Raw genomic sequence first — 71,477 nt, forward strand, 5'->3', positions numbered from 1 at the left:
CCAGGAAGGGGCGCAATCCAGCAGTTACTGGAGAGAGTAGCGCTGGCCCCAACACGCTTGTGATCAACCCACAGAAGCTGCTACCCTTGTTCGATGAGAGGCGAGACGATTTGCACGCCTATCTTCAAAGGTTGAAGCCCGTAGCCACGGTTCAGGGTGGGCCCGAAGACAAATGGGCTGTTGCCATTAGTATGTGCTTGTCATGGGAGGTACTTTCAGTTATCGGAAGGATGACTGCAACAGAATCGTTAGGCTATGCGAAAGTCAAGAACACTCTGCTGCAACGGTTTAGGTTAACTGCCCAAGGATATCCGGGTAAGTTTCCCAAAGTACGAGCTCAGGATGGTGAAAAGGGAGGCAGCTCGCAGCTAAGATGTCCGGTTATTTTGACCATCGGATTGAAATGACAGGGATACCGAAAGCATTTGAGCGTCTCCGCGATCACGTAATTGCGGAGCAGTTTTTCCGCTGTTGCCACCCGAAGCTTGTAGTCTTTCTAAAAGAGCGACAGTGCAAAACTCTGGATAACTTTGCAGATGATACCGACGGGTTTCTGGGGGCGCAAAATCTCTCAAATCTCGGGAAAGACCCAGATGACGGGGAGAAAACGCCCAAGAATGCGCAAGACGCGCAGAAGAAGCAACCTCCCAAATGCTTCTTGTGCAACCGGCCGGGCCACCGCGCTTCGAACTGCTGCAGCACGGCAAGGTAACCGCCGAAATGCAGCGCCTGTGTACTTGTTGGACAGAAAACAGAGGACTGCCAACCAGGGTCAGACGGTGAAGAGCAGTTTGCTGCTTGTGCACTGACCATGGCCTCTCCAAATTGTCCGGGGTGCAGCCAGCAGACTTTTCCCGGAGGAAATCCGTATCATTCCGTCCACGACCGCGGTCAAGTCGCTGGAAAGGACGGGTTTTACGTGAACGGCATGCCTATCGTGGAATGCCGAGTTCAAGGGAAGCCTGCTACGGTCCTTCGGATTACTGGACGAAATACCGCCATCGTTCGGCCTGATTTGGTTGAAGACGGTTGCTTAACCGGAAGAACAACCCGTGTATCGCTTATAGACGGCTCCATGAAGCAATTAGCCTAGGCGAGGATCCATGTCGACACTCCGTACTTCGTGGGTGAAATCACCGTATCCTGTATGGAGCGGCCGATGTACGATCTTGTGCTCGGAAACCTTCCAGGTGTCAGAGCGGTGGGCAACCCGGATCCTCATTGAAAAACTCCAGAAGGGCGTTCACCCAGTTTAGTGAAGGATATCACCAAAGAGCTTGGCTTTCCGAGCAAGAATGTTTTGGTGTCGGCCGTCGCACAGGCGACCCTATTAAACATCAAGCACTGGAGAGCGCCTGCGGTTCCGACCACCGACACTGAAAGGGGAAAGCTCGCCCAAGAGCAGCAAAGCGGTCCTTCGCTACGAAGCTGTTTCTGCAAGATTGGGAAAACATTCTCCTCAGGGAAAGGCCATAGCTACCGTTTTTGCAGAACCAGCGACGTCCTGTATCGTCACTTCCACCTTTCAACTGGCAGAAGAGTCCGACAGATCATCGTGCCTAACTCAAAAAGAGAACCAATCCTTCGATTTGCACACGAAGGCTTTGGTGCAAGTTATCGGAGCATGCGAAAAACGGCCTACCGAATCTTAGACACGTTTTACTGGCCTGGTCTGCGCGGAGACGTCAAACGCTTCCTCATATCGTGCGACTGCTGCCGCAGAACATATACGCACAGGGTTGCGATACCACCACGACATACTGCTGAGATTCAAACATCTCGTCGCGTTGCAGTGTGCAAGAACAAAGAGTGCGACATTCTGAAAAAGGTGTTTAATCTCTAGGCCATGGAATGAGTGGCTCGAGAGGACCTCGTCGATTGACCTTAGAGAAGATCGTGGAATATGAGAGACCTGTAACCAAGAAGGGCCTGCACTACTTTCTTAACTTGACTGGGTGCTACGGGAAGTTCATTCCGAACTATGCTGCCATCGCCAGACCTTTAACTGCCTTGATGGAAACAACAAAGAGAAAGAGTGTTTCTCGGAGTGCAATTCAGGAGGCCGCGTTCCTCACCCTGAAGCAAAAGCTCTCCCAACACCTGACAGGACTAAACGATTTGTCTGGACCGGGAACCGACGCATCGGACATCAACCCTGGTGCCTCTCGTGTAGGCCAGAGGAGCGACAATCCTTCGCAACCTGCCTCCCAGACTCTTACCCAAACAAACGAGCGGGAATCACCTGCTTTGACAATACCTACAATCGTCTAAGCATGTCCACAGGTTTGCACTGTAGCTTGCCATTGTACGGAAATATTTTGCGCGGAGCTTAGCTTTGCAAGAATATTCCTTCTCTGTCGATTATATCAAAGGCAGTGAAAATGTAGGAGCTGATTACTTGAGTCGAATCTGACTAATTACTTTTGACCTGCCTTAGCGACATACGTGTTTGCTTCAACCCAATTTCTTCGTGGGGTCTGTGCGTGGTTTTGACTGTGTGTGGGTACGTGTAGGACTTTTTGGGCTCTTTTTTTGGACTGTAGAATAGTTGTTCGCCTAACCACTTACTTAAGCGGAGGTAATGGGACGGAACATACCCGGGAAGGGGAATGACGCCACATTCGACGCCAAAAAGCTCCCAAGACCAAGCGGTTGCGGCTGAGAGGTAGACGAAGAGGAGGTGTGAACGAGGCACGGGCAGAGAGCGAGCGAGACCGAGCCAGGAGACAAGGCGGATCGAACGGGGCACGGCACTGTGAGAACCCGCGTAAAACGTCCGGTCTACGTGCCACAGCGACGCAAGGCAGTCGCCAGTCTCCGCCACGGTTCCGGGCGTCGCCGCCAAGGCCCGGGGCATCGTCGCCAGCACGGACTACCATCTACCAGGCTCCGGCGTGCCGAACGGCGTGTGATCGGGCGCGAGGGAGGATCAAGCCCTTCAACTGACCCGGCTGAGATTCTTTCCGGTGTCGCAACCTCTGGAGTCAACCCCTGACGACGCAAGCACCGCTATGAGGGCAACGTCGGCACCCGCGTCCTCATACGACCGACCGTGAGCGCGTTCGGTTCTCGGGACATTTACACGGGGACGGTCGCGGACGTTGTAGAATTGTGGGCAGTGGAGCGGGCCACTTGGGAGTTTCTCTTCGGCTGAATTTTTCGTATAGCGTTTCGCGTGTAACCTTTCGTCGTTGATTCAAACCTCTGTCCTGTGACGTCTGTAAACACAATGTCTTCTCCTCGTTCGCACCAAGAGCATTCCCTTTCTGTCGCGAGATCCGGCACATTGTTTACAATATTCATGCGAAATCGCGTTTTCGCATAATTTAAAACAATACCTCACATTTAGGAAGATTTTTATGAAAGCCAGATTTCCCCTTAGTAGTACCATTGAAATTACAACCCAAGGAGCACCGCGTTTCCTGCCCTGTAGTCTTCAACGAGGATAAAATCCTAGAACAATAAAGGCAGATGGTCTCCGCACAAGAAGGTGCTCAGTTGCAAGGAAAACTCGTGCTGAAAAATTTAAGTGGCCCAACCAAAGTTCTGAAGAAGACTAGAAGAAAAAACTTACTTTGGCTTGGTCTTGGTAAACTTGCAGGTCAAGTCTCTGTTCGGTGTATTGAGATTCTGCCGTATAAAGAAAGAGTAGGTACAACGCAAAAACAAGAGGTTCCGGCATGGCTCCCACAGAAAAGTGTTGCGATATTTTTTGCTAAATCTGGCAAATGCGGAATTGTCGCAGGGTAGTTGCTCAATAAATTTAGGTTGTATAGCCAGACATCTCCCTCTTAAATGCCAGTGAGGATTCGGTAAAAAAAAAGAATCAACGGCTTTCACCATCTGCAGTTTTCCGACTGAAACATAGTGAACACTTTTGCACTCTTTATTTGTAGAAAACTCAGGTACAAGATAGCAAGCGCTATACTGCAAGCTCTATACTGTCAGTCAAAGGCAATTCAACGTGTCGCCAAATGGAATTCTGGCCGGGGTCATTACAATCGTTACCTTTTTTTACTTTCATTTAATCTTCTGTTTTACCTGGGTTTTTCACTGCCTGAAAGAGCTTTCTTTCTGGTACGAAAGGTTAATGTGTCCAAAAGCAAAAAGTTTCAAATGCTTTCCGGCGCACCTGGACCACAACTGACGTCGAAAGATGATAACGCTTCCACACCACCTGTGATGTACATATCAGTAGACGTACGAAAAAGTTTGTCATTTAATCCGCATAAAGACGTATATATTTTTGCGGTGTGCCTGGCAGCGGCGGGGTTTGATTCGGGTAATAAGAGATGGTCCCTCACAAGAAGAAATTACGTCACCTGCCAGAAACGTGTTGAGCGGACCTGCCTTTCCTGGGGCTGAAACTTCTCCATTGCTCATCACCATCAAAATCAGCAGCAGCAAAAGCACCAGCACCAACACCACCAGAAGCAGCAGCCTACTTAGGTCCACTGCAGGACAAATGCCTTTCGCGCTCACCTCCACTGGCCCCTGTCCTGCGCAGCCAGAGTCCATTTCTCGCCTCCGACATTTCTTATTTTGTCCCTCCGCCTAGACGATAGTCTTCCCTTTCTTCTGGGCCTGTGTCTCAGTAGCCACTCTGTTATCCTTGGAGTCAGGCAAAAGTCAATTTTTTTTTTCTGAATTTGAACAACGATATCTCCCACTCAAGTTTGTTCGCTGTATTTCTCGATTTCTGTTCCTCGATTTCTGTCTCTTAGCGTTACACATATCATCCTTTGTTCCATAGATCGTTGAGCCAATCTGATTGTTCTTTCAAGTTGTTTCGTAAGGCGCCAAATATCCGCTCGATACGTCACGCGCACGTACGATTGTATACTATTTTTTCAGTGACACAGGCCCCTTACCTTTCATTATTTGTGAGTGCTTGCCCAGCACACCCAGCCGTATACTTATCCTGCGCCAAATGTCTTTCTCGTGGGATTGCTAGAGTCGCTAAGCAAATTATCTTTGCAAGTGCTCCAGGATACGCTGCTATGCTGAAAATAAAACTAAGATTAAGTTGTATGTTTCTTCACTTTCCTGGCGAAATTAGTACCTTTATTTGTGTGCTATCAATGCCGGTACACGAAAAGAGGAGTGAAGATTGTGTGAAAGCACATCACAACGTTTACTTTGTTTACCTAAAGTGTCGCAGTTCTTAGAAGCGGCTAAAGAATACTACCAACCTGTATGCCACGACCAGCTCTGGCATGTTCATAAAGTGTTCGTTATCCCCGCGAGCCGTTCCCCTAGTATTTGCAAAACGTTGAATAACTTCTCCCAGCAAACGCATTCTCTATAAACTTAAGCGGCGCATGTACTTCTTTAACACTCCAAACACACCACTCCCAAAGGGCATAAAACAGGATAACTTATACGAAGTCCCCATTCTGTAAGGCTGCCCTGCTTTTATGTGTCGAGAAACCTAAATTTACATATTTAGGGGCATTGTGAAATTGGTAAATGCCATGTAGGATTCTCCGTAAATATAATTTCGAGAATACATACTGAAGGCCAGTTTCGTTCACCATAGTTTGCGCCTGGTCCAGCTTGAGGACAAACTCAAAAGGCCATAGAATCAGAATAAGTAAAGATGTTGAATGCCAAAGATATCTTTATTCTCGTGGTATTGTACTAAAGTCAATCATAAGGTGTGGGGAGCGCACTCGCGCCCTGCCCCCTCTCCCACTTCGAGCGCACACCGGCGGCTATGGCCAAGCTGGCTGACGCGGCCGGCACGGGGGCAACCTTCGCGCAGCAATGCGCTGCCGCTGTACATTGCCAACCACCCCGGTAACAACCCGTTTCGGGTCTCGGTTCCCGTTTCCTCCGCGACGCCTCGGAGGGCGCGCTCGTAGCTCCGGGAGGAGGTTGGGGAAGAACCGGTCCTCGGCAAGAGCCGAGGTCGGAGGTTGCGAGCGAGGGCCTGCGCTCTTTCGACTCATCGACCTCTTGGGAGAAGGACCTCCCTGCCCCGACCTCGGAGACCACCCGCCCCCGCGACCTTCACTGGGTAAGCCAAACCCTTTGTCTTCCCTTGCGAGAACGCTGCAGTAGGACAGGACTATCCTCCCTGCTGTGGCTGCTGGTCTGTTTGCACGCGCAACGATATTAGCTATAATAAACCTGTTTATTGTTTGTTGCGAGTCCGTGGTGTCCTTTTTCGCCCGAACCCTGAGCCACGCGCGACTTTGCGCACGGCGGGTTGGGAGTCGCGTGAGAGCCGCCAAGTTATACGGCGGGACGATTGCGTAAACGCTAGCAGGTGAAGTTCGCTTCACAGGTTAGCCTTACGTAGGCGACCCCACAAAGGACAAAAGGACGTTAACAACGACGCCAAACTTCGGAACGCCCTAAAACAAACTCAAAAGGTAGCTGAGAAGAACACAAACGCATGGCATATTGTTTGTTGAGAACGCGGAAGAAAGATTCCGCTGCAAAGGCTAAGTTGAGTTATGAGAGGAGCATCCGTCAAAGATTTAATATTTCGGCCCGGGACCACAGTACAAATCGAAAATGAAGCTACAGCAGGATTTATCTTATTTCAGAATACTTTCCGCACGCCAGTAGCTGCGCCTCCTACGGAAATTGGGAAAAATGTGGTCAAGTTTAAGCAAGAATCATGCCGGAGAATACGTGGACAGCGGGAGAAGAATTTATTATTTATTTAGGGCAGAATAAGGTAATGTTGGCGTATTATTATCTGGAAGTAACGCGGTTTTAATATTGAAATCGACACGAAAAAATTGCAAAAATGAAGGGTGTACAAGACGTTTTAACAGACGTGAGTCGCCTTGCACTGAAAAATACTTGTAGCGAGGAGTTCAATTTACTGTAACCCCTCGTTATAATAGAACCGCTTTACTCGAAATATCGCGTTATTGGAAATTTCGTCTGGTCTCAACCCAAACTCATGCATTTTTGGCAGCATTACAGGAAGCACGCGTAGAGGTTTACCCGCTTAGAGGCGTCGCCGAGTGGTGGCGACCCAGTGGCGAGTCAGGCTGTCATTGGGGCGGGTCAACGCAAGCTGGTGTCTCCCCCGCGAGTTTCTCGAGCCACTCATGCTCGATTCGTGCTATCCGACTATAAACAGACGACGGAAGTTTGTGGTATGGTAATTTCATTTTGTTCCTAGACATTAGTCAATGGCGTGGACACGACGTTGGGTGAACAGGGACACTCGAACCATAGAAGTAACAGTGCCGTCAAGAACGCGGGGCCGAAAGACTCTTGTTTTGCAAGCTTCAGGGCTACACACATCGGAAAAAAATTTCCCAGTGACGCGAAGAATCGGCAAGTGCTTTTCCTAATTAACAATTGACCCAGCCACGAAAACATTGGCAACCTCAAGGAGCTCGCTTTACTGCAACCGATGGATCAGGGCATCATTGAAACCGCAAGGAAGCTGTACCGCAAGGCTCTTATGCAGCGAATGCGCACAGCCTATGACGCCAGTAAGAGGTACAACATTGATTTGCTCAGTGCGATCCATTTTCTCAACTTTTCATGGAAGGAACTCGCACCTAAGTGACCTTCAAAGGTCGCCAACTGCTTTGCGCACGCCGGCTTCTTCCGCACCGTTGTCAGCGACCCTGACGATGCCCAGCCTGACGATGACCGGACTGGCAGCAATCTACACGAGGCTTTTCATAAAATTGCTGGCCACGAGGTAAAAGATGACTTCGAGACGTTTGCGCTGGCGGACGCTGAAGCTCCCGTGGTCGCACCAGCGGTGCATGAGGAGATAATTTGCACTTGTTGGTGGCCCCGACGAGGACGAAGAGACACATCAAGTGGCAACTATGGTGCAGACGCGGGAGTTCCTACGCGTACTGTGAAATATAAAGTTGAGTGCATGGGCGGCGACCGCAGCCTCATGCAGTGCTTGGTCAAATCGGATGAGGGGTTGCTCGAGCCCGGCAAGAACATTAAACAGCCAAAACTCACCGCCATTTTTTCACCTGAACAAAAATTTTGCTTCACTAAACACATTGTGTTTTGGTCCCTTGGAGTTGTGACCCAATTACAGATCAACTTTTTAGTTGTTCTCGATTGGTCGCTTATATCGAAATATCGCTTCTAATGAAATTTTTCGCCGCCCCGTTGACTTCGTTATAAAGAGGGATTACTGTATTTTATTTGTGCCATTTTGTCTTTTTGGCTGATCCTAATCATGTCTTACAAAAGCCGGCACCGTAACCGTGTATGAGGAATGTGAACCCGATATAACATTGTTATTGGTTCCTGAAACGCACCCTCATAACTCTTATGTGTCTTAGTTTCCCATCCTTCCATTTTCAACCTCTGCCGACGAAGGACGCTCCTGCGTGACCATAACGAAAAATAAAAAGGGATGACAAAAATAAGGAGGGATGTGATTTCACAATACAGTACAATCTCGATAAACAGAAATCGCTAAAACGTACTTGCCGCTTACACGGAACAGTGTCCTCTAAGTTGGTTGGTTTTGTATTCAGATAACGCAATAAAACTCTCGGTAATGAAAACTAAACTTTCTGCGCCACCGTGCCAAGGGAACCAGAAATGGAACTTCTTGTGAAACACATTGGAATGAGAACCAGCTTTTTACGGTTCCAGCTGTTTCCTTTTTGTTTTTTTATTCCTCCACGGTTTTTAGCCTCGTTGGCCTCGTAAGCATTGTCTCGTTAATGGTCAGCCGTGTTAGCGCAACGAATGCAACATTGCAGTTCGTGTTTTAGTCGTTCGGTCTCGATTGAAGCCGCCGAGGTTACAGGACTCCGCTCCCGCCGCCTCGTTTGTGCCATTGTGGAACAATTCAGGCTTCATTACCGCGTTGCCGTGTTCTAAATTCGGTGGCTCGTAAGCAATCGCGAAGTTGAGGCCTCTAGCCTCCGTGAAGATGCAGTTGCAAGGACTCAAACAAAAATAATTGATGCAAAATGTAGCGCACAGCGACTCATTGTTGTCAAATCAACTTTGGGAATGGTGTGCCTAAACCTCATGCAGTTTTCTTGCTTTCTGATAAAACTATCAGTTACATTCACCTAATAGTGCTTAGAGTTCCATGAAATGGTATTAAGAGTGTCTACGCGCATAAATTTTCGCTTTCACACATTTATCTTAGCAAACGGAACTCCTGTTTCACGAAACTAATTTTTTCGGTCCCTTTCGTGGCGTTTATCAAAAGTCTACTGTATTTTGATTTGAGAAAAGCCTGTTTTTTGTTTATGTAAACATTTCTTGACACATTTGATATAGGTATAGATATATTACGCCATACTGTTCATATGATCAATAAGCAGATTATGACGGTGACTGATTTTAGGCCACTCTTCTGAAAAAGAACTGTCTTTGGGCAGAAAACCTTATTGATGTACCTAAATGACACGTGCTCTGTTCAATTTATCCTGCTGTGGGAGAGAACTTGCCCCAGGCGGTTACGTTGCATTTGATTTAACGGCGATATGCGCTTTACCAATGCATCTCATCGCAAGGCGACACGGCCCTCACTTTTCTGTCAGGAATTTTTTGCTCTCACCCACGAGCTACATCCTTCACAGCAAGAATCTGGTCAAATTTTACACAAAATTTAATTGAAGCCTCGTTGAGTTTTGACTAGTCCTTCCTACAATATTGAGGAAACGTAAGCTAGTTTCTATTAACCCAATAGACAACGCCGAGGTCATGGCATCTCCTCCTACACCTTATCGGAAGAAACACGGGCAAAGCATTCATCAGTTAATGTAGTATTTAAGCAGGAAAGCTAGAAAAGTTATTGGTCATAGCCGTGAAACATATTTTAGCAGCCCAGCTGTTTACGTCGACACAAATACGTCCGGCGTAGACAAAAAACCCCAAAGCCTAAAAAAGTATGGTTAGGGAGGTTTCGGAATCGTACCCGGGACCTTTGAGCCGTTAAACAAGCAACCTTCCTACTGGGCCACCCCAATGGGCGGAGGGGTACGGGTTAGCAGTGGTTGGAAAAATAACATGTGCAGCCAATCGAAAAGCAAAAAAGCGATTCTTATGCTCGGAATCAAATCTGGGTCTCTCGCGTTCTTAAACCCGCTTCTACCTATTGAGATATCATAGCATTCAGGGCGCACAGCATTTCCTTTGGGTTCGCAGCGCGGTCGTTGGCTTTGGACTTGGCGGCTGGTTCTAGCGCGGTCCACTCCAGTGTCAAGTGTCGATGCCGTTTATTGAGGATGCGAGTAAGAGTCCAGCCGCTGGCTGCGCCCAAAACATGGCGTCCGGATAAGCAGCCGCTCTCACGCCAGGGACGGGAGCGCGTGAACCCCTGGCTACATGAGCGCGTGAACGCCGATCCCAGCGCATAGCGGTATGTAGTACTCCTCCCCCTGCTATAGTTCGAGACTACAGATAATATAAAGCGCACATTCTGGAGAGTGCCATAACATTTTTTTTAGGGCTGTCGCACTGTCAGCACGTGTAGGTTGGAGACCGTATACTCTGTAACAGAAACAATAAAAGGCATTGATGAATAGCGCTGCCATGCCTCTACAACTGCACCGGATGCAGAGCCTGCAGGGATAAAATTACATCCGCTGGTACTGGCAGACCTGTTTGGTTCGCTTGACAGCAAGCGGAATGGATTTTCTCGTTTTATTTTTTTAGAATTGTTCAAGGGCAGGCGAGGAGTCGGTGGCTCTTGAAATGTACGAGGTGCTTCAAAAGTTGCCATTGTTTTAATGTTTTAGTTGGTAGATATGGAAGCACTATTGTAGGCGTTGCGTGAATGGACTTGTCCAACCGGTCAGTATGTTCACGAAGAAGCGGCCAGGATCCATGTGGTTCGAGACGCCCTAAAAAATGTTTTTTGCCTCGCCAGATTGGGCTGAGCAGTTCACAGAATTCCTAGTATGACCAGTCAAGAAGAACAGTGTCACACTGCTTTCAGAAGCAACGTTTCAAGAGGCAGCGTAATCCCGCAATTTAGTGCAATGAGGACTGGACACAACTACACGATAAATATTTTCTGCAGATGACTTAAGTCGTCTGAGTCTTTTCGCGTAGCCTTTCCGTAGTTTATCCAAGTAAAAAAAACTGAGCCTTCGGCTGAGATGCTTAGAAGGAGCCTACGAATAATGGACAGACGTTTGTAAAAGCAACCGGTAATTGCTGGCTTCCCCGCCATAAAAAAAGTTTGCCAGTCTAGGCACATTGCAGCTACGTTTCAGAACAAAAGTTCGAAACGGTAATGTGCCGGGTTCAAGTTTGAGACTCTCAGCTGCGTATCTTCGCGAGGCAATTTTTTTTATTTGCCTGTTGGTAGTTCTATATTTGATCAAACGCTTATTCCATATACTCTACCTGAATCGAATTTTGGCTTTTGTTGAGCGTCAATCCGCATACCTGTTAGCTGTTGCTAACTTTTATTACTTGACTAACCACTTTTAAATAATCCATGCTGGAAGAAGTTGTCTTTAGTGATGTTTACTTTTTTATGTTTTTCTATTTTTAACACAATTTGCATGCAGTATGATGCAGTTATTAAGCAAAATAATATACTGATGTCTTAGCCGCAGAGAAAACTTACTTTTCCAAGGAAGTAAGAATATTTCTGTTCCCGGTTTTTCTGCCGCTGTGTTTTTTAATTTCGTTGCTGACTACCACAGACATTTCTATTGGTGGTAAATTTTATAGTTTGCGCAACTGAACGTAAACATTGAAATGTTTGTATTCAGCAAACAAGGGACGCTTTCACAATTATTTGGCTAAGCGGCAGCCGAGGGAACTTTGAAGTCGGAACGAAATGGTATATTCAAAACATCTATTTTTTAACGTATATTCTATAGAAAAGAAGAAACAAAATAAAGAAAGTTACAGTTATTTTACATTTACTTATAAAAGTTCTAATTATCTGGAAAAGGCCACCTTGTTTGTAACAGTCGCCAACAATTTTAGGCTCACCAGGATAAGTTGCCATGTACCTGCACGCCACGACGACAAATAAATGTTAAAAACAGTTTTCGTATCCCTATAACCTATTGCCTCAAGATTTGACAAACTGGTGCCCCGTTCAACGCTGCAAGCTCAATCAAGGTAATTGTAAAGCGGTGGCTGTCTTGCTTCCCCTTTTTTAGTACATTAAAGGGACACTGAAGTGAATTTGTCAAGCTCCCGTTTTTGCTTGCACTGCGTAGACTGGCTCAAATTAGCACACTTTTCATCGTTTTTACGATTGACAAATCGGTAATTATTTTACAAAGCGCGAAAGAAGAAAAACTACCATGCGCGGTTTGCGGCGGCCGCACCAACTAAAGCTGTGACGTTAGGAGGAGCGGGCACCGTGATTGGACGATGCCCAAGGTGAGCAACCAAACAAGTTTCGGTTTCGGTTTCGGTTCTGTAAAAAACAACCGTTGGTGTTGTTGGATGGGCATTTTCAATAACTCAGTAATCATCGTACCGCGCTTCTGCCATGTTGTCAGCTGTAAAAATGCACAAAGAAAAGCCTCCTAGGACGGCTTGGAATCGTAGCATTCACTAGCCGAAACCTACGCAGTGCATGAACGCCCTCCGCGTACCCGCAGACGCCCAAATGTCATGCGCTTTTCCCCCATATTTGGAGCTTGCCTCCCTCATGCCCGTATCGTAAAAAGCGTGTTCGCACCAGGCCAAGGGTCTGTTCATTCTGGCCTGTGCCCACTGCCTGCAAGCAGTCGGTGCTTATGGCAACAGCACGCCAGCGAGAACTCGCTAGTGCGCCAGTGCCAGCCTGCGCGCGTTTTGTGAACTAGTTCGTGGAGCCATGAACGTTGTGGCCCAAAAAAAGGTGAACTCAATATAGAAAACATCGGCGGAAAACGAAAAAGTTAACTTACAGAAAAAAAAGCACCTACCCGCGGGGATTCGAACTCCTGACTTGCAAAATACTTGCGGCGGCATATCTAGCGCCCCAAACAACTCGGCCACGGAGCTGGCTCCGCGGGCTTTGGTAATATAGGGTATATATTGTACAACCAGTTTACACTTTTATTTAGTTTTGACATTTCAAGCAGCTTTAGGTGACTATTTGTTGTATTGCGCTCGTGCAGTAAGCGTCGCCCGAGTTTCCACAATAGCTCACGTCTAGCAATTGCATTTCGTAGACAGAAAAGCGTTCGCAGATGCGTAGTCGTGCTGCTGACCGCTGTGCTTGTTCGCCCAGCGCAAAAAAGTGCTTCCCGCACCCTAGTTTTACGCTGTACGGTAAAAATATCAGTTGATTTTATTTCCTTAGTACCTATATTGACTTCGCTGACTCTTCTCCCGCCTTCAAGAGGCCTTATATTTTCCTACTGGCGTACCAGTCAGCGAAGCGTCGCATGTGCGCTTGTGCAGCGCTTGTGTGAAGCGACCTTGACTTGGAGCTAGATACAGTGTACAAACTAACCAAGTAAAGAAAGGCAGATTCTACCATTCACAAACGTGTTCTGGCTTCGTTTCAACTGAGCGAACGAATTGCGATGACCCGTCGGCGGCCGGCGGACGAAACGCTGGGCCGACTGACTGTCTGAAGGCAGGGGAGCCGTGCAGTAGCGCAGCCAATTGCGAGCTCGGCTCCTCTCGACGTCACACGAAAACGCCGCAGAAAATGGGCGAGCGTAAAGAGAGGAGGACAGCATTTTCGAATTAATTTATCTACTAAATAAAATCGCGTAAACACCCCCAGGGTGGTCGAAACGTGGTCTGGGGACTCCGGACTACAATTTGCGCAAGTAATCCCGCAATGTTTACATATCACTTCAGTGTCCCTTTAAACCAAGCATACAGATGCACTACGAACCGAAAAGATTAATCTCCCTAAAATTGAAATTCACCTTTCGGTCAAACTTTCGCGTTGGTCTCAGTGCGATAACTTGAATTTACTTGTGTACTTGACTCGAGAAAGGGTCAAGGGCGTGTGTGATTCCGGGTTGACATATAATCCGGAAATGCGCAGTGTCATGTGTCAGGGCACCCCCTGGGAGGGAATCCATCAAAACCCCGTGAAAACGAAAAAAAATGAACAAAGAAACGGAATTTTGAACGGCGCATCAGGACCGAACTAATGGACGAACGCCGCGGTTAAACACCCATGCATCAAGGTCAAATATGGCAGCCCACTGGTCAGCCAATTAGCGAACACCGCGCAGGAGACAAGTGGCGTGATGAGCATATATGGACACGAAAAAGGCAAGGAGCCAATGAGAGTGTGTCGCGATAAAGCCAAAAGGGTTTAAAAGAGGGGCCCTCAAGTAGCAGGGGGAGGAAAGAAACCAGGAGGCGGAGGGAGCACGTGAGCTTCAAGGAACGAGCCAGGGGGACGCGGCCAGGCCATCGACTACGCCTACGAAGCCTGGGCTGGAGCGGGCCGACTTCTAATCGGCTGCGGTATCCCAGGCGCACCACGAACCTGCGTCTTCGGGGCCCCAGAGACGGTGGTCGTGCACCTGCGGCCAACCTCCACGCTCCGTCGACCTTCGCTTCGACGGCCCCGAAAGGCTACGTTCGTGCCGAGACGGGCGTGCTACCAGGACGTACCCACAGAGGAAATGCCAAGACGCGCGGAGCCCACGCCGTCTTAGGAACGACCGAGCGCATCGAACGCCGGCCCCGAAGCGAGACGAGGACGGCTACCACCGAGTCGCGGCCACGCAAACGGTGAAACACGTCAGCGCCGGCGACCGGGGTAGGCCAGTTCATTAGGGCCACATTCGTAGGACACAACTAGGGAATTCTGGTAGGAAAGACAATAACTAGGACTCGATGTAAGGAGTGTATATGAACTAATTGTGTAGAGCTTTATGCTAGATACTTGTGGGTTCTGCTTCGAATTGTATTTCGGGATCTCTAGTTTGAGGTTTGATGGTTATCGGGTATTTGTGATTGATTTATTAAGTGTTTGCTTTAGGGTTTTTCCAAGTGTGCATTAAAAGTATGTTTTGTTAAACACGTTAATGGCTTTCCTGCGTCCATCTTTCTGAGCTGGTGAAGACAACCTGAGCTGGTGAAGACAAGCTGAGGCCAAGTTTTTTTCCGTTACGTGTTTGAACACTCTCGAAATAAGACCTAAAGAGAGAAAGACAAAACTAAGTTCAGCATTGTGAAAGCTGAAGACGTGTGTATTAGCAAGGAAATATACGAAATAAAAACTAACGCACATTGACAAGAGTGGCTAACGTCAAGAAACGGCGCTCAGATAGGTAAAAAGAACACATGCGAAAGAAACACTTATTTTGAGAAAAAACGCCCATCAATAACTTGAGCTCTTAAATGAACTCTCATTCCTAAAAAGTACATCCATTGGATATGTTATATTTGGGGAAAGGACCGCAGGTAAAATCGAAAATTAAGTCGCCGTAGGGGTTTTCTTCTTTGAGCGCACTTTCCGCACGCCAGTAGCTACACCCAGCTCCTGAATTTCATGGAACAGTTAGAAACATGGAAGAGAAATATGGAAGAGAAGAACGGTACGGTAGCAAAAGAACTGGGGATTTAAATACAAGAAGAGGCAGACACTTTATGAGCAAGATTTTAACAAGTTGCGTTGTTTCAACAAAGGAGACTTCAACAAAGAAAAAATCCCTAAACACTGAATGCAGGTGAGCTTCGCTCAAGAAAGTCTTAAATTGAATTGAAAACGCCTTGTGTAAACATAAAACAGGCTAACCAAAGCTCTCAAGACGACAAGTAGTAAAACCTTACTTTGGCTTGGTCTTGGTAAGCTTGCAGGTCAAGCCTCTGTTCGGTGTATTGAGATTCTTCCGTATAAAGAAAGAGTGGGTACAACGCAAAATCTGGAGGTTGTGGCATCGCTCTAGTTGAAAAATGGTGAGGTATTTTTTGCTAAATCTTGCAACTGCGGAAAATATTGCAGGGTATTTGCTTAATAAATTTGAGCTGTATAGCCAGTCATCTTCCTCTTCAACGCCAGTGAAGAGCCAGTAATACAAGAATCAGAGGCTTTGAAGACCTGTTACTTTCTCACTAAAACATACATAATACTTTTTCACTCTTTATTGCTCTAAACTTTAAGTACAGGATAGCGAGCTCTATACTGCAAGCTCTGCAGTTTCATTCGAAGGCAACTAAACATGTCACTTAAATCGGATTTGGACGGGGTCATTAAAGTGCTACCTATTTTACTTTTATGTCCTCTTGTCTTTCCCCTGTGCCCTTTACTGCTTGAAACAAGTTGCATCCTTTTAGGTACGAAATGTTAATGTGTCCCCCCAAAAAAAGTTTCAAATTTTTTCCCGTGCACCTGGGCTGCAAATGACGTCAAAAAATGATAGCCCTTCTCTCCCGCCTGTGACGTACGCCTTCTCCCATTTTGTTCCCCGACGAGCTGTCATGTATGACCACTTTCCCTTCTCTCTCCTCAACCTCATACATATCCAATTTTTTTCTATTCGACCTCTGATGCACGGGAAGCTCGCTTTTCCCATATGACAAATTCCTGACCCCCCGACTTCGGGCAGGGCAATGTGCATTAGTAAGTGGTTTTACGGTCTTACCAGCCGTATTAGGGGATGATTCGGGTGGCAGAATGGTCAGAGATGAACCAATTAGGTGTGTATAAGTAGAGTAAAATATACAGATCTTCGTTTTTAGCAAGAATTGTACCGAAAAAAGAAACAGGCTATTGTATCTGATCTCTCCCCTTCCTGATCAATTGCACTTCGAATACGTGGCAGAGATAAGCAGGGTTTATTGTACAATAATGGTGTAATTTGTTCTAATGTAGACTTTCAAAAGTAAAAAAAAACACTTTTGGGCTCGAAGTAATCCATACGGTGCAAATAGAACCTATGCAGCTTAGGGGTTTGTAAATAAACGATCATTGAATAATAAATACTTAAGGCAGCATAGTGTGTTCCAGAACACTCAACGCGCCAAACCAATCTTTTTTTGTGGTTGCACCAAAAAGCAATCAGGTAAATTGCACAAACGTTTACGCGCTTTTATTTTACTTCAGAAAGCTTTCCATTGACCTCCAAGAACGGCAGCCATCAATCCCAAAACCTAGAATGTTCCCGTGGTGCACTGCTAGAATAAACTTCGACACATAGGCATCCCAAAGCTTGTAGTGTAACGGTTCGAAAAGAAAAAAAATGACTATTGCCGTCGGCGAGCACTGCAGTTGCCAACTTCAAGCGTAGCGTAGTGATTAAATACCCGCTTTTTATGCAGCAGGCTCAAAGTCTCATTAAAAAAGTTGCCTGTTTTACCACCGTTGTCCGTGCACTGACCGGACGACTTCCTGAAGTAGGCGTTCCAGAGGAGAGCATCGCCAAACAGGAAAACTACTAAACCTCGCACGGTTAAAATTCACCTAAATAAAACAAGGCATGATACAAATGTCCCCTGCAGTAGACTTGTTCTGCAAGGCACTCATTCGGCATACAAAAAGATATTTTAGTTTAATCCACCGAAAGGCAGCTATATTTTTAGTGGTGTGCCTGACAGCAAGAAGGTTTGCTTCGGAAATAAACCCTGACAAGGAGGAATGACATTTTTGCTAAAACCTTGATGAGCACACCTGCCTTTTGGAGGGCTGGAACTTCTCGATTATTGTTTATAATAATAATCATCATCATCGTCGTCGTCGTCGTGGTCGTCGTCGTAGTCGTCACCACCACTACCAGCAGCTGCAGCAGCAGCTCTGCTTTGGCCCACTGCAAAAAGACAGAAAACCTTTCCCACTGACCCGCACTCGCTCCGTCAGCTCGAGGCCATTTCTTGCCCCCTTACTTTCTTATTTCCTCCCTCTACCTAGTTATTGGTCTTTGCCTCCTTATAGACCCGTCTCTCCGTAGTCACTTTGTTATCCTTATGGTCCATCGGTTGTCGTTTCGTGTCATTACAACGTTAGCCCAAGTCCAATTCTTTTAGGGGCTGGGGCTGTTGGCGTCTCCTGTCGTCGTCGTTGTCGTAATAGTCGTTTCATGTAGTCGCGGTACTAAAACACCGTGGCACTTGTTTACGCTTCGTGGTAGAACGTAAAGCGTACTAAAAAACCGGGACACTCGTTTTCGCTCCGCGATAGAACGTAAAGCGTACTAAAAAACCGGGACACTCATTTACGCCTCGCGCTCCAGAGCTTCTAGCGTTAAATAGAGACTGCAGCAAAGCTGCATACCTCTATCCCAAATGGTTACATCTCCGTTGGTGAAAACGCCGAGGTGCCAACAATACACTTATACACTGCATGCCTCGCCCCTCCCCAGGTTTCGTGTTAAGGGAGAGGGCGGGGAATTGTTTTCCTAATTTAAACTGTGGTATCTTCCACTAGAGTTTTTTGCCTGATTAAAGAAGCTCGTTATCTGTCCCTGAGCCTTACACCTATCGCCTTTAGTTTTATGGCTCATTGAGCCGACCTAAGTATTCTTTCGAGTCCTTTAATAAGGCGCCAAGTTTCCGCTCCGTACGTCATCACCCGCAGGACGCACTGGTTCTACATTCTTTTTTACAGTGAAGGTAATTTTTTCTTTGTGTTGGAGTGCTTGCTGAGCGCGAAACAGTTCATGCCTATTCTGATCCGGATATCTTTCTCGCGGGATAGTGGTATTCGCAAAGATATCGGTGCACTCAGGGTGGCAAATATCAAAGCAAATGGTAATTGTGTTTATATTCTGCACAATTTGTCCTGCCACCAAGCTAGCCAACACATAGAATTGTTCATACCCCCCCCCCCCCTGGTGTTTCACTCATGTAAAACCTTGAGACGCAAACATTTTTCGTCATACCGGGAGAATCTCAACGTCACCGCAACGGTAATTTGTTGATTTCAACAGTTTATTTTCAGAACCGCAAAAACAGTAGAAACGGCTCTCAAGTTCTGCTGTGATAAAATACTTTTGTACATTTTTAAAGTTATCTCCTGATTGCAAACTGACGCATCTTTTTTTGCAATACAGACGCCTTCTAAAAGGGCTTTTCTTAGTAATTATTGACTGGCAATTTTCAGAATGCAATTTCCCAAATCACGCTGCTTATTTTTCAAAGCCAACAAGCCTTTCTGTGGTGCTCAATTTAGGATCGCCAGCAATTGCAACCGAACCACCAGAGGGCATACACTTAGCTACACCTAATAGCAAAAAAGACGCCGTGAAAATGTTTAATAAATCAGAGCAGCAGGGTTGTGTTATGATGGTCAATTAGGCAGGCTTGTCCACTCGTATGGAGCAACTCCCAGCGGAGACAGCGGAAAGTACAATGAACCTTTGTACAGGCCGTTCTTGCCCTGATAGCAAGTGATAATTTGGGCTGTGGAAACTCTGAAACGTAAACAAAAAAACTACTTGGTGAAAAGCACTGCTTGTACTTGAACAACTGGACTAGCTGCAGGATTAGAAAGCGAGAGCAATGCATTCTCCTGTGGCCGAGAAGGTTGCTGAAGAGTTTGATGCCCGCGCGAATGCCTTCTCTTCCTTATTTCCCCGGAAACTGAAGAGAGCAAAGGAGTCGACGACACTTTGAAAAGCATCAGTTGCTTTGTAATAAATTATTGTTGTAATGCTCTTTATTCCAGAAGGGAATGCAGTATTGTTGGGAATGCGTGAACGAACATTGGGAAGCGGTTTTGACGTTCAAAAACTAATTCTGAGAATCGGCTTCGTTGAACGTGCCAGAAAATTTTGTCTTCAGGTCAAACATTAGCAGTGGCTTAGCACGGCTATGCCAGGATGTACGTAGCGTGACGTCAGGTTCACCTGGCTAATCGTAGCTTCCCTGGTGTTCTAGGATTAGCTGATTATCATGCTTACTGCTGATAAAACGATTTACAATCTAATCCAATCCAATTTAATCCAATTCAATCCAATCTAATACATCCCATTCGCGGTGGCGGCGGCTATATTGTAGGCACTACATTATAGGCACTATAGCTCCGGCGCGCCAGCTGTCCGTGAGAAGTCACTGCTCTTCTCGCATGCGCCGCACGGCTCTTCAGGAGCCACGCGAAACTGCTCAACCTAGGACAGTGTTGCTCACGCTACAAAACGCTGTGCATCTAAAGAAGCTCCAGTAGGACCAGCCAAAAATATTTTCAGACAGGTAATCGCTGCGACATTTTTGAAGGGAGGATGATCCGAAACCAGTTTAACTTGTTCATGGAAATTACACTTATGTAAGCAATCACTCCTGAGAGGTGCAGGTCTCTAAGCTTTCCGGCCTAGCTCTTCTGTTAGTTACTTATGCGATCATCGAAGCAGCTGAAGGGTAAGTTGCTTGGCTGCAGTAAATCTCGACCGCTAAAAGAGCGCAAGCGTTACCGGCTATGGCAAGGTTCAATAAATAAAGTGGGTGCCGCCAAGGGAATTGTAGAATTGATCGTCAACTTCATGGCCACTAACCAAAAACCCCCGCCTGGAAAAATGACTGTGCGAGTAATGTGTTGCATGTGATTTGTTTGCTCGTACCATTTTCACTACTGCTACGAAGTTAGCGTATGGATGACTGTTTTCATGACAAACAGATCATGAACTGCTCGTGCCATGATTAGCATGCGTAGCAGCTTTAATATAAGGTATTTTTTGTGGGTGAAAAAAATCTTTCGGTGGTCCAACTGAGTTGAAGGAGTTCTCAAAAGGCAAGTTCTTACGAAGAAAACGGGGTTGAATTCCGCTTTCATGGCTTTCTAATGTAGTCGACATGTCTTGCTCTCATATATCTGCCTTCATTTCAGTAACCCTCTCATTTCTTGTTGCCACATTTTAAATCGTCTTCTCAGCCTTCTCCGCATAAATGCGTAAACTAGAAGAGTTCGAAAGAAGATTGTCGGCTTGGCAACACTGGTTTTACGTGGCAACATGACAGTAACAAAAGCCGCGAACGAACCCACAGAGAAAGCCCACCTCATTAGGTTCCGCCTGCTGGTACTTGTTTAATGCTGAGTACGGAAGATAGGGTTATAATGAAACCTGTCTTGCTCCGTTAAAATCTCTGGCACAAAATAAACAGTAACTACTCAACAGTGCAGGAATATAAGATATCTACAACCTTAAAGGCTGGAAAAGATATATCTCTGATATACTGGCTTGGTGCAAAGCGTGAAATTGTCATTTTTTTTCACACGCCAAATATATGAATCTCTTGCTGACCAGACTCATCTTACGGGAAAAATGGATGTTATAGCGCCCCTAAAATGTTCCGATGATATCAAATGGTGGTGAGTATACATAAAGCGGGCATAATTGCTAATCAAACATTTCACACAATGTTTTTATTTCGCAAACACAATTTTTATTTCGCACTTAAACTCTACTGAAAACACCTTACGAGTTGCCGAAATGTATGTTTTAAAAACAATTGCTAGAACACCAGCACAGACCCCTGAAGAAATCACTGGCAGGTGTCACGCTAGCAGTCAGAATTCCGCGCTGTTGTACAAAAATTCGATGGCTCTTAACCTTAGCATGTCTATGATACGTAGATATGCGGAAATCGCCATTCTTGAAGACACTTTATTACTGCGCAATGTCCAATTTTTTTAACGATCCTCAAAACAGCACTTTATGACCGCACCCTTATGCTGAACGTTTACATCTCGCCAAGAAAGACTCCCAAAATAGTAGCCCTTAGACGAGCTCCGCAAAAGCCAGTGCCAAGTAGCGACAATTACAAATGAAGTACTCCCATACGAAGTTCTTAAGATGACCAGTTGTAAAAGCTCACTCTGGCTTGGTCTTGGTAAGCTTGCAGGACTAGTGTAAAGAGATTCAGTCGCATAAACAAAGAGCCTCAAGACTGTAAAAACTAGAGGGTGTGTCGTTGCTCTCGCACAAGAACGTTGAGAAATTTTCCACTAAAACTAGCAACCACAGACAATACTGTACAATGCCTGCACAATGCTTTACAGCAGTTACAGCAGGCAGCTGCTTTTTGGGGCCTTCGAGCAATCGTAAAAAAAGAACGAAGTATTTCAGTCATTTCGAACTCCCTGAGCGAACGATAGTAACCAACAATGCACACTGTATTGCGCGCAATTTTCTATACACAGAAAGCAAGTGCAATACCGCTTTTCTGGTGGCGGCCGCTTTTCTGATGGGGGTGAAAAGCAAAAACGCCCGTGTGTACGAGATTTCGGCGCAGGTTAAAGATCGCCAGGTTGTTGAAATAATTCCTTAGCCCTCCACTACGACGCGCCTCATCGCCTGCGTTGCGTTGGCGCGTTCAACCCTACAATTATTCAATCAATAAATAAATCAATCAATCAATATTGCGAGCAATTTTGTAAGCACAGATAGCAAGTGCAATACCGATAATTCAGTCTAAGTTCATGAAACTAATATTTTTTCACGTTATTTTATCCTCACGTGGGTTTTCCGCGTGAAACCCACTCATTTCACTTTTAATAACCATTCGGTTCCCCTTTTGTCGCTATGAAAACTTCCATTCTTTCAGGTGCAAAAGCGCAACCATTCCGAAATTTCCGATTTTGTTATTGAAAACTGCCTTTCTTGTCTCGGTACACAAGCTTAACTTCACGTTTAAACGTGCCTTCAGAAATTTATAAATGACGATTGGTCTTCTAGAGAAGTATTAGGCCTGACAATGCACAACACAAAAAATCGTTTACGCCGTGCCGTGCTTCGAGAATAATTCCAAAGCCCATAGGACCATTACGAGTTCAGCACACATTAGGAGACGAAATAATCTTTATTTCCACGGTATTGTACGAAATCCAAGCATAACAACAGGAGAGCGTTGATGACGATAAAAGCCACTCGAAAAAACAGCACAGAAGAAACTAACAACTTAGGTGGGAAAAAACCGGTAACAAACAATTTATTCGCAGTAAACGACCTTAAGAAATTCTTCGGCAAAGCAGAATTTCAATTCTGAGAAGGACATCCATCAGAGATGTAATATTTCGGGCCAGGTCCGCAGTAAAAGTCAAAAATAAATTCGCAGCAGGGGTCTTCCTCATTCAGCACACTTTCTGCGCGCCAGTAGCTGCAGCCTGCTCCTGAAATTCCGAAAAATGTAGACAAGTTATTGGAAAAAATGCAGAATATATGCACTGTAGCCAGATTGAAAATTCGTTAGGCCAAGAAGCAGACTGTATATGCCGAATGCTATCAGATAGTATAGCTTTTATAATAATAAGATGGAGATTGTAGCTTGAAAAATGAAAAAAAGAACAATTGCTGCTAATAAACCAATTTGAACCGACGCGAGTCACGTGAGATTGGCACCTAATAAACGCGAAATTTTGAGGTCATTTACATTTTTGTGTTTCGCAGGTTTTTTTTTCGAGCTTTATTCGTGACTTCCGTATGCTCACTGGTTGGATCCTAGAATCAAAAATACGACCGGTAGTGATACTGCTACGTGTTCCCAAAAAAACCTACGGAAGCTTGCACTCATGCCCAAGACTTGAATCGCGAAGCTGTTCTACGGGAGAATTGATGGAGACAGGGCTAGTTTCAGTAGCACGCCCTGCCTTTCGGTTCGCGGCCTGTTCCGCGGTCAGGCGAACATTCCGCGGTCGGGCCATGCCGAGAACTGCGAAGACGTAGCACGCGATGTGTCTAGCCCGATGCATGCACACGACGATGTGAGCTCCTGCGCGAAGGACTCTCCTACAATACTTAGCGCATGCGCACACCCTTCACGAGTGTTGCGGCGGCCGCTATCACGTGTGTTTCCCTTGTAGAGCGGGTAATGCGACAGCTGCGCGAGGCCTACGCGATAACGTTCCTCGCGGGGACTTTTCAGTGCCCACGAACTTACGGCCAGTAACAACAGCTCCGCTGTTAATAACTTCAAATGCATGCGTTGCCCTACAATTGCAAAGACGGGTAGGATGGTGACAACTTCATTCATAAAAACAATGATCGTGGGCATTTTGACTATCTCATATATCGCTCTTTGGATTTTACTCACCATTGTCAATATAAGGATGTCGGTAGATATGGCAGCTTGAACACTCGCTATACAATAGCAGCAAATAGAAGCTTTCATTTGCTGAAACACAAGCACGAGAGTCACAACGGTGTCATATGCCTCCAAACCGCGCAGGGCACTTTGTTGAAAGCAGTTACTTTAAATGGTACTACGAAGGTGGCGATGATTTTTAACGAACGGACCTAAACCTGAGGAACGAGTGAATTGGGAAAGAATATATTTTAACGTAGCAACGGTATACACACGTGGAATCTTCGAGTATGCGAGAAATTGGTATGTATAGTTTAAAAAATGTACTTTAAACAATTTTTGCGCCAGGCCGACGACAAATGAATCGTTCAGTAGGCAGCATTTTATGCGGCTATGCCGCTAACATTAAGTAGCGCTGTCTGTGAAACTGTACATGTCAGCGCTTTGCCATCTCGGGGAATTGTCATCATCATCGCACACAAAGTTACCTCTGAAGAGTTAACATAACGGCATCTTGTGCGTCCGTTGCTTGCAACAGCTGGTTCTCACGACCTTCTTTGTGCACGAGACTTGCTTTAGGCCGTGCTGTAGGCCATGTGGAGTCTATTTGCAGACGTAGTCGGAAAATCAGTTTACTAGTGAGTGAAAATATTACATATTTGGCTAGTATTTTTAATATTTCATCAAAAAGAAGCCTATGATATTTTGAGAAAACTAAACTACTAGGAATCAGAAGCTATAAGGAAAGCTAACGCCGAACAATCGATTTGCATAATGCAATGTTCTGTCACATTTAGCCAAAAAAGGCACTACACTTACATCCAACTGGCGTTAAGTGAAGAAGGTTCTTAGCTGTAAATCCAGGTGTCGACTCAAGATGTAGCACGGCCTCCCTGAAATAAAAGATCTGGTTAGTTGTTTTGTTATTTATTACAATACATATACGTTTTTCCAGGAACTGTCAAAGTGCAACAAGACCTACTTTTTGACCACCAAACAACGCGAACATAAGAATTGAATTTTCATGGGTTGTCATACACCAACCAGTACAACCATTGACCGACATTTTGCTAGCGGAACAGCAGGCACTCGTTACCTATACTCATTTGTGCAAATATGACAAAGCTTTCACGAAGGCTTTCATAAAAACATGCACCCCTCCTTCTGACAGCGACTATAGGTGAACGCGAAGCTTCGTTATGACGGATTCTGTGGTTGTCTTCAGAGTTTGGACTGACTTTCGACCATGTATAGGGGAGCAATCGGATAATCGCCGGCTTCATAACTAGATATACACAGGTTTGATTCCGGCCCCTGAAGCGTTTTTTTTTTTCGTTCACTTCACGTACCATCATTCATCATCATCGTCAGAGAAATTTCGATTTCCTGCAGGGCGTTTCCGCCTTACAGGTGCCATCCATGAGAACACTGGCGCTTCGCTTTAAGAGTTCATGGGGCATGCCAAGAAAATCAGGGTGTGCATCACATTTGGAGCCCGATGACAACATACGATTTACACATGAGAAACAAGGCTGACTTTTCTCAGTGGGTAATTTACACAGATATATCACTCACCCTTTTTGGTTTGGCAAGTATGTAGATTGGCAGAGAGCTGTGAAGTTCTCGTAAGGGCCAATCTCTTCAAACGCCACGCATTTGGCTGTGCCGCCAAAATTTGGGTCGTACTCGAAGTTTCGGTACACATTGTACCATTTCTCCTGAAGTGGGAAACACTGCAAAAGTTGTGTGAGAGTTTGCAAAGAACAAAAGTTCTAAAGAATGTCTCAGCCGCTATTTTATAGGAATTAATGCGTACAGAGTCCAGCCTCTCGTCGCATACTTTCTTGAGGTGCCGTGAAAACAAAATAAAAATAGTTGGGTTTCATAAAAATCTACACCAACCTAATGCCTTCGAAGGCAATTTCAACGAAATGTTCAAGAAATTTTTTTTTCACAAAACAAATGAAAAAGTCACGACTCGAGAGCCACGATCTCACCCTCTGTTATGAAGTCCGAGGAATTTTCGTGGAATTGTAATGCCAATGGAACCAATATGAGTGCGGAATTGTAGTATTACCTCTAATTCTGTTTGAATAGACCACCTGATGCTATAGTGAAGCTGAAGTACTGATAAATATTTGATTATTAGCCTTTTGTATCACTGCCTGGAAAGAGTTGCGTAGTTAGCAGAGAGGTTCTTTTAAATTAAACTAAGCTTTATGTCGTGTTTATGGCTTCTCAATGTGGTTGCCCCGTCTACAGTATGTCTCTCTTGTTTTCAATTCAGCTCTTGTTTTTCGTTGTCAGAATATTTTCTAGATTTTTTAGGTTCTTCAAACTGAGTAAATCGCAATTAGAATTTTAACCTCGGAGCTGCTAAAGCTAGGGTTATCCGTCCGACCCACCAGAAAACCACGCGGAGCGATGACATAACCTTGCGTTGTCTAGCAACGCCTGGCGTAGATGTGCGTAGCTTCGCGCTCGCCTCACTAGCCTAGTAACGGCTCCGCCGAGCGTCAACGGCACCCGTCAAGCCGTGACGTCACTGCGCAACACATGGTATAACGGCTCCGTTGAAGTGGCGTAGTCCAGGCTTGCGCATGGGCACGCTGCATGTGAAGTGCAACAGCCGCGTCTCCGACGAAGGGAGAGGGGCCGCCAGGTTTGCTGTTTCTCCAGTCTTGCACTACTAGTGCAAGCTTCGCTATTTTTTTTGGCTTGCAAACACCACTTTTTTCTAGCAGAGTCATCACCGTGGAAGCCATAGCGCTAACGTAGGCTTGCTTTCTTGGAAAGCCAATTAGAAAGCCAGCGGCACAACAAATAACGAAGCCTAAGAATTATGATAGGAGCTAAAGTTTCAGAATAGGTTCGATTAGTGCCGCATGGGGTAAATAAAGTGGTCCGCGCTAACGTAGCCTTGCTTTCTTGGCAAAGCCAATTGGGAAGCCTGTGGCCCTACAACGAAGCCTAAGCATAATGATAGCAGCTAAAGTTTCAGTGTAGGTTCGATTAGTGCAGAACGGGGTAAATAAAGGGGTCCGACTTCCTAGTATCTCTTTTGTGCCTTTAGCGCTTTCAATTCCTAAATTTTAGCATATGACAGTAAAGGGCCCGAACAACTGGAAAAGGCGTATAAAGGGCGCATTGGTTTGTGTGCATGCCAATATTGTTTGCGATATCCGCGTACCAAATGGTTTTAGTATTCCTAGACTTATTTATTAACTGTCGGGCGGTCGAGCGCCACAAACATATCCTGAAAATTCAAATTGCATAAATAGATGAGGCAGCGTGAACCGTTTTAAAGAAAGAAAATATGTCCCCAAGAAGGTTCATGGGGAAGTCCTAAACCATTATATTTGAGAATAAAATACAGCAGCAAATTGCTTAAACCTGTGCTTCGAACATATACCAGTAAACGCATTTGCTATAACACAAGTGCCCTCTTAAGAAAACAATTGCTGGAAAATTCTGGAGTAGCCCAGTTTAATTCGCGCTGACGTTATTATAAAGCTGCGGAGCCTGTCTATTGTACTGCGCCGAAGGAGTTGACTTGTACGAACATTCGTGCGTACATATATCGAAAGACCAAAGTCCCTTTTTCGCGCAGTTAGCCGTTGCTCGCGTGGGATAATTGCCAACCTCGAATAATCCTGTGCTCAAAATGTACCAATACAGCCATGTACTGTTTTCAGTGAATGAAAACAAATCCACCAATTTCGGACGAAGATTTTGTCACCCTGATTTGTCCCTTTTCTTACTTTCTTAAAGCATCCAATTCCCCCCGCACCGACCCTGTACTCTCTAGCATGATACAACCCAAAGACGATTAACATTTGCCCCGCCCCGCGCAACGAAATTTTCAATTGCTGCAGGGCACTCCGGGTGCCCAAATTACGGTCCCCAATTCGTACTTCTTCACAAGGAAAGTTGTAAAAACTTACCTTGGCTTGGTCTTGGTAAGCTTGCAGATCTAGTCTCTCTTCGGTGTACTGAGATACAGCCGTGTGAAGAAAGAGTAGGTACAAAGCAAAAACGAGAGGCTGTGGCATTACTACAGTAAAATAATCGCTGAGATTTGAAAATAAATCGGTGTGTGCATAAAATACTGCACTGTACTGGCTGCATGAATCAGACCTGTGTCTCTAGAAAGATCACTCTTAAAGGCCTGTGAGCTGCCATCAAACAGTCTAAAATATATCCGGCGTTTCTAACATCCTGACTGCCAAACACTAATCACCTCAACTCCGTTCGTTGGCATGAAATTTCCCGTTTCAAGATACCATTCCCTTTACTGACAGGTGAATTGCGGTCCCAAAATGCGTCCCATTTGAGTGACCCCAAATATAAAAATTCAGTTTTCGGCCAGGTCATTGACATCACGAGGTTTTTTTACTTTTGTATACCCACTCCTTTTTTTCATGTTTTTTTATTCTGTTGTAAAACTTGCTCAGCTAGGTACAGTTGCCCATCTTTAAATTATTGTGGGACCGTTCACCGACGAATGTGAAGGCCCATTATTGAGAGGGAAAACAGCGAAATTAACAAAGTTAGTCGCATGCGCAGAACGATCGGACCAGTGTGAGCGCCGCCTGCTACGCTCTTGCTGTAATCACAACCCATACTCTATCGCTATATTCAGCTGGCTCTGTTCATTCCCAGAAGTAGACAGCAATTCAATTTAGCGTGCCTGTTGTGCACTCTTATCACAGGTATCTACGAGCAATGCTTCAAAGAAAATGTTGAAATGAAAACGTATTTGTCCTGCCCGTATGACAGCCTTCTATAAAATAAAAAAACGTAGGCACGTGTAATACCTATTTCACAGATAAGCTTGTACACGCAATTGCCTCTGTCCTATCCACGTAATTACGGGACTGGGAGGATTAGCAGGGGAGGCTCCGTGTCGTGCTGGGAAAAACGTAGCGACGACACCTGCCCCGACATGACCATTATAAGACCGCGTATACTATGATTCGTTTCGCCGTTTTGCAAAGTGATAATGCTCGGACCTGCCCACCAGTCCACGCTCCGGCAATTTTATTTGGAAGTGTCATGGTTTGTTGTATAAACGGTGACCCTGCATAAACCAACAATGAAAAAAAAAATTCCAAACACTCGGGCCAACCACCTTTCCCCCCTCAATTCTTTCAGCTGTAATAAACATCACACTTAGGAGTGCTTACTAGTGCAATTGTGAAAGCATTAAATTTTGTTGCGACCCGTAAATCAGTGGTTTCTGTATGTGACATTAGGGTACAAAAGTCGCGTCGATAAAAACTTTGAATGATGCCCCGAAGATAACTTTCACGTGAATTCCCAGTAGCTCTCAATTTTTTCTTCACATCGTTGCAAAACTCGTGCTATAATTCTTCGCTAAGACGATTGTACCATTGCTCTAAGTTTCATTTACTCGTAATAATTAGGTGGATCTCAGTGAAGTTGTAAGCGTCAAAATTGCCATCGAGTGCGAATACAGAGCCATCTGTGGAGTAAGTATGGTTATAGTAAACGGCTGTACCTTCTGTTCCCGCAAGACAAGCTCGAAAAAAATTAGACGACAATTAGCCGCTGAAGTACTATTGAAATGACACGGAGTTTTATTTCCTATTTTTAATTTCATAGTTCGCAATGAAAGTTGTAAATATTGTAAAATTCGCGCCCGCCTTCAATGCGTGGGCTTCTATGGGAGGAAAACGGGATGTCCATGCTTGTGCGCTAAAATATTCCAGTAGTGAATGTATTTTCAATCGCACTTACAAAAAATTTACAAAAAAAATATTTTTCGTGCAGTTTTTGGACTGAACCCAGCTTCGTAGGACATCCATTTTCCCGTGGCAGTAGACAAAGGCACTAGATTTTTTTTCAAGCTAAGCTGTTCACTGTGTCTAATGGCAGGTTCTTTGTGATTATGTCGTCGTCCATTCCTAATACGTGTACATTAGGAGAGGGACATATTCTCAAATGTACTTGTCATTCATGCAGTACCTGTTACGGTAGTGTAGGTTGGAGGAAGGGTTAGCTGCAACGAGGGCCTGCCTTTTTGCTTTTAGTGGGGCATGTTTGTGTTCGCTTGTATCTTCTGAGGCGTATTGTCCACCTTCTTTATTTATTTGTTTGTTTATAATTTTATTCATTATTTTAATTATTTATTTATTTATTTATTTATTTATTTATTTATTTATTTATTTATTTATTTATTTATTTATATATTTATTTATTTATTTATTTATTTATTTATTTATTTATTTATTTATTTATTTATTTATTTATTTATTTATTTATTTATTTCACTTAATTACTTACTTACTTACTTACTTAGAGTAATCCCTCGTTAACTCGAACTCGGATATCTCGAAATATATGTTAAGTCGAAACTGTATTTCGCCGTGCATTCGCCTCCCATAGCGGCTATATATGTGCCCTTCTAATCTCGCAATGTTTTTTGGGGGGACCACGGATATATAGAAATGTTGACAGCGAGGACACCAGGCAAAATCCGTGACAGACAGCGGATAAGTTCTCCGTTCTAATGCTTAGTTCCCACTTCGCGCTGAACGCGGTTGTGAACGGCAAATTTTCGCTGCACGAAACCGCTGTTCCCGTCACCGGAAGGCTGTACGACGCCTACATGGTTGGAGAGAGCTATGGACGATGCAGCTAATCATAAGAACGAAGAGAAGCCTTCAGAATTTCTTACAACGACAGAAACAACAAAGATGCCGCTCCATCCTACGCAATAAAGTGGAATGAAGCAGTGGCGATCAACAATTGATGCGTTGCACTGAGCAGCTCGCGAACGCTTTTCTGGGACCATATTCGAATGCGAAACAGGCGAGCATCACGCAGTTCTTTCTTCCGCAACAACAAAAAGCCGGAAAGCTCCCCTGTGCAGTCACCTGAGCAATAGAGATTCATACAATATTAGCTAGAGAAGAAACTGGTGCTATTGTCAAAGCGAACTCCGAGGAGGCGCTTACGCATCGATGAGAATGATGGGTAGTTTTGAAACCGGATTGCGTAGGATCGCAACGGGCCCATGACTCCGCAAATTGTTTTTAACAAAAAAAATCTGTTATTGCCCGGTTCGCCGTTTACCGATTACATGGCGAACAAGAACATTAGTGACCAAAAACTGGTTTTGTACGAAATAAAATGGCGCATTTAAATAAAAAGCACACGCGGAGTCGAGGAAGTTTTGTACAGTAGGTTTGCCATTTACCGCCAACTACAGCAGGACCCGCACTTTCACAACTATTTGTAAAACTTTCCGCGCTTGTGGTTCTTAGAGTGGAACCCCGATAATACGACTTTAAAGGGACCGCGAGAAAGCGTCGTATGTCCGTGGTGTCGTATGACCGGGATTCGGGCAATTGCAAGCTTAGTAGATGGTCTCACGCGAAAGGTGGGCTCCGAATTTATTTAAAATACTATATTTAGCGCGTTATCGCCTTATTTGCGAACCTTTACTGAAATCCCAAATTGAAAAACAGAAAGATGGGCTCCTCCCCTCCACAGCGTCTGAACTTGCCCGCAAGCCAAGTGCTGCATCGCGCTATGCGACAGCCGTGCTGCCACCTCACCCGTGCTGTCCGGCGCTATTTATAGCCCGCCAGCCCCGCGCCTTGCGCGAGCGAGATAAGGCCGACGTTGTCGAGGAAATTGGTAGTGGGAAAAGTGACTGTGCAACTGCCAAGGATAAGCGAAACGACCGATATTTCAAGGCGGAAATGAAAAAAAAAAAAACACGGCATTCCCGTAAAGGTTTGAACGGTACCATGCCGTCGCTATTGGGTCAAAGAGCTAAACACATAGCTGTTTTCGTTTCCCACAAGACCCAGAAAAGCGAAATAGAAAAGATGATTCTAACTTCGCGAGTAAACCTTGTTTCGGCGAAAATGATAGCTCGTTTTTGCTACAGTGACTTGCTGCGGCAGCCAGCGAGTGACGTAAAAAAGCGGTGCAAAGTACACGTCTCTCCGCCCTTGCAGCAGACACGCGTGATTCGAGGCGCCTTAGCCAAGAAAGGAGCAGAGTTATAAGGCTGCTTTGGAAGACCCTGGTAAGCAGAGAGCAGAGATGTAGGGAGAGGGAGCATCGTCAAAGGAAGAACTTGGATCGAGCGGGCGGGGAAAGCTGGGTGCTCGGCTATTGCCGTGGGGTTGCGTTGTAATGTGTTTTCGCATTCGTCGGCAGCTCGATGGGAGCTTCAAATTGGCGGCCCGCCTGCTACCTGAACTTCGACTTCTCGTGGTTGGCGCGTTGGCGTACTGCTACTGCGTGGGGCCGTCTAAGGTTAAATACTGCTCACGAGTACCCCGCCTGCTTGCTTCCGTCTGTTCAGCAAGTGGCCTGGCACGCATGCCGACCTTTGTAAATCAAGCAGTGTCAAAGGGGGTTCAGAATAAAAAAGGTCGGGACGAGGCGCCGAAGCGCGAGAAACAGTGGTTTATCCGCGTCAAAATCCGTCGTATGAAGCAGACAGCGTGCACCCGAGCGTCATATCATCGGGGTCTTTACTGCATTGTTACTAAAGGGAGCTTGCAGGGATGGCGGTGATCCGTCGTAAGAAGCGGGTCGTCGTATGTCCGGGGGACGTATTAGGGGGATTCCACTTTAATACTAATAAAAGCTTCGTGCTCCTAAAAAAAGAAATCGGTTACCTTTGCAGAAGTTATTTTAGCCTGAATTAGTGACATTCATCAAGCTGCGTTCCTATCAGCCGCCGCTACTGTGGTCTAGGGCGTAAAAGCCGGCGTTCGCATGAAAATTGTGGATGTTGCAAGCTTTTCGCAACCATCGTCGTCTTCGAAAATACATTGCTCTTCTGAATGAACAGCGCTGCAACTCCTAATTCGCAGGCAACTTCTCCGCATACAGCGCAGTAATTTGTGTTTTCGTGCTCGCTCTGCCGGCAATAAATTCATAACCAACCCGATTCACAAATATAGTTTCAAAACACGCCCACTCAGGGCGGCGTGGAGTGCGCGTGCGGAATTCAGTTCAAGGAGAAACGTATTTTTGAACGGTTCTTCCAACATAGAAAAAAAGTGTTCATGCAAGTCAAAAACGAAAACGAAACTGGCTCCACCATTCAATCCATAATAGCTTCAGCAAGCAAACGAGTGCCACTACGAATACAGAACTACCCATCACACCCATTGCGACGGACGATCGCAGCGCCAGATTCCTCTCTAATTGTTATTGTGTGAAACTCTATGACCGGAGCTTTTGTTACCAGCATTGGCTCTTATTTTGGTAAACTGGCGGGAAATTTTTGGCATTTCGCTTATCGAAGCTCCGCTTACCTCAAAATGACCAGCATATTTAACGACGTCGAGGTAATAAGGGATTACTGCATTTATTTACTTGTTTATTTATTTCTAAACGTGTGGACAGTGCATCCGCATCGCTGTGTTTTCGACCAGACCGATATATCACGCGGAGAAACGAAAGATGTGTATAAAATATACTCTGCTTCAACGCATACTTGCAAAGAGGACACCCGTCGGACACGCAATATGCCTGCAAAGCCGTTTATCTGAGCTCAATTTCCGCACGAAGGTAGCTGCCCCCGTGTCCTGCAATGCGAAGACATACATACACATGATAACCGGAAAGAAACGGCGGTCATATTTAACTATTCAGGCGCGTTTAGGCATGGATGCTCATGTTGGAGGAATTGGAAGCGTGCGTCTACTGTGTGCGTGGTGCAGAGTACATTGACCCCTATAGTTTATGGCTCCGACTTGCGATGACATGTGTTCATTTGAGAAATGCATTCCGTGGGGTCACTGGAGTACAATAAAGCAGTTAGATGATTAACCTCATCCGCAACAATGATATTAAACTGTATGCACAATATGCTATGCCACTGTAGCTTGCACATCAGCTGGAAGCCGACACAAACGCTATATTATGATCTTCTGCCGACCATCCAGGGTTCAAATAGACTTAAGGCCAGTTGGGCTGTTGATTTATGCGTGTGCTACACGGTAACTTTCAATTTACAATTCCACTCTCGCCCACAACCGTCCCCGTATGTATTTACAGTGAGGCACTCGACAGACAATCGGTTGAACGGCCTCCCGAAGGCCTTTGAAACGACCGTGTAGCCCAGTTGTTATGCTATTTGTGCGCTCGTCTCAACAATGCTCGCAGTGACAGGAAGGGCGTAAATACCTAGGCCAAACTGGCTGTCATGTTCAGTGAGAAAATATACTGATTTGCACCTACGATCTGCAAAACGTCTTGTCGTCACTCCCGGTAGAACTGGACATTGGCAGCATCCCAAGTATAGCGGCCGAAAATTGCATTTCAAGTGGTGGCTTGGAGAACATTTCTGGTTTGTAGATTATCTCGCAAGTCGGAGGGTGGAAGGCTATTAAACGGCCAATAACGTTTCTGTTAGACCAGAAAGGTGCAATCGTTTGCGCTTTGTGGTCCACCTGCTCCCAAATTAATTCTTACCAGTATATAAGGCAGCTGAAAAGACTCGGCTACAGCATACCCTGAAAGGTGAACATTGATGCATAAACGATCATTTGGAATATTTGCTTTTGTAGATCCGATCAGCATTGTATTCGTCGTTCTTAGAATAGTATATACGTGTCACGTCAATTCACCAAGTAGACAGGATACACAGAAAAAACCGTTTAATTGACTGGGACTATCTTTAGGAGCACACGACAAGTACGTAAACAGTCAAAGTGTTCTAACAATTCGAGCACGCCTAAAAGTTGTGAACGAAGGCGTCGCCTCACGTTGCAGCAGATGTCTTCCTGTTTGGCGCAGAAGTCAAAGTGACGGTCGCGTCTCGAAGAGGCTTGCAAGACGTGGCCGAGCCGGCGCTGCCAACAGCCAAGGGAGTGTAGCCCTAGTTGTGGTGTGTCGCAGCGTAGCCCGAGCGTCGCCGCCTGTAGCACAGCTGGTTCTCGTGTCTGGAGTCGCCGACGGTGCGCTGCCGCGGGGTCTCCCTCCAGGATCGCAGCCTGGAGCTCCAGTCACTATGCCTGAGGCGTCGTCAGGCCCCGATCACGCTGGGGTCGGTTCCATGAGCGTCGCCTGGTCTTCTCGTCTTCTTCCTTCCCCCACGCTCGCCTCGTTCCTCCTCTTCTTCTCGTATCTATGCTCTTACCCCAACGGGAGGTTGCTCATGACATTACCTCCCCCTTTTAAGCGTTTTTTCCCAAAAAACGGCGCACTCGCTGCATGGGAAATGCCCACTCAATGGATCCTGACGAAGCACTGCCTCTTCTCAGCACAAGGGGAGTCCAGTCTTCTCTCACAGATGCTGTCTTGCAGCCCCAAAAGGTCCAAGTACACTCTACTCTAACATACAGAGTTCACCTACAGAGTCCATCACCCAGTTTAAAGTCACAGTTCAATGCCCGTTGATAGTAACCACACTAAAAGAGTTCAATGTCCATTGATAACAAACACACAAAGTCCATATGCAACAATTAACCCGTTCGATGCCCTAACCCTGAATAGTGAGTACACCTTTGCTTAAGCAGCTACTCTACTCATAAAGTCCGCGCCTACATTCTCCCTTCCTTTGATGTACTCCACATGAAAGTCATACTCTTGCAGCGCTAACGACCATCGCATTATTCTGCTGTTATTTAGTTTCGCCTTCTTCAGATATTCCAGTGGCTGATGATCTGTCTGCACTTTGAATGCTTTCCCATAGAGGTAGATGTGGAATCTTTTGATACCCCACACCAAGGCCAGACATTCTTTCTCTATGGTAGAGTAATTTCTCTCTGCTTGATTTAATCTCTTACTTGCAAAACAGACTGGATGTAACTTTTTATCTTTCTCTTGCATCAGAACCGCGCCCAGAGCTTTGTCTGAGGCATCCGTTCGCAAAATAAACGGCTCCCTTAGGTTCGGTGCTAACAGCACCGGTGCCCGTGCCATGCAGCTCTTGCGTTTCGCGAATGCTTCTGCACACTCTGTTGTCCATTTAATGGTATTGCTCGACCCCTTTCTCGTCAGTTCTATCAGGGGATCAGCCGTGCTAGCGTAGTTGGGAATGAACTCGCGGTAAAATCCGGTCAGTCCAAGAAATGACCGCACCTCCTTCTTCGTCTTCGGTGGGTTCGCAGCTTCTATCTTGTCCAGGATATCTTCCTTCGTACACACAGTTCCCATTCCTAATTTGTGTCCCAGGAACGTCACGGCTTGGTACCCGAATTCACATTTTGTGGGCTTAATCGTGAGGTTCGCCTCTTGCAGTCGCTGAAACAAAGCTTCCAGTGTCTCGACGTGTTCTTTCCATGTGTCCGTGGCTACCAAGATGTCATCGATGTAGTGTTCCACGTTACGGAGGCCTTGTAGCACCTTCCTCATTAGTTTTGTAAAAGTAGCAGCGGCTGTTTTAAGCCCAAATGGCATAAACTTAAACTGAAAAAGTCCCAACGAGCACGAGAAAGCTGTCTTTCCTTTCGACTCTTCCTCCATAGGGATTTGCCAATATCCCTTGGTGAGGTCGAGCTTGGAAAAGTACTTCTTCTCTGCGACTTTAGCGAAAACGACGTCCACTCGAGGTATTGGCTCAGCATCGGCGACCAAAATGTTGTTGAGGCCTCGGAAGTCTACACACACCCTCGTCGACCCATCCGGTTTCTTCACTGCAACTAGAGGGGCATTATATGCAGAATCAGACCGTTCAATTATCTCTTGGGTCAACATTGATTCTACCTCTCTTTCAATATCCGCTTGGACTGCTAGTGGTAATGGATATTGCTTTACGTGCACAGGCTTGTCCGAGGTTAATTGTAGCTTGCATTTTTGCATGGTAGTCCTTCCGGGTACATCCGAAAACAGGTGAGCGTATTTCTGGAGCAGAGTTCGAAGTTCTAGTGCTTCACTTTTCCTCAAGGAAGGGCAGATTTCGACTTCTTCTACTCCCATAGTCTTCCTTGCTGAAAATGAGGGTACTTCATGATCCCGATCTTCAGCAAGAACCATGCACGCTGTACTTGGACTGTTCCTTGTTGGGGGACGCCTCTCCTCGTACTTCTTCAACATATTGATGTGGAAGAGTTTCTTCTGTCCGTTTACTAACAACTCGTAGTCCCATTCATTTCTCTTGCATGTAATCACGAATGGCCCTTTCCACTGCATGAGTAATTTATTGTTATCACTGGGAAGTAACACCAAGGCCTTCTCACCGGGGTGCAACTGTCGAGCTACTGCTTTGCGATCGTAGGCCTTTTTGTACCTCTGCCTTGCTTGGTCTAGACTTTGGTGAGCGATGCGGCACGTTTCTTCCAATTTCTCCCGTAGCTCCAACACATACGTATACGTCGTTTTCACCTCAGTCTCTAATCCCTCATTAATCCAGAGTTCCTTCAGGATGGCTAAGGGTCCTCTCACCGTTCTTCCATACAGCATCTCAAAAGGAGAGAATCCCAGAGAGGTTTGTGGCACTTCACGGTAGGCAAAAAGAAGGGCGGGGAGATACCGGTCCCAGTGCTTGGGGTTCTCTTGGCACATCTTCCTAATCATGTTCTTCAACGTGCCGTTAAACTTCTCTACCAACCCGTTGGCCATAGGGTGGTAAGGCGTTGTCAGCAATTGCTGGATTGACATTAGCCTGTTTATTTCCCTCATTAGGTCAGATGTGAAGCTTGATCCTCGGTCGCTCAAAATCTCCTTTGGTACACCGTACCTTGAAAACATCTCCAGCAGTGCCTCGGCAACTTGAATCGTGTCCACAGTCTTGAGTGCCACCGCCTCTGGATAACGCGTGGCCATGTCTACCAAGGTCAGTACATATTTATTGCCGTCAGACGAAGCTGGTGTTATTGGTCCGACAATATCTATGGCTACTCTATGGAACGGTGTGGCAATCGTAGGCATTAATCCCAGAGGGGCTTTGCCTACTCTGCCTTTCGGGAAAGTCCGTTGGCAAACATCACAGGACTTGACGTACCGCTTGGTGTCACTTTGCATGCCAGGCCAAAAGAACTCTTCCGCTATTCTGGCCAGAGTGCGACTTGTCCCTTGATGACCCGCCATTATGCTGTCATGCGCTAACCCCAAGACTGTGTGCCGTAATCCTTGGGGTACCACCAGCTGTATGACCTCTCGACCAGAGCTAAACTGACACCTTCGGTAAAGAAGTCCGTCGCGTATTTGGAACTCGTACACGGTCCGGTTTCGTCGCCATTCCGCTCCAACGTGTCGATAACACACTTGCAGTGACGGATCTTTCTCCTGTTGCTTCGCTAACTCACTAGGGGTAACTTGTAACGGTCCGATAGTGGGCACTTTAAGTGCGGGTTTCTCAGCTTCTACCCTTGTCGAACGTTTAACGGCAGCTGTTTTTGCCTCGATGTTCCCTTTGTGCGTTGAACTCTCTTTTTCCTGTCGTGGTTCTGCACCGATGTCGGAACCGCTTGGTTCTAGAACTGGTGCCCTTTCAAACCACTGAGTATCGGGACTGTCCACGTTTCGGACACCCGGAACATTTCCCAATATTAGGTCGTATAAAGGGTTTTCCAGGCACTTGGCGCTCACCTTTCCAGAATAATAGGGCGTAGAAATTTCTATTACTGCTTCTGGCACGCACCTCACAGTACTGTCGACTAAGATAATTGTGGAAAACTCCCCCGTCAGGTCTTCATCTGGCACCAGGCTTCTTCTCACCAATACAGCATTGGCTCCACTGTCCCGAAGCACCGCAATCTTTTGGCCTCTAAGCTCTCCCTCTACAACCGGCATTCTGTCGCATGGGTTGGTGGTCGAGCTTGCTATTGTGACCGGTGCTTCCTCTTCTTTTATTTTTTTGTCCTCGCGTTGTGGCGCTGCTGTTCTTTCCTCAGGACAAACAATGCTAGCCGCTCTGTCTTGCTGCCTAAATCTGCAGTCCTCCGTTTTGTGTCCCCTCTTGCGACAGAGTTGACAAGTTAGGGTAATGATGCCACCACCTGTACTCCGGCGGCAGTCCGCTGCTAAATGTCCCACGCGGTTGCATAGGTAACATTTCCTAGGTGCGTGCTGCCCGTCGCGAAGATTTCTCGGTCCTAACGAATTTGCACTTGGGTTGGGCTGCGGGTTCATCTCGTCTCTGGTACCACCCAGGTTTTTTATGCCCTGCGCCTCCAGAAACCCGTCAGTCGACTCGGCCAGGTCGTCGAGAGCATGCAGTCGCTTTTCTTTTAGAAACACGACTAGCTTGGGATTGCAACAATTTAAAAATTGCTCGGCGACAACACGATTTCTGATCGCTGCATAAGTCTTCTCAGTTTCTGAAAGCTCCATCCACCTGTCAAAATAGTTGCTGAGTCGGGCAGCAAACTGTCGACCAGTTTCGCGATCCTCCGGCTTAGAGCGTCTAAACTTTTCTCGAAAACCTTCAGCCGTCAAGCGAAATCGCTGTAGTAGGGCAATCTTCACCTTGTCATAGTCATGAGAGTCGGAAGCTGGCATTCGACCGTAGACGCTTAATGCTTCCCCCGCCAAGCATAAACTCAAGGCTGTAGCCCATTCAGACTTTTCCCAGCACTGACCGGTGGCTATTCTCTCAAACCGCTGCAGGTAGGCATCCAAGTCGTCTCGCTTCTCCTCGAAAGGTGCCATCAACTTTTTGGGACAGATCTTTGGGGCTCGAGGTGATACGGAACCTGATGCTTCTCCAGTCTGCACTACTGCCCCCTGCGAAGCATATTCAGCGAGCTGCAGTTTAAGTTCTAGTATTTTCTGTTCCCTCTCTGCTCTTTCCTGCTCTCGTTCGGCTCTCTTCTGCTCCTCCTGGGCTGCTCTTTCATACATTGCCAGCGCCTCCTCCTTTGTCAATCCTAGTGCCTCAGTAAGGGCTACCAGTTTTTCTGGGTCCATGATCCACCTGGCTGAATTGACAGTGACAATGAAAATTGATGGATCCTGGCAGGCTCGCCAAAATTGTCACGTCAATTCACCAAGTAGACAGGATACACAGAAAAAACCGTTTAATTGACTGGGACTATCTTTAGGAGCACACGACAAGTACGTAAACAGTCAAAGTGTTCTAACAATTCGAGCACGCCTAAAAGTTGTGAACGAAGGCGTCGCCTCACGTTGCAGCAGATGTCTTCCTGTTCGGCGCAGAAGTCAAAGTGACGGTCGCGTCTCGAAGAGGCTTGCAAGACGTGGCCGAGCCGGCGCTGCCAACAGCCAAGGGAGTGTAGCCCTAGTTGCGGTGTGTCGCAGCGTAGCCCGAGCGTCGCCGCCTGTAGCACAGCTGGTTCTCGTGTCTGGAGTCGCCGACGGTGCGCTGCCGCGGGGTCTCCCTCCAGGATCGCAGCCTGGAGCTCCAGTCACTATGCCTGAGGCGTCGTCAGGCCCCGATCACGCTGGGGTCGGTTCCATGAGCGTCGCCTGGTCTTCTCGTTTTCTTCCTTCCCCCACGCTCGCCTCGTTCCTCCTCTTCTTCTCGTATCTATGCTCTTACCCCAACGGGAGGTTGCTCATGACAATACGCCACGTGTCTTCTATTCGCAGTGATCAGCTAGGGTGTTCGATAACTAACGACTTTTACTGCACGTGCACACTTAGTAGATAGTGGCATTTTGTTGCACAGTGGTCTTAAGGTAATTATTTTGGTCAGTTCCGTCAGCTGCGGGCTAGCAGCGCTACTCCGATTTTTTTTTTGCGAACTGATATTAACCTCAACATTTTGGTCACTTCCGTCACCCTTCTCCTAAGGGAGCTACTTCAATTTTCTTGCTCTGTGATCTTAAGGTAAACATTTTCGTTATTTCCGTCAGGTTTGTGCTAGCAGCGGTACTTCAATTTTTCGGCACAGTGACCTTAAGTAAGTGTATTGATTATTTCTATCAGCTTTGCGCCAGCAGCACTACTCCAATTGTATGACATTTGGGTTTATGGATAGATTTCACTTAACCCCTGCCCTCCCAGCTTCAACGTAGGCATAATTTACTCTCTCCACTTTCCTGCTTCGCGAACCACTCCTTCACTCTTTCTTCTCTCCACCATTGTGGAAGCTGCCTCTGTCGCTTCCTTGCCCCCCGTTTTCCCGTCCGCTTTTTGTCGGGCTTCACAGATGTTTATTTATTTATTTATTTATTTATTTATTTATTTATTTATTTATTTATTTATTTATTTATTTATTTATTTATTTATTTAATATTTGTTGGTTTGTTTGTTTGTTCGCAACACCGCTAAAGTCTCTCTGAGGGGGTATTGCAAAGGGGGGTTACATTTGCATATGTACTGCATAAACGTAAGAAAATTGGGCAAAAAAAAAACAAAGCGCGAGTATTGAAACTTTACAGGTACTTAAATTTTCAACTTTCCTCTAAGCAAGCAAAGCCGTCTGAGGCAAAATGTCGCAAATAATATGTTGCATGGGCTTTGAACTGTATGTACAGTCAGGAGGAGAAAGCAAAACGTTTGTTCTCTTTGCACCCCGTATGGCCCTCTAGATCAATCATGCAAAGCGTCTAGCCCCTCCATTCCTGGTCCTTTTGGATTTTTGGCATAAGCAGTTTCCTTTGTCCTAGAAAAGTGCCTTCTCTGACCACTAGATATTTGTTCAGATCCATCCCCAAAAGACTGGTTTTGACGCTGCGGATTCTAAAATTGGTAAAATGTACATACAATTAATATTATAATAAATTAAAGCTACACCTCAAGAAACTGAAAACAGCCCATAAAATATGCGCCCTCTTTCGTGCGGTACCCCTTCACAAACGATAATAGCTGTCGGGTATTGCTCGCTTCTAGATCCACGCTCTATTGGTTCTATACTTGCAAATGAATGAGGGGACATTTTGAAACCTAGACAAGGGTTAATATCGGTGCTACAGTGTCAACCATGATGCCATTTCGCAGAAAAAATGCTCTTCATGTAGCTGTTACTCAAAAACATCCACAATTTTTCCCCTATTACCAGCCGAGCAATAAAATTAAATTTATTTTTCTTGAATATATAAGTACAAGGATATACAGCACAATTCTACATAGGTAGATACATAGGTATATACTGTATGGGTACCAGATTGAGACCTCCCTTTCTGAAAACAGGGCAGTTGGCAGACCCAATTTGTGGAACACTCTTACTTAATACTGATAAAGTTAATCATTCTTAAAAATCTTCAACAATGTAAATCAGCATTGTAAACATTTAATGTAAAATTTCCGCCCTGTTTTGTACTTGAACCATTCCCCTTTTGTACCTTTTAAAACAACCAGAAAAATATAGTATAATTTAAAAAAAAAATTGTTTACAACTAGTGGGACTGAAAGCTCGCCAAAGACCCTGGCCAGATGGCCTAAGAACAGTATGCAGACCACTGCTAATATTATTATGGCATGGTTTAACCGTAAAGGGGACTCATTTGGAAGACAATGGGAGCAACAATTTTATTACGGCATCTGTTTTTGGAAACTCTGGAATAGTAACTAAAGAGTACAGGTTGCAAAATTTGTACTAGGCATTTTATAAAATACTTCGCATTGTGGTGCTCTTAATTTCCAAGAATGTACTTGTTTGATTTAGTCGCATACTTACAGGCCCGTAAAGGGGGCGGCCCAGGTGAGCACTGTAGCACCAGGGCCAACGTCTCTGTTTTATTGCTGTGACTTTGACCCAAGTGCCAGATTCGCTTCCAATGTTTTGAACTATTTGTTTTGAACCATGTTTTGAACTATTTGTTTTCTCTCAGGGAGGGCGCGTATACAAAACGCGGATCCACCGCACACCCTACGCTCGGTTCTGAAGTTTCTTCTCAATGGCTTTCCCGAATTCGGGATCAACTTCCACAAATCTTGCGACAGCCCGCTGACGGAGGAATTCTTGGGCGTGGCGTAGGTGATCGGCGATGTTTGTAGTCAGGCGATCTTGTTCTGCACCGTCCAGCAACTTTAGAAGGGAGAAACATGGACATAAATGGCAGTGCAAGGTAACTTTGTGCATCAGAACTGTTGAACTCTTTTAAAAAGCAACGCGGTATTCTTTAGACTTCTTCCTGCGGGGTGTTAGCTCTTTTGTAGAGACTTTGGCGTAAAATACTGCCCAGCTATATTTTAACCTGTGCAGCTATGCTATTTCAGGGTGAGTTCAAGTCTCCCTGCACCCTATACGCAGTACAGAAATTGGGGCTTTATTATGGAATGTTATACTTCATTCCAAAAGTCACACGAAGGAACTAACTTTGGAGATGGTTATCTGCGCACGTTCGCTTTTAAAGCGAGGCTTCTGTGTTCTCACTGACAGCGTCTGTAACGCGAAAACGTCATGTGAAAGAAAAAACCGCTCCCCGCGGTCGGAATCGAACCTCCGTCCTTCGCCTTATGAAGCCAGTCTGTATCCTATTGCTCCATTCCGAATTTTTCCTTTCTTTTCTGCATCTTTTTAAGTTGCACACTCTATTGTCGGTTTAAAATCCGCCGGCCATACTTTGACTGCGTAAAACTGCAAAAACTCTAAAAGTTTCAAGGTTACCAAAATCATGCAGCCACTCGGTTTGTCTGCGTTACATTTCGTACACTTTGTGGAGCAACTTTACCTTATCCGCAAAGTGCTGGGAGACAGTTCTCGTGTCTACGTCGGGGTGCCTGACAGCTATTCAACATCACCATATTGCGTACAGTCCCAACAGCATGACAAGGTCACATGGTAAACCATTAGTAGTTTCCACTGAAAGAGACTGGATACCCTGCGCTGTGAGTGGACAATCTTTTTTGAAGTCCTCTGCAGGACGTCCCCAAAAAGGATGGCGTCCCTACTCTCGATGAAGGCGTGCCTGATTGCTTCTTTCTGACATAGTCGAAGCGGTTTGGAGAACTGAGACGGCTACCAAAAAATCCGTCACGAGAAAGCTTCGCGTTCAATCATCGTCGTGGTTTGAAAGAGGGGTGCATGATTATTTCGAACACAGCTTGCACAATCTCGTTTAGGTGCAGTCAAGTCTACTCAGAAGGTTTAAAATATCATCGCGTAAACCTTGGCTTTCGCTTTTTTTCAGCGCAAATGGCAGGCAATATGAAAGGAGAACACAATAAACACGAATGAAAACAGTCTTTTTCGTGAATGTCGGTCTCTAGTCAAGAAAAGTATCACAATTAGGTTGCGCTCTATGTTACATTCCTGTTTCGTCTTTATACACAATATTACCCACGATAATGTTTCAATTGAAGGTATCTTCATTGACTATACTGAATAATTCGCTCATTTCAGTTCATTCACTGCAAATATGTGAATGATGTTTATCGAAATTAGCCCTCACAAGAGCAAAAACATCGTTAGAAGCAACGTCGCGTGCTCAGGCAACGATATTCTCAACGACGGTGGTCCCATGAGCTTTTCCCAATTTATCACTCTTTGGTCATACCACATGCGATGCAGTAAAAAAGCTTTCCCGACATCAGCCCGGATGGTTCCAATTTTCTCAATAACCAAGGATAAATAACGCTTTGTAACCTTCCAAAAGAGCCCCGGTTGAGTGAAGTTGTCGTCGTCCCCATCATCCCAGCGGCCTGCTTCACCGGAAACTGGAAACTTGTGTTCAACGTGAGCCAGGCTTCTCTCTGGCTCAGCGAAGCTGCTGGGAAAGTAGTTGGGGCCTTGGCCTGCGAAGTGTAGAAATTCGGCATGTGCGGTAAGTCGCTGCGGCAAACCATACTTCCCTGAGTGCATACGGTACTTTCCGTATTTCTTTCATAGGTAGAGTTGCCAGGTACCCCAAATACATTTTACCTTGTAAAAAAAAGACAGAACGAGCCCACTTTAGTAGATGCGAAGCATCTCATGCTCGGGGTTGTGTCGCTCCCTCCCTTGTTGTTGTCCGCCGTCCGCACTCTACAGCGCATGCGCGTCTTTTCAGCCCCGTCAGCGTTTGGACTGACGTCAGGGCAGTCCACTATAAAAAGAAATAGGCGGCACCCGGTTTCATTCCCACGACTCTCTGGCCGCAACGGGAGGTACGTGGCGCTCTTCCCACTGCGCTACAAACCGAGACGGGAGCATGTGCTACGAACGCGCCTTATGTCCTTCACACATTCAAACTACGTCAAGAAGCTACTGATACAACGAAGGCACGCGAAGATGGTAACCCCATGGCTGCTTCGCAATCTACTCAGGTTTCCCCTACGGGAAGATGGTGTAATTTTTATTACAGTTTTCCGAAGCCGAGTGTTGCTATTTGGGGTGTACCGTGTACGACGTTACCAGGAACAGTGATCCTAAAGCGTTTAAACTTCGGTATCACGGTCCACTTGTAGGTCGGTGGTGGCAGTTTTGGAGAGTTTTAGAACGGGTACCGAAAATTGCTGCGGCCTATGAAATGCAAAATGTCATCAGAATTTCACGCAGAAGAACGCGTGCAAACGAGTCTACAACGCTTTGTGTCGAGCCTTCCTTTAATAGATTCCAGCTCCGTTTGCTTTTAATTTACCCAATAAACAAACACGTCCTTTTAGCATAGGTAAGGGTTTATTCATCAGCCTTTATCTTTCCTTGAGCAAATTAACTCCGTTTATCTAGACACAAAACCTGCAATTAGTGCGGGTATACCAAAGTGGGGAAGCGCTCGAATATTTATGAAGTTACAAATAATACTGAGTAGCAATGTGGGTTCTGACAAACTGTAGATCGTTATGTGTACATTCTTTGCTAATTAATAATTCTCACAATTTATGTCGCAGGACAATCATTTCTAATGTTAGGGACAGAAGCCTAGAGTGTAGAGCGAAAACCATTGGTACCTGGATTTTTGAACGCCATGGGGCCATCTCGCTCGTAGCTGCCTGAATGAGCCCTATAAGGGCAGTTCACAGGCAACTGCATGTAGTTCGCCCCAAGACGGTGCCTCTGAGTGTCGTTGTAAGAGAACATGCGCCCCTGCAAAACGGCAGAACAGGTTAGTTGAATATTTGTGGGTACTACAAAGCACATTGTTCTATTCTACTTTTTTACTGAAAGTGTTATTTTTAGCACTATACATATTGACCCCAAATAACGTATAGCTGATAACCCGAATAACCCGAATAGCTGAAAGTATGAAGACACCAATTAACGACGCCACGTGGTTTCACCGTTCTCCGTTTCAGACTGGAACACCTAAGAATGCATCAGACCAGATCGGATTTCAACGTTAAATTTGATTACTGTAAATAATGAATGGTCTGAAGTCCTTAGGAACCCATTCCTCGAAACAATTTCTAGTTCCCGCTTCACGTTACCAGACGGGTCGTCATAAAATTGTCCTCGGACATTCCGGCACCTACCCAATTTTAAATGGCGTGAGGTGCCCAGATGACATGGGACTCTTGTTTACGATGCTTATTCCTTTCGTTTGGGTTTTTTTCTCTTCTTTTAAGCCTTTGTCACCCATGCTGTCAAACGGCTGCTGGGATGTGTCTTTTTCTGTTGTTCCCCAAAGTGTCTCAACCCTGTTATACATGTTTCAAGTTTTTCTTATTGGTTTTTCATGTTTTTTATTTGTTGCTGTTTTTTTTATAAACATACGTAAGCGGTCATGTCCTTGCATTTCCCGCTTTTATGCGATCTTCTTTTTACGGTTGTTGTCATGACTTTTTCACTCAGTTATAACCATTTGTAAGCTGATTTTCCGCTTCACCCTTATGTAATGCCCTGGATAGGCCCTTTAGGGAAACATAAATGGTGATAACAATGAAGTTTGAAATTTCTGAGTGACCCTTGGAATAAAATAAATTCATCTCACGTAGAAAGTAAAATAAGAATAAAAATCAATGCTTTTTATGCGCGTGGATTCATTCCAAACCAAACGTTTTGCAAACACAAAGGCTCGACATGAAGAAAAGAATTACTACCTAAATAAGCAAAGCTTACAGAAAGAACCATATACGCTAACATAAATGCACTGCTTACTCCTTTAGCATAAATGTTCAGCAGTATACATTAACAATAGAACAAGCACAGCTTTAAAGAGCAGATACCTGCAGAACTTTGTCAGGACTTGGCTCAATGCCGGGCACCAACGTCCCCGGGCAGAAAGCAATCTGCTCGACGTCTAAGAAGTAGTTGCTGGGGTTGCGGTTGAGGACAATCTTGCCCACAGGGTGGAGGGGAAACTCAGAATACGGCCACACCTAGGGAAGACCAAATTACCAGGCAAAATTTCTCGAAGCAAGGAATTTACTCTATTAAAGCACGAGTTGTGCCTATTGTCATGATATTGTTGCGTCCTGGCAAACAGCGGCGCACGCAAGTTGTCTTCACGAAGATGCAGGGGCAAAGTATTTATTAGGTGAGGTGCCTAACGTGCTAGGTTTAACAGAGAGAGAGCACCGGGTGGTGGCTAGCAATATGGCGACCAATCCAGCACACGAACCGCAAGCCAACGTCGTCATCTGTGGGGCCACATCACACGGCACGTACCCACGCGGGGTAATTGCATATCCGTCCTACTTTAAAACGCCGTTATCCCACAGTTGCGCACGTGACAATATCATAACGGCGAATGGATATTGTCAAAAACTGTCTAAAACTGAAACACTTTGCCGGCTGCAAAAATTTCAAAAGGAATTATATTACTTTGATGTATGACTAATACTTGTCCATGAAAGACTGCCAGAGGAACGATGGTTATTGTTGATTTTGACTGTTGCTTTCAGGGATACTGAGTTCACGACTGCCCAAATACTAAATATAGAGGGAACCATACCAAAATATTTTGAGGTTGTATCTCTGGTATCTAAATTTTTATGTGCCAAGTGGCCGGCTATGTGGAGATATTGTCACGAAGCCAAAGACGATGCAGCTGTCTAGAAGGAAAACCCGTTTATTGGAGCGAACTTGTGCTCCACTAGGAACTCAAAGAACACACAGGCGGCGAAGTAGCAGTCAACAAAGTGACGTGTGCAGGCGAGCGTCGGCGATTTGAATGCCACGGCGTCTGCTCTGCGGTCATTTATCTCTCGGCGCGAGGGATTCTCGAATAGTCGAATTGCATCCAGAACACTGTAGATCATAGAAGATTATTCTAGGCTGGTGACTTTAGTTCACGACACTCTGTCTATCAAAGGATAAAACACGTGCGGCATAAAGAATACAACATGCGGTTCACTTCGCCTGCGAATAATACATAACATAGGCCGGCGCAGCCGGTCGGCAAAAAAAAAAAACACAAACAAACCCAAAACATGCTGCGTGGCAATATATCGTGAAGGAATATTACATGGCGTTAAGATATATTTTGTATCATTTAATAAAGCAACATAAAATAAGTACAAAATACAAGAAACACCAGCTGATGCCAGAAATAATCTGTCGTGCACTTGCTGAGTAATAGCCGTTGTGTAAAACGGCCAGGCTTATATTTACAAAAGGTACTAGGACTTGATGAGTATTTTATGTGCTTAGTATGGCCGAACGCTTAGGCGTTGAAAACCGAACATGATCTACACCAATGTTGTAATAAAGATAATAAAGTATATTAAATCTCTAAAAAGAAACGAAATACACGATTGGGGGAAATGTTTTCTTTTGTCTGAATGGCGCAAAAAATACATATCGTTAGAAAATCTCTAGTTTTAACATCTAGACTGTTTCTTACGCTTCCGTAGCATAAAACAGTGCATAAAGAGCACCCCACTGCACTGACTTATATTAATCAACGCTCCCGTTTCATTCCTCGTTTGCTTAAGCGCGCTTCCAGTGTTTTCTTTCTGATTCGTAACAAATGCGCCGAAGCTTCTAGATCTGTTACTAACACTTGTTTGCTGTTCCATGCGTGTTAGCTTTTGTAGCAAAAGCTACATTAAGCTACCTAGGGCGCTCTTCGCGGGGTGACCAGTTTTGACCTTGAGAACTACAGGTCAAAGCACGCCTTCTTCCGGAAGCGACCGGCGACCTTCTTCCGGAAGCGACCAGATGCCGAGGAGAGACGGGAGGCTGCGGAGAGATAGGCTTTTTCTTGGATGAAACCAGCGCGAACCTAAATAAAGACAAAGAAAGTGGAACGCAAACAGAGCCGCTGGTCTAAACACTAAAGTTTAATATCAGAAGTGTCATGTAAACACGGAACACAAAACAATAAAAACACTGCGCATGAGCAAAACAAGTTTATAAAAGCCACGGTGATAAGGCAAGTAGATGGACACCGGCTATAGTCAAGGCCCACGCAGATATGAAATCTGTTTGGGATGAAGACAGACGCTTGCGCGGCTGACACATTTGTTTACTATTTGTGCTATGTGGAACGCTTCCATAATTTCGCGGGGCGTTCGTTCACGTTGCCTAAATAAAATGCCAGTGGCAAGAAAATTAGGTTTACATCCGCGGCACTTAGTACAATCTGAAGAAAGATGGGATGATGGAGGCCCTTTAATGACAGTAACATGCTCCCTCAGACGCAGGTTGATACAACTATAGTGTTCCACATCCTTTGTCCTCGCTTACGTTTGCGGTGATTTCATCCAAGAATGTGTCTTTCTAAATAGCCTAGTTCGCAACCCAGATAGGCGAAGAAAGAACGGAGACTTGCGCGCATCTCCATGCTTTCGCGGGACCCGTGTCGCCACCTGGCGGATCGCCCGGCTCGGAGCAGCGGCCCAATGGGGGGAGAGAGAGGCGGCAGAGGAAAGATAGGCGAGGAGAGAACGGAGACGTTTGCTGAACCCGTGTCGTCTTCTGGCGGAAAAAGGTGAGAAGGCGCTGCCGCAGCGATATGCGCGCGCCACAAAGGAACGCCAGGAGGCCAGAAGCAGCCCTGATTCGTGTGTGATGGAGGAAGACGAACTGGCCGCTCTGGTCGCTCGTGCAGAGGTGAGGCTTAAACAAGGCCGTGAGGCAAAAAAAGATGAATAAACAGTGTATTTATTGCAAGCATGTCTGTATATAACTGCGAAACCACGCCTCGACCACACCTCCACAATGGGCCTAGCCAAGGCAGTGAAGCTTTCGCTATCAACTATGGTAATCAAGCTAAACCACAGCAATTTTTTATGAGTTTTCCCTTCAGAACCAATACCCACCTTTGTCACATCAAACGGGTTGAATGTTGACGTTTCTGCCTGCTGTAAAGTCATCACCTGGATGTACAATGTCCATGTAGGGTACTCCTTGTTTTCAATAGCGTTGTAAAGATCACGAGTGGCGTAGTCCGGATCTTTTGAAGCGAGTTCACCTGCCCTTTCCACGGTCAAGTTTTTGATTCCCTGGTCGGTCTGCGCAGTTCAAAGTAAGGCATCCTAATGAATACGTGGACTTCCAGGAATTATGAAAAGTCGTCTGAAAAACCTAAACGTGTAAGTTGATCAGAGTTCAATGTTCTGTAGGATTTAATCCTGGGCTCCCTTTAACAAAATAACGCTGCAAGCCATGAGTGTCTTACAATCTGAAGGCAAAAAACTGTGCCCAGAAACTGCTAGTAACAGTGTTCTGAATGCGACAGACACACATAATCGCACTGGGTTCGTTTCGAAACTTTCTTCAAAATCAACTTTCCTCAAATGATTCGGCAACCAGCACGAATATGTATTGTTTAATCAACGTTAAATGTAGAAGTTTTTGTGGGGCCAATCCGGTGTTACGCAGACGATTGGTTGAATGCAGAAATAAAAAAACTATTTTTGTCGAAGTTTTATGATCAGTTAAAGCAGGAATCATTGCAATAAAATGTTGCAAGGCGCAAGGAGCTTGTTTCGATGATATAGCTTGAGGGTTGAATAGTAGAGAAAAATACTTCTGTTTTCTTTTAAATTCAGGCCAAAATCAACATGCGTCACAACAGCAAAATTTAACAATGCAGAATTACCAAAATGTCATAAAATACAATCCAGCGATTTGTGTTATGGCATTTACATGGGGTAAACAGAAAGTAGCGCTAACAAAATACCAGGAGGTCCCCTAACACTTGGGAGTGAATGTAGCATTGGGAGTGCCTAGTTTACCTTGCAGTGAAATTTGCAGTACACGGCTTCCTCCCTAGAATTCACGAGCTTGAAAGCGTGGCAACCGAATCCGTGCATGTGGCGGTAGCCATCCGGGATACCGCGGTCGGAAAAAAGGAACATCACCATGTGCATCGTTTCGGGACGAAGGGTGATGAAGTCCCAAATTGCATTGGCATCCTGCGAAATGCATATTGGTGCACCCCTATTACAGTACAATTCGTTAATCAGCCCAAGAAAAATTGCGCTTACAAAAATGTATGCAGCATCAGAAGAAACATCCAATAAAACCTCTGTGGAGGTGACTGCACTTAGACGTAGATAGATGCAGCTCACCAACGCCTACCAGATGACCCCAATCCTGACATTAAATTTACTGTGCAGTTTACGCCGTACGGCTTGAATATGTGCTAGCCCTTACACAAACGGAGTGGACACAGGGTACTTTTCGTTGTGGTCGTACTTTTTGTTGTGGTTTCGTAGGGAGTGGAGCTTTGGTTTCGAATAAAATCGCTGCTTTGCTTTCCTTTGTGAAAACAGGGTACGTTAAAATTTAGGACACCAGTATTAGCACGTTTGCAGAGATAGAATAGCAATTAGTTGAGGCATCTTTTTATAGATACAAATTGGATACCATAATTATTCGCACCCGCTAACCCCCTCTATATCTAAAAACTGAAACATTATAACAGGTTGATAAAACGCTTCAGATGTGGTTATTACCCTGATGTTGGTGACGGGATTTCGTTTCTGGCTGTGAACAAAGCTGCTGAACAGGAAAGGATCGCGCAGGAAGAAGACGGGTGTATTAAGGCCCACGAGGTCCCAGTTTCCATCGTCTGTGTAGAACTTGACTGCGAAGCCTCGAGGGTCACGAACCGTCTCCGCAGAGCCCATCTCTCCAGCTAAAAAAAGAACAAGAATATTAACCATTAAAAGGCGGCTTCCATCACAGTGTACCGTTATTCCACAATGCAGTTATATAGCTCGCTCTATAGGGTACAGGAAAACAGCTAAGCCGCTTCGACTCTTGATTATGTTATATACCCTTCTTTCTCTTTAAATAACAACCGGACCATTCTCTGGGTAACCTTCCTGCCTTCCGTGTACTCTCCTACCCTTCCTTCCTTCCTTTGTGAAGTGTCCGTCTGCAACGCAAAAAAACCCGGATTTGAATAAGAATGACATTCATTTAAAAGGCATTGATTTATGAATTTTATGCCGGGCTCGAATGCAGATAATGCATTGCTTTTTAACAGGAGAGCTGTTTATGCTTTCAATTTAATTCCTATTTCCATTAATGTGTTGATATTCTGCTCCAACTACCCCAATGTTTCCTTTTTCTCAACAGTGTTGACAAGTATGAAATATTGCTGTATGGAATTTTTTGTATGGAAAGTTCTAATTCAAAAAGTTTTTTATCTCTTGGCTGGGTGGGTAAATCGAGGCACAGAGGGACGGAGAGAACACGTTTTCGTGTTTAAGCAGGTCCCACAAAGACACTCCTTAAAAACCAAGTGACTTGGCTGTAGCAAAAAGAGACGCCCGCTGCCTAAGACATAGTCTATGTTCGGGCAAATGACAACGGAGAAGAAAACGCTCGTGAAATTACGCGTGCCCATGGTATGTGTGTCAGCATCACACCCGTTGCATCACCCGAAAGAGGTTTGATTTTCGTCGGTAATAAACAGACATACCGGCCTTACTGGTAACCGGAGATATGAAAAGCGTTAATTTGGTTCTGTTAGTATTTGTAATTCCGGAATCAAGTAAAGATGAATGTGCGCGACGCAGAAATACTGGAGGTTGAAAAGAAGGTTGGCGTTTCTCTGTCACCCATATTTTGTAGGTATTTTTCGGTTTAACTAAATATGTCAGGTTGCTTATATTTCCAGGCTGTGACGGCTGAAATATTTTCGACGCATCATTTTGGCATACTGTGAAATACTAAGTGACATTTACAGGTAATTCACTTTAGTTTTTTTCTTTCTGGGTTGATCAGACGGATTGGAAATATGTAGTATAATTAGGCCGTGCGTGGTTGGCACTCACTGCGTGCCGACCGAAGCCAGGAGAAAGAGAGACTTAAAAAAAAGCAAGACAGTTTGTTTTTGGTGCATTTTCGCCACTCGAGTAAGTACGAGACCCCACCAAAGGGTGATTTTTCTTTTGAGTTCGATGTAGTTGTGTTTAATCCAGCTATAAATATCCGTGTATTAAGTTTCATACTAGAGGAAACTCGCTACAGGGGCGTGTCATCAGGGGACACCCCTGTACCAGCTAGAAACGTTCCTCTCCTGCCTGGCCTGGCTTTCTACATGGCTTTTTATGGCCCCAAAAACAAACGCAACAAAATTGAAAACATTTTTTTCTTGTTCAGGTTGCGAGTAGTTCAGAAGTTTTAGACCAAAAAGGTTTTGAGTTGCTACACCCTTATGATATTGACATACTTACTGTTTATTATGGCCTATACAAACACAGCAACCTTTTGAGGTTGTTGGCGGCCAAAGTCGAGTAACGGTGAAGTTCTTCTCCACCGTAGAAGGCTGCATGGTGTTAAAAGTTCCGCTCTTGAATACTCTATCCTCTAAATTTCTTTCGTGTACCTACATATCAGTACAAAAGTCTTTGATCACGCCAATGTCTTTTTCTTTGTCGTTTTTTGTCTTTTATGTCGCCGGCGACGTTTTTAAACCAGGGTTGTGTGTTGCTTCACCAAAACAAAACCCAGGTGATTTTTTTAAACAAAAGCTCACTGTAATTTTTGTCCGCACACCTGTGCTTCGTAGTAATTCTACGCAAGGCTACATGTGCGCAAAACAATGTTTACATGTATAAAACGTGCCTTGACTTGTAGTAGCTCGAAAAGATGTTTTCTTTATACATATGCGTTGTATGGAGGCTCACTGCTGGAGAAACACATCGGTAGCGTAATACGTGCATCAAAGTGGTGGTGGTGGTGGTGGTGGTGGTGGCAGAAAAAAAACTTCTCTACAAAAACTGCAGGTAAAAAGTTGTACATCCCTACACCCCTGACTACCCGCGAAAGAAAGCTACCGTCAGTATCTCATTATTAACGTGTTGAAAACATAAAAATGATTTTTAATTGAACAGGAGTATTCTAGGTCGAGGAATAAAAGAGATAGAGAGTGGATACGTTGATGCCCGTAATTGCGTATTCTGCTGCTTTGATGCGTTCATTGTACCAGATATTCGTATCTGCAACACAACATTTACAGTTGCTTGGTGGTTACTCATTAGGTGCAGGGGTGCACCCGGACGTGACACTACTACCAGTGATAACTGATAAGTCCTTTAAAGCTGCATAGCATTCGGTCGGCATATTTTTTTCTTTTATATATCAACTCAAGAAAACAACTCTATTTGCACTCTGCGTTATTTCCTTGTCTTAATAAAATTTGCACATTTTTTAATACTTGCATGCAGTTGTCAAATTTGTTCTCTGGTGTGGGTTTGTACGGAGCAACGGTAGTCGGCCTCGAATGCTTGCACCCTGCTGAAAAATGGTTCGCAAAGGCAATATTGGCCTTGATTTCATGCAAACTATGTAACCTTTATCAGCGGCTCATTCCAACCATCCCGTGCAAGGGATTCTTTTATTTTGATACCTTTATCAGCGGCTCATTTCAACCATCCCGGGAAAGGGATTCTTTTATTTTGAATTTAGCGTCACATATCTAATTTGTCTCAAGGGCAGCAGGTGGCTACGCACCAATGGTTGAAAAACGAGCGGCCACAGGAGTCTTCGTGCCAACCGAGCTGAAGACGGAGGCCCTGGTGTAGTCTGTGATGTCGTGCGTCACTTGGAAGTGCCCGAAGGCCCCGGACCCTCTGGCGTGCACAACGCGCTCTGGGATCCGTTCCCTGCATGGGCATATATAAATAAAAACGACCCCTGAGGATGGCTGCACGTTGCTGCTTCATACCGACCTCTTTTTGATTGTAACGACTGTTGAGTTGACCAGTTCAGAAGAACATTGACGATGGAGTACGTTGCTTTAAAAAAACGTTTCTGTCTAGCTCAAATTAATAATTACCACAGCTAGTCAGCTGTCCTGAACCTATTTTCCGCTGTATAAAAAGTATTATTGTGCAACAAATGGAATCAGAGACCATGGCCGCTGTAGGGCGGTGGCTTTAGTAAATATACGTTACAGGAAGCCACCCATTGTGAGTGCTACGACCAATTAAGCGGCATCGCTAATTGGTGGATAATTGTTTACTGAATATTCTACGGAAAGTTTCCGCAGCTAAATTTGCTTTCGCAGAGGTACAGTTTATATGCACCTGGTATTAACGGAGGCGATTGTTTCTTCCACGCAATTTTTTATGTGAAAGTTGTATAGTTTCTTATTGGAGCCGCACGATGTGTTGTGAGGTAGATCGCGTTTTGTTGCTACAATGATTGGTTGTTTGACTTAACCTTATCGACCCACCTAAATTAAAATTGTTAGGTATTTGAAACTGTATATTTAACCTATTTATTTTCTTTGCTGTGTTATCAAGATCTGACCAACCGTCATTGCGCCTTGCGGGTAGCCTATCGGAATGTGGAGTAATTATTGGTTTTTTTCCTGGTACATCGGTACACCAAACATAAAAAAGGAAGTATACACTAACACAGACAACTGGCGCTATAAAATTGCCCGCACTATTCCTAAACATAATGGCTACCAGGAAGCGATTTACAGATTTATATCAACACTTCAAGTGCGAATAAAATCGGAGCTTTGGACTATTGTTGTGCTTTGGACTACTGTCCAAGCAAACTCCGAGACCCTGTAGGCTTTCACAATTTCCCCCGAAACGAAGCACAGAGAAGTACAGATGGTCAGCTGAAGGCGACTCAAGTTCTAGAGTGGTTCCAGGCACTCTAATGTTATGGCTTTTGATTACAGTGGGCGCCAAAACGCGCCGCGCACACGACAGGCGTACTGAGAGAGCGACACGGTTGCTGCGCCGGCGGCAGCGGCCGCGGCCACGAAGTTGCGTATGCCGGCGAAGGTAGTTCGAGTAACAGCTTGTTACCGCTGCACTACAGAGCCAACACTTCAAGTGCGAAGTTTTAATGAACCTACTGATCTCATATCTAAGCTTCGCACAAAAAAAACCTTCTGGAGAGAATGTTCAAAGCAAGGCTTATTACAAAGAATTAACGTTTTAGCATAGCGGTACTTCTCTATTGAAAGGAAATCTTCAGTAGTTTATTTCATCCTCGCGCATTTTAAAAAGCTTCCAAAATCCGAACAAAACAAAATATTTTAATAATGGTGAGAATATGCAAAATAGGATTTCTATAATTAAAGGGAAATTTAAAAACATTGAGCCGGCAAACAACGCTTCTCTTTAGGCAAAGGGTCGGTCAAGAATATCTTGTCCGATGACTCACAAAAACTTCATTTTGCAGGAGTGTCTAAAAAGTGTCGTAGAGGTGAAATCTTGCGTGTTTTTTTGGTGCACCCGACGAAACATTCCGCATGTACTCAACCAGAAAATGCCTCAAATCTGTTAACATACCACAGATAATGCTCGGCAATATGGAGAATGGAAACTAGTGTAAAACAACAAAAATGCTCTTGTTGACACCGTATTTTATTATTGCAAAAGCGCTTACCAGCTATATTGTTCATCTCAGCAGAGTGAATGTTCGGCAACATAGTACATGTTTTTGTTGCAAAATTATCCGGTTTGAAAGCGATAACTATAGTCACTAATAAGGGATTTCCTATTAACCTATCGTGAAGAACTATCGATCTGAGCACACTGCTGTTGGAACAATCTAAATAGCATAAGGATATAAAGCAGAAAGAACACGACATTCGAAAATGATTTTTCAATTAGAAGCTTAAGTTATTTAAAATGACAGGAAGACAGGAATACTTTTTAATGGGTATGGAATTATTGGCTCCAGTCGCAAGTACAAATACGGATAGCATAAAAAGGTAACGCAAACGCCTTCACAAAAAAACTTTCACCTAGAAACAATGCCCGCACCTGTCAAAATGTGCCATATCGTCAATGAAGGCCGCATCTTGCAGCAGCACTGGCCCTCTTGGTCCTGCGGTGAGGACGTGCGTCTTGAGAGAGCCATTGCCATTGTGCTGAGGCGTTGAGGTTTTCTGAGACCCCACACCCCCCAAAAAATACGAGAAAACGAGAAAAAACAGTTCATGAGCGGCTGACTTAAGTTTTCATATTCAAGAAAAATGATTTGCATTGAAGCCTGAATAAAACAACTTTCAATAAAAATTGTAGAGGCACCAAGGAGAAAAGTTTTCGAGGTAAAACACATGAAAAGAATACTTGTTTCTCCCGTGTTACACAAGGGAGTGTACTACAGCCACCACGTGGAATCCGCATTATTGCTTGCCATACGCGAGTCACACACCAGATTCCAATGGTAAGAGCATGCGTCTTAAACAATGGTTTAACTAAGCTCGCCTACATTGTCACCGACCTTGTCGCAACTTAATGACACTAACTAGAAACATTCCTTAATCAACAACTCCAAGACATAATGCCCTAATGTAGAGCTTTCTGTAGGTTTTTAATTTAGACAAATCTTACAAAAAGAACGCACCTTAACACTGCCGTTAAAATCAAACTGTAGTTATTATTCAAATGTAGTTCGGTACACAACGGAAGTTTGGTTGATACAATTTGCCCAAAAATGTATCTTTTACTAATTTCTTTCTAATATTTTCTCTTTTGCAATTGAAACATCCAGAAATGTTTACTACGCCTAAACACTCTCAATCCCCTAACTTTTAACCGACCTAATGAACGTTAAAACAAATTTGTCCCCTATAATTGTCGACACGAAGCGGCACTAACTGCGCCAAACGGTTTACCTATACAGCTGTCTTTACACAGACAATTGCATCTGCGCTATAGCAAGAACACTTCTTTTCTGCCGAGCCGAATCTACATCCTAAACCGCTGTCGTAACGCAAATACCTCCATCGTATCCCTCACGTGAGCAGCGCTTGGGATGAGGGGGGGGGGGGGGGGTAGCGCGAGTGGTGTGAAGGAAAAGGTGGAAGAAGCCATGGTGACTCAAAACATTCGCCTTTCGCGACTAAACACATTCGCGGCGTATATATTGTGCCAGTTTGAAGAATGGGCGTTACACTGATTTTTGCGCATTCAGATTGGGACAACGCATGACTTTTGAGTTTATGATACATATACATCCTGCACCTTAAAAATCACGAGTGTGCCGTTATCGACCGTATTGCGTGCTCAACTGAACTTTGCATGAATTTGCAACATAGTTTCTGGGATCTCATGCCAACTTAAAACCATTCAAGAACAAAAGCCTCATAGGACTGTGCCCCCGCCCCTCCACACGAGTAAAACCGACTTTCATTTCCGTCATGAAGAAGTATCCCTAAGTTACTTTTTTGCTATGATTCATTCCCAGGACAATATGGAAATATTTTTAGGGGGTAGTGTCGTAGATTACCGGGAATGTGTGGTCTCTGCCGTTTTAAAACGAATGCTATAAGGTCAGCCAATACGGTGGAAATGGTTTGGGGCGGGGGGGTGGCAGGGTGGGGGGGCGGGGACTGCTTGTCAGACAAGTAGCCTTAAAGGCCCAACCCTAGGGAACGGCTGTCACTGCCGTCTGGGCTCTAGTTAGACTGATATTCCGAACATAAAAAGAGCGGAAAAATTAAAACCAAGGCGTGCGCACACAGCGATAAAACAACGCCCATATTTGTTCTATAGAAATAAATAGCAAACTAATTTCAATTTATGGAGGTATAGAATTGGACAGGGTGCTAAAGAGCTGCTGAAAACAATCACATTGGTTTACCTCATTTAAATTATTCGCCTTCGCGATGCAATCAATGTGCTGTTCTCGCGCTGTGGTGATGCTTGAGAACTTCTGCTGTCACCCCTGTGCGGACTGAGGGGGAAAATATTTAATCTTGAAGTCTATGGCAATAAAGAACATGATTCAATGAATGCTTTTGTTTTATATGAGGCCATTTTAGGCAGAGATTGCACGTAAAAATATTAATTACAAAAACATCAGCAACATTTTCGAACGTTGTGAAACAATTGTGATCCTACAAAATTGGCGGCGCAAGGGAATCTGTCCCGTCTCCCTCTGCCGCCTAGCGCATTCTCTTCCTCAAGCTAAAGATTACGAATTTCATATATCTTCTTCGGACCCGTGTAGACATGATCTCCGGCCCTTTAGGGCTTATTTTGAAGAAACTCACTTTGCTGCTTTCTTTGTACTCCTTCAGCTGGTTCGACACTCGGTCGCTGTCAATAGAACCGGTGTAGCTCCGGCAGCATACAGTCGGCCCAGCTGAACGTTGAAAACATCCGGCAGGCGTTGCGGAAAGGCGCCAGGGACGAAAACAAAACTTGCGCGAAAGTGGAGCACACGCGCGAAGCATGCTTGCGGGTGGGCCACGAACTGCCGATCACTTCAAAACCGCCGCCTCCACAGCTCCCTCTGCGGCGACCTCTGGCCCAACTCCCTTAAGCGGGGCCTCCCGTGTGGCGGCGAAAATGCTTGGAGCATTGAGAAAAGCCGACGTTCCAACGAGATGGCGTATCTTTTGCGTGAACCGCCGGGTCATCGGGGGTAGATGAGCTCTAAGCACCTGGCAGTTGTTTTGTGGATAAGGAGTGCAGAGTCAGATCAGCGGCAAAATAGGAATGACGACGTTATTGTTGGGTACGTCAGAAAGACACCTCCTGAGGGAAAAACACCTAATCCTGATTGTGGCGAGCATAGCAGACATCACAAAGTTTGGCAAAGAGCGGTAACCAATCAAGAATTGAGGAGAAACGGAATTAAGGGTTCCACAGGAATTCACAGAGACAACTGAAAAACGCGTTAAACAACAAGAAGCTTTCATGATAGCGGCCTCAGATACACCCACTCGACCGGCATGAATTTTTTTCCAGAAACAGGCGAAAAAGAATTCCTAAGACATTTCAACGCATGTTGACGACACCCTAAATTATATAAATGATTAGTCTACAGAACATCCTTCGACTAGATACAGATTTACCGCGCAAAGAGCTGCCTTGAAGGAAGGGCTAGAAAAGTAGCTGAAGCAAGAACTCTGATTGAAGGGGAATGCATTTCGATGTCTTTCGAATGTTGAAATGGAGGGAAATGCCTTTTGAGACTCTTTTCTGTATAGATAACGCGGTAGCCATTCAACTTTTCAACCAAAGGCGTGCCAGCTACAAACCGCACATAAATAAACGAATCGCCGGAATCTACCCGCAGGCAATAAAACAAAAATAGGTCTATTGAATGAGCAAGAAATAGTTACCATCCTATAATTTCCACAGTTCCAAAGCATGCCGACATTTATCAGGACTCTAACAGTCCTGCCGGCGTTGAAAGCGTGTAAACGTTATTTTGGTGTAACGGGCAGACTTGGAAGTAATGAAATTACTGTAAGAAAATTACCGTAATTTAATTAGTTTTTCTTGTAATCAGTAATGTAATGAATTACTTTTGAGTGTTTGTAATTTAGTAATGTAACAAATTACTTCAGGCCAGTAATTTCATGGAAATTACTCATTACTTTTTAAATTACTTTTGGCTCCGATATAACCTGTCTGTTTCTCTTACGGCATAAAAAGTTGACCAAGTAGAGTTCCAGTTCCACGGCAGACGCCGACGCTGACTTCTTCACAGATGCCGACATTGACTTCTTCAATATCAGGAGGACCGGACCCATTCAGTCGCCAAGCGATGAACTCGAGCGTTGGAAAAGCAGCGGCATCGCTGATCTTAGTGTTTTCGGAGGGTACCCGAAAATGAAAAAGTTGTTCATAACGTTCAACAAAACCCTGCCCTCATCCGCGCCAGCTGAGCGTCTTTTTAGCATGGCAAAACACAATCTGTCGTACAAACTGGGACATCTTTCCGACGCCCACTTTGAATGACAGCTCCTTCTGAGATGTAATAAAGATATCTAACATATCAATGTATAGCGCTGTAAATAAACTGTACTTCAGTTGGTGTATAAACATACATTTTTGAGAGTGCAGGGTATATGTATATGAGGGTAAATAAGTGTATATGAGTTGGTAGTGTATGAGTGACGATTTTGTGTTAAAGTAATTTCAAAGTCATTTCATTACTTTTGGAAAGTAATAGTAATATAATTTCATTACTTTCGGCCACCTGTAATTTTATAATGCAATTTAATTACTTTTTAGAAAATTCTACGAAAGTAATAAGTAATGTATTTAATTACTTTTTTTGCCACGTCTGGTAACGGGCAGGTTCTGTAACTCGCAGAAAAATCACCGACTTGTAGAAGAGGTCACATAATATTATATTACAGTGAAAGTGACGATTTCTTAACACATTTACGTCATTAGGTAAATCGCAAGTTTTAGCTGACCGTTTTTAACGGTCCGGTCCGCTCCGATAGCAAGCGGGAATGCCATTGCGCATGCGTGGCGCGCTTGGCCGCGAACGGCATTGGCCCCGGTTGCGCTAAGCGGGGCGCTGATACCGGAGCGGACAGTCGAAAACGGTCCGCTAAAACTCTCTAATGTTGCTCTCACACGCTGGATACGACAAACGGCCATGCCTTGCTTTTTAATACGAAAAAAAAAACAGCGCAAAAGACACGACGAAGTTAAGGACTACAAACCGCAGGCGCTGACGAACAATTGAGCGCTTTATTGGAGCAGGAACATATATATAAGACAGAAGAGCGAAAAAGTGAAAAAAGAACAAAAAAATATATGGCAATGAAATATGATAGCCTGTGAAAAAACGTAATCCACCACGTGGATTTACAGCGTAAGATGTTCAAGAAAAGTGCACTATTTCCTTCTCCAGAAGTACAACCAACAGCTCGCTTACACAGGCGTTTCCATGTGTAAGCCATGTATAAGGGAGCCGTCGCTTACACAGAACCCATGCGTGTCGCATCTTCTAAGGCTAATCTCTAGTTTTTAATTAGCCTTTTTTCTGTCCCCTTTATAAGTTGTTACTATTATTGCTATCCTTGACTGTAGCTGTTCCTATAAGAGGGAGTAACAATTTTGCTCCGTAATCTTGTTGACGGTGTCTCTTGTATCACTCTTGAGGAAACTTGCAAGTGCATCTCAAGTGCCACCTAGAGGATACGATTTCCCTTTATTAAGCGAACAAAGAATAACACTAAATCTTTTTGGGTATGATGTTTGAAGTTGGTAAGCGCTAACATTTAGGATAAACGGGTTCTAATAAATATTCTGTTTCAAAAGGTAAGCCGACATCTGAAAATATGCCTTCGGACGCTGGAGGAAAACGAACTTTGGCACTGAGAAACAAAAATTGCAAAAGAAACGCAAAAACTTGGCCCGTTTGAGCCTGACGTTTCTAGCTCCCCAAGAACGTACCCCAAAGTGCCCGCATTGTCCATACAGTCATTTCTAATTCAGGACAGCCCTTATGTCTTTCCGATATGTTTAATATAATAAAATTGGTCATATGCATAAGCCTATAGTTCTGGCAGCTACCACATATTTTTCCACAAAAAACTAATAGGAAATTTCAGATGCACCCCGGATTAAGTTTATGGCCCCGATGACATCTGCCATAAAAATCAAGATATTATCATGTACGCGAAGAGGACAGCTACATAAATGGCGTATATTCAGGGCGAACAGGCGTGAAACAAGACAAAAGACATCAGCGTGGCGTTCACGTTGCGACGGCCCCCTAAACTCTGTTCGCGTGATGACCCCTTCTCGCTTTCTCTCCGAGTTCGTCTAGCCCGTGCTCACGTGTCCTATTGAGCATCATTGATGGAGTGTGGGGTTCAACGCGCCGACGCAACGCAGGCGATGAGGCACCCCGTAGTGGATGGCTCCGGATTAATTTTGAGCACCTGGGGATTTTTAACGTGTGCAGAAATATCGTACTCACGGGCGTTTTTGCTTTTCGTCTCCATCAAAAACGCGGCCGCCGCGGCCGGCAATCGCACCCGTCTCCTCATGCTCACTCATGTGCAGCTTTCCCGCTCATGGCAGTCCTTTTAACAGTGATTACTCTGTAGTTAATTAGCGAAATTTAAACTGTTTTTTTGCGCAGCTAATACTCAGGGTTAAAACGTGTTTGCTGCATAGTTTCAAGTCTCGCACGGTGCGGGACAAAGCTCCTGAGCCACCCGCCCCGGTGGCTCAGTGGCTAAGGCGTCGCGCTGCTGAGCATGAGGTAGCGGGTTCGGTTCCTGGCCGCGGCGGTCGCTTTTCTGATGGAGGCGAAAAGCAAAAACGCCCGTGTGTACGAGATTTCGGCGCACGTTAAAGATACCCAGGTGGTCAAAATTGATCCGGAGCCCTCCACTACGGCGCGCCTCATCGCCTGCGTTGCGTCGGCGCGTTAAACCCTACAATCAGTCAATGAAAGCTCCTGAGCCATGGAAACTATCCAATAGAAATGCATGTGGAGTAAGATTTGACTGCGAATTAAACCAAAAATATTCAGAATCCTGGAAACTTATTTTAGTGTTTTCGTCTTCACTTTGACTTCTTCCTTTATGAGAAATAGCACTTTGCTGAAGTGGTCTTGCTAGGTTCCTTAGAGGTCGGAATTTTGAGCAAGAAAGCTGGGTATGGCAGCACAACGCCTTAGCCACTGAACCACCGCGGCGGGTCTATTGAATATCAGATCGGTCGCATAGCCCGTTACGAAGCTAGGCAGCCTGTTGGCAGGCTAGGCGGGTGCGACATGACGACTCGTATTTCGCCAATTGGGAGTGCGTTTGCCAATATAACAATACGGAAAGAATAATATTGTGCCGTGGCAATGAAGGCAGTGCTCGTAATAAAATGTATTAACAGGCAAATACAAGCAGGTAGCTAAGGCAGCTCTAATGTCCAAGGAACAGCACGCGCTTCCGCAAGGCTGTCGGCGTCGTCTTCTCCTTTTTCCAAGGCTGTATACCAGATTTGCCGTGGCGCGTATCCCTGGAGAAGAGGTTGGTTATAACTGAACACCTGGATAATCTTCACTCCTTCATTGAAGTCCTTTCGTCAGCCAAGGTGCAAGAGCCCGTAACAATATTATCAACCGTTATCATCGTATGCATAATCGTCAACATTTCTTCAGCCCGTCACCTGCCAAGAACACCCGTAGCCTCTGCACACGGCAAAAGGGTAAGCACATGCATACGTTTATTGTGCCCGCACGTGATTTACGTTATCACCTCATCGCTTAGTGATAAGACCGTAAGGTTCCCGTCCTATTTTTCAGAAAAAGCGGTGTGTCACCAGTTGTCATAAGACCGACGTGATGTCGTAATGAGATGGCTGCGATAGCGACACGTGTCAAAAGCAAGTTACTGCCTGCAACCCCTGACGTCGTAATAAATGTAGCTCGTGCCTAATGTGACTTGCTTTTGTCATCAGTAAATGATTTTTTTATCACGATTGAAAAGTGCAGCTGGTTGGCTCAATCGACACAAAAAGAGCGTACAAAACTTGGTGACATGGCCGAAAAAAATGGCAGAACGCGAAAGCAAAGCAACGAGTGTAGGGAGTAGCCGTGGTGCGGGGCAGGGGGATAACCTTGTTGAATCCTTTTTTGAGACCTTTCCCAAGAGTCTGTTTTCTGTCAAACGACCCTGTATAGGCAATGAGAAGTATTCTTAATGATCGGTTTCCACAGCAGCCTGTTCTATATGAGCTCGCGATAGTGTGCCACTCCTCCGTATTATTTGTGATGCTTCCGCTGTTCTTTCCCCTGGTCGCCGCTTCCGCTTCTTTGCTGTGTTACGGTAATGGGGTCTCTAACGCCCCTCAACTAAATTAGTGGGTGCCTAGACGTTGCGCTTTAAATCTTTTAGTGTGAAGAACAGGACATCAATGCAGTAATTTATGCTGTATTATTGCTTGAGGATTTATTGCTTCCTTGTAGCAAGTACGTCGCCAAGCACCGAAAGCGAATCATTTTGGGACATGGCGGGCAGTAAGGAATCCCCGGTCTGTATCAAGATGAGGCCGTAGGTGATGGTTGCCTCTGCCACCTGGAAAATGAAACAGCCTCTGTCAGTCTTGCGCGAATACAAAATCCTCTAAAACACTCGGGAAACACCGGCTGATATGTGGTACACTCTTCCCTTTATGACTACTCAATTTTGTACGTAACAGTGTACCGAATTTTGAATGTAATCACCAACCATGGCTTATTCAAGCGTGTGCATAAAACTGCTAAAGAGAAATCTCCCTGTATGTTTACATCACTTCAACCTTCTCGGTGGAAACATTTGAGGGCATTGTGAGCATTCATGCTTACGTAAAATCAAGCATTGTTTAATGGTTGCCACGGGTAATGTACCCATGCAGTCGACTTCTCGTTAAGCAAATTTAACGTTGACCTAATCCCTTGACCCCCAAGGCCTTGGTATTTTTCTTGCAATATTACGAGGTACTTCCAATAAGGCCACTGTTGCTCTGTTTGCTGACAATTATGTTTGAGCCCACGGAACCGTCAACACTTCGAGAGCTCATCCAACATCATTATTCGCTTTCTTTCAATATCGAATTGTTTAATGGTTGCCACCGGTTAATGTACCCTTGCAGTCGACTTCTCGCAAAGCAAATTTAACGTTAACCTAATGCCGTGGCCCCCAAAGCCTTGTAATTTTTCTTGCAATAATGCGAGGTACTTCCAATAAGGCCACTGTTGTTCTGTTTGCTGACCATTCTGTTTCAGCCCACGCGACTGTCAACACTTCGAGCGCACATGCAACATCATTATTCGCTTTCCTTCAATTATCTTACGCATCTGACTTTGTAGATGCCGCATGCACCTCCACGATAATGCCTACTGTCAACAGCGTACGATTTTTTCTCATATTTAATGCCTGAAACCAGGGTGCCGCACTTTTTGGGTCTTGTTGCAACCGGAAATTATGTTGCTCTTCTGAGCACATGTCGTCTGACGTATCCTTTGGTGTTCTTCAAAAAATTACTTTACGTTTACTACAGGCTGCTGACAGTGATCGGCTGTGTGTATACACCTATGTTTCGTTCACATTCTCTTGCTTAGCTGTTGTGGGCCTCGCAGGAAGGTAAGTTCGTGTTCACTTCTCAACACGGAGCATCACATCAACTGCTTCCAAGCTCGTTGCTCTTTGTGGAACTCACTGCCTTTAATAAACACACCTGTACACCTCAGGTCTCGCACTTTGAGCGACTACAATGCCTTTCTGTAGTTCCGAGCACTTATCAAAACTTTTTTTGCGTAAAACACACAGATTTATCGTTGCGCTTCTGCCTATGCCCCGATATTGTCTTTCAGTGATTTTCGGGCCACTGTGGCAGGGCCGAAAGCAACTGCGTGGACCAAATTGCTGATCTGATCGTGAGGCTGTCCGCCCCAACTACATCACAATGTCGAGAACCGATGGCGCATACTGTCTGCACAGATTTTGGAGTGAAACAGTACTCTGAAATACGCTACCCGCACTGTAAGCTTATCAACAAATGTTTTGGACCCTCACATTGCGGCGACAAGTTCCTCGTAGTCCCCTCACTCTAAAGAACCTTTCTGCGATGCCGATGTCTTGACGGTAGCTTTTACTAAATGCTATTCTTACTTTCTCAGGATAGCAGACTGCAGTACTTGTAATGTCATAAATTATATGGGTATATTGCGTATCCCCTCAGTGTGCGCCCCCATGTGACAACAAAGTGACCCGTACTGTATTTAACAAGGTTTAAGTACAAGCTAGTTGGCCCTCCATGATCAAGTCTTTCAAGCGTGAGAATGTTTGAACAAAGAACTTGAAGAAAGTTAACAGGCGCCCACTCCGTGTCCTTAACGTCCTTCGTTTATTTTTTCTTTCGTACAATCTTCAGAAAACTGGACCCCGCTATGAGCGAACTGTCCTATCAATTGAGTGAACAGATGTCCACTGGTTCGGGTCTCGGTTCTTTTCTACAACCTTCGCTTTTTGCGGGGCAATCAACATGCTTTTTTTACTTTCTCCAGACAGCTGGTCCGAATGGGTCTAGAGAATACGTTGTGTGGCTAGGTGGGCATTGGCTGGTGCTGTGGAAAGGGTATTATTCAAATTTATTGATGTTCTGCATTTATTTATGCTTCAATCTCCACTTAATGTTGTATTTATTACGCAAAGCGTTGTGTGTATAATAACGACAAATCCTGCATTGTCAGAAGCTAAAAGGCCGTAATTTCACTCGCCTTCAATTTAGGCCAGTCGCCTGGGTAACTTACTCGAACCAAAGAGTGCAGAGTGACCAGCAAGTGCTCAACTGCTACTATACGTCGTTCCTATGGTGAACACATGATTCGAGGCACGTTTCAGTGTGCTTACGTGCTTTGAATGTGGAATCATTATGGCTTATCCTCATTTTGCTTTTCAGCTACTGATTAGATAATGGCACTTAAATACAGTTTCGTTGGTTAAGATTCCGTAGTGCTGAATTGTCATCCGCCTGGTCACACCACAACTCAAGGAGGATTGGCTAATGTGGGTTATAGCTTCATAAAGTCTATAGTAATTCACCTAATCCCATTTTGATGCACCGTATCTGCCTACTGTACTTACATGTTATCTGAGAGGGATTTGCCAGTATGAACGACACCTGCTTTCACTACGCTTACTTCCACATACACGACTGGCGTTTCCACAATTCTTTCGCATTCTATACACATCAGCAAACCGAAGTACCCCGGTAACATTATTCCTATGCAGGAACAGGGCCACCATACTGAGCTGCTCACCGTATTCAAGATTTAAATTGAGAAATCTCGTGGCAAATTCGAAACTCACGGAAAATAGTCTTTTTGACTAGATTTTACGCGGTACTCACATAAAGCAGAATCCTCAAATTAATGGCAAATAATCCTCCTCCGTTGAGACACATGTCCTGAGGATTTACGTTGTTGTGCAAAAAACGTAGCTGCAAAAAAAAGGCGTGACTTGAATGTAGAGCAAATCGTTAGTTTTCTTTGCGACAGCGATAAAGCCTGAGCTCGCGTTGTGAAGGTCGTTTCAGTTACTACGCTCTATATAAATGGAAGCGTAACGAACTATCAAACTAATAAGTGAGTTCCTGATGTACGTTATTAAAAAAGACCTTTCATACTGATATATTTTTCGGGGGTGGGGGAGCCTAAACGCTTATGTCTTAAAAAACATCCGGTCCACGTGGGGGGGGGGGGGATTTTTGGACCTCCCACCAGAACGTAATAAACGATACGGCACCACCAGTAATATACTGATAGTCCAGTAGACAGCTCGTGCCTGATTCGAAACTTTGAGAATATCGGCGTGAGCTAGTAAAGTACGCAACATTTTCTAGAAAACGATATATCTTGCCACATTCGGCGTAATTCTTCTGCAATACCTCCCTAGTCTTTTCCGATTGAGTATTTTCTGTTTACCTTGGATATCATTGCTGTTGATGTTCCACCTGTGGCCATGTCCGCCAATAAAACTTTACAATTTTCTGTCTGGAAAAAGAACAGTCGAGCATCACTGTCGGGCTCTAATTTCTTTTGTCATTTGACAATTGCTCTCAGAAACTATTTCGTGGCGTGTAAATTCAGAGATATTTGTCAGTCAGTACTCCAAAATTAGGTTTCTTATGATTTTTATGCTTTGCATGTGGCCGTTATAAATTTTCCGTTAGCACCAAATGGGAAAAGGCTTAATTATTGAAAGTTTCCTCCCCCTAATAGAGGTAGAAACATTCTTGCTACATTTAACCCCTGATCGCCGCAGTTACGCACAACAGATTTCAAATGCAAAAGTTACCGGGAAGCACATGCTCACATTTAGCGCAGACCTTTAGCTTATTATGAACGGAAACCATGTTTATCAAGAACAATGGGTCTAATAAGAGCGGGGAGAAGTTGAGTGATACTCAGTCTAATGCATCGAACAAAAAAACGCTGCAATCAATTTAGAAGACATACGAAAGTCGGTTGCGGTTTTGGAAGAAAAGTATTGCAAAAATAAAACATTTTACAGAATATTTATAACCAGATGCAAAAACTTGTAACTCAGTGTGGCCTAACTTTTGCAATTAAATAATACCAAACCATGGAAGCGTCTGTTCTTCGTGGGCATGAAAAATATCTGTATTCCCTATGACACCTATATTCGCAACGCGCTCTAACAAAATTTTTTGGCGAACCTTTGGTTCCAGCGGCATTATATGTCACCAGAATGCCTAATAACGTATAGGTACACCGCCAGATACTGAAATGCTGGGTCTTAAAAGTGAAAGTACCTGGGAAGTAAAGGATACGCACCTGTTCTTCCAAAGCGTTGCTTACCAAAGCAATGTTTATCAGTCCGAATCCAACGTACAGACTGTACACCAAAATGACAGGGCTGGCTTCATGTGTAAAACCAAGGCGAAACAGCATGTAACCCGATATCGAGATCACACTAAATTCTTTCAAGCAGAAGAAGACAATGCAAAGACTCAGAGCACCATTTATGTGCTCTTTTAGGCCTTGTATTGAGCTCAGTTTTTTGTCAATCTCCTCTATGTCACGGAGCGTAATTTCTAAAGCCGGATTCCGCTTTAGGACGTCTGCTTGAATCCTCACGTATTCTACCAAAACTTCGCCTATGCATCGGATAGTTGCTGCGTTTCCATAGTCACAAAATAAATAGATAACATTTGCTACCATCAAGTACAGAATTCGCAAGATGTCATAACCTGCCAGGTACTTAGCTTGAGTGACAAGTAACAAAATGAAGTGTTGGAATGTGTACACCCAAATGAAAGCAAAAAGCCCCCCATGGGCGAACCATGGCCACGAGCAAAGCCTCTTTGAGCGATAGGTGTGGGGCACGACCACTGATTTGTCGAAGAACCTGCAATTGCGAAAGAACTCCAGGACAGTAGCTGACTTGAGTGACATGACGGAGAATACAATAACGCTTCCCGCACCAATCACACATCTCAGAAAAGTGTACAAGGAGCTAGAAATTGCACCCTGCACTTCAGTTGTGTTCTGAACACCCGTGAAGATCTGATACATTCTAAATGTGCATAGGGTAAATGCACAGGCCATCGAATATAAAGTGTAAAAAGACTTCCACGACACCCTAGATCTGCTGAGCTCAAGAGGGTTAAAATTAGCGACAAAAAGGCAGCCACACCAACGCCACATTATGAAGATCCATGTCAGTTTTCCTGCCATCTGCGAAGCCGTACGTGACACTAATGGTACCGGGCAAGGTACAATTGCAATAGACGGCCTCAGCGCCTGCAACAAAGACATAGTTTTGATTGTCTTGCTGACTTCAGGATGCGACTAATAGCGCTTTGTTTAAACAAAGCCTATCTACTCAGTAAAGGGCTAGTTTTGTGAGAGAAAAAAACGTGACAGGCTGTAGAAGTGTCTTCTTGATGGTGGCCGTAGTAGCGTGAAAAAGAGACTGCGGGGTCCCGAAAGTGCACATGACAAGCTATTCATGTTTTTTTTTCTGTTTCTGTATAAAGTTGCCATTGGACGAATTGGTACACAGCTGGAGGGTTTTATTCTTTTGCAATCGCCCCGCCACCTGGGGATAGTAAATTGTACAGAATTTGCGTGTTTTGAAACCAGTTGGGGAAAGAACGCTACAGCAAAAATGTTTTGGGCGCCCTATGAGCTTAGGCAAGATACGAAACCACCAATATAAAAAAGAAGATCAGAAGTGCGTCTCACCACAGTAGCCTCATACAACGTGAACGTATAATCCCTATTATTATTTGAAATCAATGTTGCGTTCCTATCTCACGCGCCGCTTTTGCGTCCAGGAAAGTTCTCTGTGCACGCGTATAATTATATGTCCTAGTTCTGTGGCGTTACCTACCTGCCCTCCTTCATTCACAATAAGCACAGCATGAAAAAAGTGGGGATGAAGTTTCGGAGCAGGCGCCAGGGCCAATGAACCCCGCGATTGATTTTTTCTTCCATTCTCGTTCTACCCGTAATGAGTATTTCATGCATTTCACATAATTCAGACTTTTTAATACCAAAGAAACTTTTACATAAAATTATATTCTCGCTATTGAAAGGAAATATTACTTACCTTGGCAACGATTTTACGTATTCGGTAGAACACAATCTGGATTTTATAAACAAAGAATTCTTGACTGGTCTCTTTTCAGAACACCCCAGAAGTTGCCGTTGCGCATTGGTTGTAGCAGCCAGAGGGGATGTTTTATCATATATACGAAACTTGTCGAGGAAGTCGCGGTAGGTGAAGTGGCGTAACTTCTGGGAGACTCGAAATCGAATCTGGTTCAGATGAAAACAATCAAGCTCACGGCGACCGGCCTCAAGGCCACAAGACTTCTTCCGCAGGACGTCCCATGCGCAGCAACACAGTAGAGTGCGGGCTCTACCTAGTTCATTGACTCTGCGAAGATATACGCTCCAGGCACATCACCCCAGCTGGTCGCACCTGTGAGGCATAAACTAACACAACGATCCCATGAAGCCAGTGACCTCGAAGGTAACCTGGCGGCTGTACATCATCATCATCAGCAGCAGCAGCAGATGCAGCAGCAGCCTATCTACGCCCACTTCAGGGCAAAGGCCTCTCCCATTATTCTCCAATTACCTCGGTCCTGTGCCCCCTGTGACCAATTTATCCCCGAAAACTTCTTGATCTCATCTGCCCATCTGACTTTCTGCCGCCCCCTGCAACGCTTGCCTTCTCTAGGCATCCACTCTG

At 45.0% G+C, this 71,477-nt stretch overlaps 3 protein-coding genes across 3 annotated transcripts in view; all 3 read right to left on the minus strand.

Moving 5' to 3' along the window:
- The window catches only part of LOC144141525 (uncharacterized), a 13,463-nt gene extending 9,590 nt beyond the window's left edge, over positions 1–3,873 (minus strand). The window contains exon 1 of the mRNA XM_077673071.1: positions 3,575–3,873. Within this exon, the coding sequence (XP_077529197.1) occupies positions 3,575–3,682 (108 nt within the window). The 5' untranslated portion in view covers positions 3,683–3,873. The remainder of the gene's footprint in view (positions 1–3,574) is intronic.
- An 18,749-nt stretch (positions 3,874–22,622) lies between these two features.
- On the minus strand, positions 22,623–28,018 carry LOC144141526 (uncharacterized). The gene is made up of 5 exons (XM_077673072.1): positions 27,807–28,018; positions 25,438–25,595; positions 24,682–24,755; positions 23,872–23,952; positions 22,623–22,951 (listed from the first exon to the last, which is right to left on the minus strand). The coding sequence occupies exons 1-5, from the start codon at positions 27,912–27,914 to the stop codon at positions 22,818–22,820; spliced, it is 555 nt and encodes a 184-aa protein (XP_077529198.1). The 5' UTR covers positions 27,915–28,018; the 3' UTR covers positions 22,623–22,817.
- A 13,751-nt stretch (positions 28,019–41,769) lies between these two features.
- Positions 41,770–59,309, minus strand: LOC144142549 (catalase-like). The gene is made up of 10 exons (XM_077674134.1): positions 59,004–59,309; positions 56,767–56,891; positions 54,485–54,636; positions 51,475–51,656; positions 50,752–50,931; positions 49,834–50,025; positions 46,795–46,947; positions 45,580–45,715; positions 44,297–44,445; positions 41,770–42,736 (listed from the first exon to the last, which is right to left on the minus strand). The coding sequence occupies exons 1-10, from the start codon at positions 59,184–59,186 to the stop codon at positions 42,578–42,580; spliced, it is 1,611 nt and encodes a 536-aa protein (XP_077530260.1). The 5' UTR covers positions 59,187–59,309; the 3' UTR covers positions 41,770–42,577.
- Positions 59,310–71,477: the final 12,168 nt, after the last annotated feature.

Source organism: Haemaphysalis longicornis, unplaced genomic scaffold (genome assembly GCF_048455015.1).
Source record: "Haemaphysalis longicornis isolate Haplotype H1 unplaced genomic scaffold, Haemaphysalis longicornis Haplotype H1 scaffold_6, whole genome shotgun sequence".
In the NCBI taxonomy this organism is placed as follows: domain Eukaryota; kingdom Metazoa; phylum Arthropoda; class Arachnida; order Ixodida; family Ixodidae; genus Haemaphysalis; species Haemaphysalis longicornis.

What these genes read in the sequence shown, in the direction of transcription:
- LOC144141526 (XM_077673072.1), bottom strand. Translation starts at nt 27,914, where the DNA reads ATGCCACAGCCTCTCGTTTTTGCTTTGTACCTACTCTTTCTTCACACG. An exon ending in CTTACCAAGACCAAGCCAAG is followed by an intron (nt 25,596 to 27,806) that starts GTAAGTTTTTAC and finishes CAACTTTTGCAG; the next exon opens with TGTTTCCCACTTCAGGAGAA. An exon ending in TCACTTAACGCCAGTTGGAT is followed by an intron (nt 23,953 to 24,681) that starts GTAAGTGTAGTG and finishes CTTGTGTTTCAG; the next exon opens with CAAATGAAAGCTTCTATTTG.
- LOC144142549 (XM_077674134.1), bottom strand. Translation starts at nt 59,186, where the DNA reads ATGCTTCGCGCGTGTGCTCCACTTTCGCGCAAGTTTTGTTTTCGTCCC. An exon ending in ACCCGTTTGATGTGACAAAG is followed by an intron (nt 46,948 to 49,833) that starts GTGGGTATTGGT and finishes GGTCTTCCCTAG; the next exon opens with GTGTGGCCGTATTCTGAGTT. An exon ending in GTCCTGACAAAGTTCTGCAG is followed by an intron (nt 45,716 to 46,794) that starts GTATCTGCTCTT and finishes GCCGTTTTGCAG; the next exon opens with GGGCGCATGTTCTCTTACAA.